Source organism: Desarmillaria tabescens, assembly GCF_030435595.1.
Source record: "Desarmillaria tabescens strain CCBAS 213 chromosome Unknown EV420scaffold_190, whole genome shotgun sequence".
In the NCBI taxonomy this organism is placed as follows: Eukaryota; Fungi; Basidiomycota; class Agaricomycetes; order Agaricales; family Physalacriaceae; genus Desarmillaria; species Desarmillaria tabescens.
In genome coordinates, this window is record NW_026848489.1 from 1 (window position 1) to 60739 (window position 60739).

Sequence of the window (60739 nt, forward strand, 5' to 3'; positions counted from 1 at the left end):
CACCTACAAGGGAAACATGATATCCTCGCATCGTCTTGGAAATCGGACTAGCACTCACACGGAGGGAGATCCGGGGTAGTACCCACGACCAAGGAATTATGATCGTCACCTTGGCCAGCCCAGGTCAAGTAGATGAATGAGAAGAGGCAGCACGGAGTCAAGAGGATGTTGTTTCTGGGCATCGGGAGTTAGATCTTAAATGACACGGGTGCTTACACCTGTTTATTTAAGCACCTCGAGGCTCGCTGTCTCATAGACCCGAAAATACCCAGTTTTATCCCTGTAGAATTCTTCGCGCCTATACTTGAGAAAGTCCTGCTTTCTCCGCGACATCTGTATGATGGTTTTATTATGTTTAGGCAGTTAGAGACTACGATGTCGGAGTAGGCGGCCGGTGACCGTTGATGCATGGATAGAAAGCCACATGGAACCAACTTTTGCTCGTGGCTTTCTACTACCAGTAGCTATCGTTCCCCTTTCACGTCGCTGGAACGGTCGCGTTCTCTATAGCCCTTCATTCTTTTATTCAAATTTCGGCTACAATGGCGGCCATCAGCTTACACGGATATTTATGCCATGGGACGAATCTTCGGAGGGAAGCACATGTTTCGACATCTGAAATATAGGAACCCTCCGTGAGAGAGCCAGTACCTGCCAAACCATGCGCATTCTTTTTGCTCTCGCCTGCTCTCCTTTGCAGCGTCGTGGAAGTTCTTGTAGTACGACTTTGACTGGGTCTTGATGCATACGGAATTCGTGGTCGTCGGAGGTACAAGCACCCTTTGTTATGCTATCGTATGCCGGCTCGTACTGACAAATGGAAACCGACTGTTAGGCGGTCCTGGTGGAAGCATGGTGGCCCGACAGATGAGCGAAGACCTTACGGTCAATGTGTTATTGCTCGAGGTTGGGGGTGAAAATGACCCTGCGGTGGATTCTGCTCTCGCTGTGCCGTTGTTCTACACGACGCTGACGCCAAAATATGGCTTACGATCGGAACTAGACGACCATTCCACAAGAAGTAGCTCAATGGCAGAAATCATCTGGGCAATTGGTTTGGGTGATTCGAGTGCCGTCAGTGAGTGCCATACTTAATCATACACAAAGTCGTCAAGTAATCCGATTTTTAGACTGCTTGGTATACAACCCGTGGCTCCGCAGACGACATCGACAAATGGGCCGAGCTTTTCGGGAGATCAAGGCTGGTCATGGGACAGTATGCCTGCCATACTTCAAGAAGGTATGGCTCCAACTCATCGTATGATTTCATACTAACACCTTTTTTAGGGTGAGAAATTCAATATCATTCCTCGCAATGGGCATAACACCACTGGCCAATACCTTCCTGCCTTCCATGGCACCGACGGCGTGATTGGTGTCAGTCTTCCGGGGATATCCATACCTCTTCGATGGACGCGTCTAATTGGTTATCGAGTCGCTCGCAAGGTCGCTACGTGGTACCGATAACCGCCTAGCCGGGCAACAGATGATATTACAAACCCTGGGCGCTTTCGTGGATGAGTGCTAATAGGGTAATAAATAGGGAAATGGAAGGTCGAGTAAGTGAGTGTGCGAGACATGGAAGGACACGAAAGGGTTAGGAAGAAAGAGAAGTTCACTACGCAGGAGCTGGCAAGAGTTCCCCATATCGCGTGGATATGAATTCCGGCGAACACATAGGTATAGGATGGGTTCAGACCTTGTCGATGGTGGACAGCGATCCAGTGCGAAGGCGCACTTGCTCCGCGCTGAGAATGAGGGTAGGGAGAACATAGACGTGCTATTGCATGCTCGAGTGTCTCGCGTAGTGCCTACTGTGGACGGCATGCTGGATTTGAGATCCGTGGAGGTACTGGATCCTGCTGATGGTATGCATGCATACGTATCAATGTTGACTAGCGTCTAATATCTTCTATCTAGGGTCACTCAAAAATCTCACTGCCCAAAAATGAGATAATTCTCTCTACTGGGTCCGTTATGACTCCGACCATCCTTCATTCTGGAATCGGGGACCCCGAACTGCTCGAACCTCTCAGTATAACCACCATCTCGTCGCTTCCATCTGTAGGAAAGAACCTTACGTGACCACATCGGAGTCAGCACAACCTTTATCGTGAACTCGACCGGACACATACGACACGTCCTCAGAAACGAGACTCTTTTGAACGAATAGATAGCGGAATGGACTGAGAACAAGACGGGGCTACTTACAGGACACGTCGGAGAACCATGCCGCTTGGCTTCGTCTCCCAGACAACTCGACTATGTTTGATAACTATTCCGATCCTTCGTCGGGTCCCTTGACCCGCACATTACGAGTTCCTATTCCAGGCATGGCATGTCCTACAAGTGCATATGCTCATTCTAATCGTTCTATAGAATGGATTATCGAGTGTCAGAGCAAGTGGAAGCTAAATCAACGTCCCAACGGCATGTGTATCGCCGGGCCTCACGAGGATCAGTCTCCATCAACTCCTCTGACCCCTTCTCTAAACCTCTAGTCGACCCCGCCCTCCTCACTGCCCAGTCGATATCCTCATCGTACTGGAACCCATCAAAGCTGCTCGACGATTCTTCAGTGGCCCCGCATGGGAGGGCTACATCCTCGGGTCGCTCAACAACAACGCGACCACTGACGAAGAGATTGAGGAGTTTTATCCGCGAAAATGTGGTATCATTCTTCCACCCAGTCAGTACGGCGAGCATGTCGCCAGTGGGTGCAGACTGGGGTTGTGGTGGATCCGGATTTAAAGGTTAAGGGCGCGAGTGGGCTGAAGGTTGTGGATGCGAGTGTGATTCCTAGGTTGCCGGCAGTGCATACGTCTGCTCCGGTGTATGCTGTGGCGGAGAGGGCGGCGGATATCATCAAGGCGGCCATATGGGTTGCAGGTTGAAGCCCCGTGAAAAGGTTGTTGCAGCACCATAGTGTTTCTTGAATTTGTCAGGCTGGATGCTACGTCGACATCCAAGGCTTATGATAGCTGAGCTATATGATCGTCGATAGTATTGGTGGAACTTTTGTCTGAGCAGCATTCGATGGCTGAGATGTTTCTTGTTGTGGCGCATGTGCTGGTGATTGGCGCTAATGCTTGTCCTGATTCCGATCAGGTCTCGTTGGCACTGGCAGTGAAACCTACAAACCACGCCACGGTTCGCCCGGTGGGGACAACTGAAAACCTGAGAGCACTTCTGAAGTGTACTCCCTGCTGTAGGCTTCGGCATCGTTACCGTCTTAGTTGCTGCAATCAAGCTCTTTAATGCTTGACTCCTCACCGCTGCTGGTGAGTAGTCACGGATGTTAACACGGCTACGCGTACGGACGTACCTGTAGATAGCGACTCGGGTGAGTGCTCATACAGAAATTCTCCTCGTTGCAGCATTGAAAAAGACAATGCAAGCCGGACGTTCTTGAAAGCCTCAGCTCCTTGGTCGTCATACGCTTTCTAAGCTTCAGCTACTACCAACGGCGGTCTCCGCGCGGCTCACGGACCACTCATCATGTCGCTGGGCGTGTATACGGAATGACAGCAGTCAAATTGGAATTTGCGCATACTTGCTATCTTCGTTCTTGGGTAATGAGAACATCATGAAGGCCACGCTGCTCGAGATAGGTATGATCTGAGGTCTTCGACTCCACCTTACAAGCCTTACTTATCATTTTGCTCTCCTGGAACTGGTTTCGTCATCCTTGGATTGTTGAACGTTGACGCCAAGTATCTGTCCAAAGAAAGTTCTATGGCGCCCCACTCAATAGGTGACGGCTGTCCAAGAACTTTAATCAAATCTGGCAGAAAGAACGTTCGCTACGACTCTGGGTTGATTCCTATTTCCTTTCGCTCATGCATTGCCTTCGGACGAGCCTCGATGTCCTCATCGATGATTGTTACAACGTACTTCTGAAGTGTTGTGCAAAGCATGAAGATCCAAAGGGAAGGATAAATGACGGAGGTTTAAATACTCTATAGGTGATCGAGAAATAAAGTAGGGAGTACGATAATCAGAAAGGATAACAGACAAAAAATCATAGTCTAGATCAAGTCCGAAGTCTCACCCCGACTTTCAGACGTTCATCATGAGCTCTATTATGTCCTTTCAATAACTACCACGGGCTCATCCGACTGCTCCCGTTGGGCCTCAATGTCTATTTCAAGGACTGTGCTCTGCCGGGTGGATTCCTGAAAGTCTGCCGTGGAAGGTTGCGAAGGTTGAGAAGATTGGGAAGCCATTTGGAAACGAAGGGTCGACACCGACGCACTTTCGTCATGTTCTTCGGTTGGCTGTGTGTGTCCTGCCGCTGCTCTGCCAATAAGAAGTGTGGGTGCAACTCCCTACACAAGGTGTTCGATAAATGATGAGGGAGTCCAAGATAGTGAACGCACTTTCGCAATAGCAGCTATGTTATCAAGGTAATACCATCCAAAATAATAGCGAATGAAGAAGGCCAACTCTAGGATCAGAGCTATCGAATAGAGAGCCGAGGATTCCACTAGCACTCCAATAAAACGGCGATAAACTCCCAGTTGGCCACCTGCTCCGCGCTTAACCCCTGTAACAGTCAAAATGCGGAAAATGATGAACAGCGTGCACCATAATGTCGTTGCCAGGACGAAGCATGTGTAGAGCATAGGGAATACTCCATATGTTGCATCGAAGTACTGATGATATACTTCAATGATTTTTGACACTAGACATCAAGTTGGATATATGAAAAGATTAGATGAAATCAGACACTTTACCAGTTGCAGAAATTAGGGAAAGGATCGGAAGCAGAACAATAAGCCAGCGCCGTCCCCAGACCATCCAACAGCACCAAATCTAGAGTCAAAAAGATGGTAAGCTGACATGGATAATCACCAGTGAAGTAGTACACACAATATATGAGTCTGCGAGAATGGTACTCATAGAGGCTGGAATACCTGCCTCCCAAATGATTGCTTGGTTCGCACCATTAAGCTTTGAGTATGCAGTCCAAAAACTTTGCCCGTTTTCAATGAATGCGGAGCATGTAAATGACCATTGGGCAGCAAAATTGATAGTAATCAGAGCATGGAGGAGAATAGTAATGACGACCAAGGCTCGTCGGATCTGCCAGTATTTGTTGATGACTGTGCCACTCATGTCAGCTTGGATGTCGTAGTATAGACGCTCCTGGCTCACATATATTCCACAATGTTACAGCAAGAATTCCGGTGTATATGCCTGTCATCAGTCAACACTTATATGACAAGGTGCTAAATGTCATTGCCCACCATGCAATAACGCCAAGAGAATTTGGGAGTTCAGGGTAGCGTCGAGTTCTTGAAGCATGAGAGCTTTGTTTTCATCTGTAAGATCTGCTGGAATATCTGCCTGAGTCGCCATGAGGAAAAGCGAGGGAAACGGGGTAGTGGGTTATGAGAATAAATACGTACCAACCCTACCATTATAAACAGTGCAGGTCATGGTCGTGCTCATTGGCTGCTGCAAAAATGACCATCAGTATCAAGTCAAACCCGGATCCTAACGTGTCGAACGTGTTCGGCAAATTATTGAGCTATTGATAGTTTCAACAGCTCGCAACAGAGACGCAACTCGAAGTGAGATATTCCTAAGAAAAACCCTGTATCGCAGGGAAAGTGGTGATGCAAACTGCAAGCTTCTCAGGTATTGGATCTGTTGAATCATGGAAGAAGTTGCATCGTGGAAGAGAATCAAAGAAACCATCCTGGCGAGACTTTAGCGCAGCTGTCAAATTGAGCTTGTTCTGCCATAGCATGAATCCTAATCAGATTTAGCTGCAAATTTGACAGGAAAAAAGGTTGGAAAGTTCCGATCGTGACATTGGCGGCTAGGAAGGAAAGGAATTGGAAAGGGTATCGACGTCTGCAAGTTATACCGCGATATGACTGCGCACGATCAGAGAGAGTTTACCCTGGAAATAGTACATCTATCAGAAAAGTGGGGAAGAGAATACAAAACGTACCCCATGAAGAACTCGATGAACCTGATCTCTTCCAGAGGCGATTTCCCTTTCGAGTACTCGGTACATCTCCGGAGGCAGGACGTTGCTATCCGAGTCTGAGTCGATCCATCTTTGTTTCCATTGTCGATTCTTCATTAGCCATCACTTGGACACTGAGATAGGCAAAGGCGGTGACAGGCCAATACTGAGAGCTGAGAGAATAGACTGGTGGGCCATAGAAACATCAATATCAAGGCTAATGTTGACATTGTGCGACAGCATTGGAGGGCAGTTAAACCAAATCACACAGAAGAGTGTCGGTCCTGGAACCCAGAAAAGATCGGAAAAGATGGCAAATGAGAGGAGATACGTGCTCGTTGTGTGATGAAGAAGACAGGGCTTCATAGTTGGGCTCATTGTTCCGGCGACCGTAAGTCATAGAAGGCAGCACATGTACTACCGCCAACATCCAGGAGGTGACGCTGCAGCTCATCATGCATGGACTCCTGTCGCTTCCAGGCGATACTAATAATACCAGATAACACGTCAAAATGGCGATTATGGTCCAAACCAATATTGGTACTTTACAAGACTCACCTATTATTTGTACGGTTACCTCCTTTGGTTTGTAGCCTCTATAATGATGGTTTCGTCGCGTTGTGTGATGCCTGGAGTGGTCGTTGACGCTAAAGTTCCGTCTACGCCCATTGAACGACTTGTCTTCATACGGATCCTTGAAGTCTGGTTAGAAGTTCCGTAGCGTCTCACTCCATAGATGACGTCTCTCCAGTTCTAGAATTTCCTAGCAAGACGAATTCGGTTTCATTGAGTATGCAAGCAAGTCAGCAAGTTGTCATCCTGACATGGCTGCAAGCCCAGGTCCCAAGTTTTCCACTTGGCAAGAACTTATGTAACGGGCTTCCCTTCGTTCGTCAAAAAATTGGGCTTTGCCCCTCCTTTCGCTTACGTGCCCCTTTCGTGTTTGGCTTGACCTTACTTTCTCTCAAATTTATGACCTCTCCTTTCTGCTCGCTTTGTGGCTATCGGACGATGGACCTCATATGATACTGATGTCCAGTTTCAAGCTGCGTACCGAGACTATCTACATAACTGGTTTACAGACAGCTAGTTCTAGATAGCATGTTCTGTATGCCCGATCCTGGTGACAGGGACAGCGCTATTGCGAAAGACTGATAGATCGATGACACAGGCGTGAAGGCCAATGAACTCGGGTGGATCGGTAAACTCATACGTATCACTCACGTCGATGTCCGAAAATTTACGCTCAATGGGACATCACCACTATCATCGAGGAGACCAACACCGATGGGCAGCTCAGGGTGCATAATGGTTGCAGGGCTCTCTTCCCTACGAAACCAGGACTCAGGTCAGGACGGGGAGAAGAGCAAGTCTGGAAAGTAACAGTGCGTTACACCTTTCTTTTTCGCGTAGCATTTTCTGATGCATTATTTAGATGGCACACTCTGCTGCAGGAGGTCCAGGGTTCAGTGCTGGCACTGCTACCGGTGGAGGCCTTGCTAGGACGATATCCTGATTTAGCAGAGAACAGATATCTATTCATGATGCATCGTTATCTATTGACTATGCCATATTCGCTTTTAACAAGGACTTGTCGTTGTACGAGAATCGATTCCATCTGGACGTAAGGAAATTGTTCCCTTGGTGCTCTTCTTTCATCCTCAACTGCGACATTGATCAAGCTTCAAACCTCCGATTCGAACTGAAGTACGTTTGAACGAAACCAAATCCTCATGAACGCGAGATTCGCGCCATCATCTTCCTCTCCCCCACAGTTGCCGAGACCTTCATCCCGACAGCAGGTTGCGACAAACGACTCGATCTCAACAGCGTACCTCCCTGCCATTTATTGCTGATGCTCGCTTCTAACCCCCTGTTCATCCTTGCCGTCCTCACGCCACCCCCACCTGACTGTGCAATCAACGCCATATGGAATGGATACGACATAAAGAAACGCTCCTCCCCGGTCAACCAACCGGATGCGAGTCTGTTGTACCGTCAGGGCGCATCATAGTCTCGTCACAATCATACGAAAGGTGTTTCCTTCCTTGCCCAGCCATCCTCGCGCACAGAGACGTTCCTCAAATGCGGCTAGTGAACACATCCGATTGCATGCATCCCCGAGATGACCACCAACCCATGACGCGCTCGGAGATGCTCCCCGCCAGTATTGTCCACCTAGGATGAAATCGTCGACTCGATAGATGGCGATGTCGCTAGGCGGAAACTGCAGCACACCTCTCGTGCTTGCGTTCCGTTCCTTCCTGGCATGATCCCGCAGCAGCACCAAAGCTCGTACAGAATAATTGTCCCTTTGTTCGCCGTGCAATTCCCCAAGGCTGACTCAAGATAACTCAAAAGCCTAACATGTCGAGGTGAAACTGTTGGTGGTAGCCTGTAGGCATCTGAACTCTGAAAGCAGACGCCGGTGATGACCACTATTCGCTTTTTCGACCACCGGTAAGTTTAATATTCTTCCTATAGCCGATCAGACATACCAACATTTCATTGTAGGACTCGGTCAGACCACAAGGATGTGACAATGGACCTCAAGCTCGTTCTTTATTTAAGACAGTATGCATAGTGACAGTTTCATTGTAATAATGTTGAATGTATTGATGGCGGAAGGTGTACAAGGGCACAATTGCATGATTAATCTACATAAATAATTGGACAAGAAAAGGGACTCGTAAGAGAACGAAAAAGCAAGCTTTGTGATACATAGAACATTCTTCACCCGCATTTCTCAGCTACAGCCGACACCGCAGGCGCATTCTCAGCACTCTCAGCCAGAGCGGGAGTTTGAGCTGAAGCCAGAGCACGAACTTCGTCAACGAACAAGACAGTACGCGTGACAGAGCGAATTTGGTTCGGCAGAGCGTGAGGAGGTTCTTCCTCGTAGCCGGGACACTTCCTTTCTAAGAATCGTATGGATGTGAAAAGCCCATCAAGATGCACCCCAAAAGGAGGATAGGCGCAACAGCCTAAAGCCAAAATTCCATTAGGATGGCATAACAAGAAGACGGAGGACGAAATCGTACCCCTGTAATCTCGGCTACTGGCTCGAGGTAGTAGTGCGTTCGCTCAGTACGAGCGATGAACATGACACAGATCAAGCTGACAAAGTAGAGAATGGCGGATTCGACGAAGAGCTCGACAGTGCGATGGTACAACAATCGCACGTCCTCTGAACTGCCTTTCTCCCGAGAGGACGTGGTGAGACGGTATGTAATGAGTATGGTGAACTAGAGAGCTGTGGTCATAGCGAAGGATGCGGAGATCGCGAGCCAAGGCATTTGAGCAAACTCAACATGTAATTCGCTTGAGTTTCGATGATTCTAAATACTAATCAAGATTTAGATGAGAAGGTAAGTATGGGAAGGCTTGGACGTACAGATGGTGCAGACCAGAAGAATGCTAGAGGGCACGACCGTCGCCCAGTGTTCGTGGCTCGATATGCTCCATACCGTACTGCTCCCATTACTCTCTCCAACTACACATGGCCTTCATTCGGCCAAGTCCTTGGTCTGTCGATACATTCTTCCGTGGAGTGTTGCGCCAGGTGGATGGGAATACGAACGTCCTGCCGCTGTAGAGTATTGTTTGAAGTACTCGTTCAAGTTGATGAGTGGAAGAACAAGGAGCTGACCGGCCGGGTGAATCCGAAACACGCGTGCCTCTAAAATTGGAAATCGCCGCCAAAGCAGAGATGCGTGTTGAAGAGCTATATGGCTACTTTATGGCGACTATTGCGCCAAAGGTTAAATTCGTACTATATAGAGATATGCATGTACTGTATAAGCAATCGAAAAATGGACGACACGAAGAAAGATAATCAAAAAAAAGTGCGACAAAAAACAGACGTGGCGCAGCCAGTCGATACCGCGTGACGGGGTGGGAGGGGAGGGCAGAGTGCATGCCCTCGACACGGTGGAGGTGATGGGTTTTCGTCGCGAATGACTTTCGATCAAACGCGGGGAGTGTGTGTCATGGATTATCCACGCTGAGCTCGTCGTCTCTCCCACCACCTTTCTCGCAGCTGCTCCGCTTGCTGGAAGCTGATACACAGTGTCGGGCCCGTATGGAACTTAGACGAATGTCGTGAGAGGTTGTTGGACCTAGGAAAATGCAACTGAGCAGGGCAGGAGTTGATGAGGGGTGAGCGATGTGGGTAACGGGAGCACAAAGATGCGGGAAGAGTTTTTTCTCTACCCCACATGCCGGCCCTTGCCTCTCCTCATGTGATGGCAGCGCCGTTCGCATCTCCTCTACTACACCTTGAACCCCATCGTCAACCGCATCACTCCCTCCGGATCCGCCCTCTCCCTCACAGCCTGCATCGTCCGCACGCCCTCCTCACCAAACATATCCGCCACCGGCATATCATTTTGGGTACCTCCACAGGCCGTTCCCTACCCCGAGCTTCCTTGCTGTATCGCGAAACACACCATCCTCCTCTTCTTCACCCATTCCAAGTAGAAAAGATGACGTGGGCGCGCAAGCTTGCGGGAGCGTGTGCGAGGGTGCTGGGGAGAAAGTTTTCGAGGGCGTAGCTGGTTATGAAGGGTTAGAGAGTGACGGAGGAGGGGGGAAGGGAGGCTCACAGTGAGACCATTGATGATGCATTGGGTGGTAGACTCGGAGTACTCAAGTGTGGCGATATTGTTGTATACGGTCCTAGCCAGGTTCGTGAACCGGTAGTAATCCCGCAAGTTAACAAACATACCGTTATCAATGGAAACAAACATCAAGTTGATGAAGTCGTTGAAGGAACGTGCTGGGTATGCTGAGGAAATTATCGAATATGCCGTTTGGGGGAATGGGGGCGTTGTAGAACATTCAAGTGGAGATAAAGACCTGTAATTACATTGAGAGCTCAATAGCGGGAGAGAATCTGGATGGCATACCTGACCGCTGGCGTATACTTTATGTATATGATGGGTATTGATACTGCGGGTTTGGGATTGGTCACTTCTGAACAGAACTTGACGTAGATGGATCCCTGGAGAAGCCAGTCAGACAGCTCTACTGATAGTTCGAGGGCAGGCGTACCCAAAAGGTATTCTGTGGGAACGTCCTTAGGGTAAACCGAGTGACGATACCGTAGTTGTTCCTGCTGCCCTTTTAAAATAATTAAAAAATGGATATCTAAGAGACGGGCACGTACCTGAAAAGAAAAAGCTCCGTATCAGTCTCTTCCTTCACAGTCACCACAGTCCCATTCGGCGCCACCAACTCGTACGCGAGCACATTATCAATAGGGAGCCCGTACTGGTCTCTCAGCCACAAACACCCTTCAGAAACGCGTTCAGTTAGGACTTTTGATCATCACAGGCATACGCACCACCACCGAGAGTGAACCGGTTTACTCTCTCCCCAAATACGTTCACACCCTGAGCACCCAGCACTGCATAGATGTTGTCTGAAATACTACCAGCACCAATCACTGTCGTCTGTGTTGCAGAGTCATACATGACCTCGTAGAAGCATATCATAGCGATCTGGACACCGGGTGCCGAGGAAAACCCTCGATCTATGGCGCGTCCGCTGCCTTTGATCTGCAGGGATTGGTTACTATTGGCCCGACTTGGCGTCTTCATCTCGCCTAGGATGTCCGGACGTCAGGCATGAACAAACGAGCAAAGGCAATACTCACGATGATGCCGACGTCGTCAGCAAACCTGGGTTCGACGGTGCATTTGGAGAATTGCGAGTTTGATAAGGCATCTTCCTTGTTGTCTGCGACGTATGATGGGAATCCGGGACAGTAGACGCGAACGAGACTGAACCATTCCAGGGGATTCCGACCGTTTTACGATAGGCCAGACAGCTCTACCTCGAGATTAGTAGTGCCCAATGCTCTTCGCTTGATGTGACCGTCCTTCCGATTAGGCTGGAAAGACAAATACTTAGTGGTCGGAAAATGGCGCGCCAAGGGAAATCAGATGGCAGAGTGGAACGCAGGGTGGGAGGTTGGGCATCTTGCACAAAAGCAAGAAACAAGTCGGGTTCGGCTAATCCCGACATCTCTTTTCTTTGTACCACAGCCACTTGCACTGATCGCGCATTACGCAGAGGCAGCGCGTTCAGCTAAGCGCAACCGTCTTTTATAGCTTAACTATACTTCCCCTACGATGCTACGCAAAATCTGACGCTTCCTCGAAGCGAGCTGTCCTCCATCGTGACACACGGCAAAATAAGTCTAAACTGGCAGGCGACGATGGAGAACACAATGCGGCCTAGGGTATGTGTACGTTCTCTGGAATTCCTGTACTTATGAATGCGTAGGAATATTATCGTTCCTTAGGACTGTCCTACAAGCTCATACATGAAGATCCACTGAAGCGAGGAGAGATTACGGAAGTTTAGATACTATAGTTGATCAAAAAATAAAGTAGAGAGTAGTATGATAGTAAAAAAAGGATAGCAAGCAAGAAAATTACAGTCTAAATTTAGTCTCCAGTTTCAACCCGACTTTCAGGTGTGAGCTCTATTGCAACCTTTCATCCACTACCACGAGCTCATCTGACCGCTCCTGTTGAGCTTCGATGTCCATTTCAAGGACTGCGCTCTGCGCGGTGGATTGTTGAAAGCTTGCCGTGGAAGGTCGCGAAGGTTGAGATGATTGCGAAGCCATTTGGAAACGAAGAGTCGACACCGTCGCACTTTCGTCATGCTCTTCGGTTGGGCGTGTGTGTCCTGCCGCTGCTCTGCCAACAAGGAGGGTGGGTGCAACTCCCTACACAACGTGTTCGATAAATGATGAGGGAGTCTGAGATAGTGAACGCACCTTTGCAATGCTAGCTACAGGATCAAGGTAATATGGTCCAAAATCATTGTGAATGTAGAAAGCCAAGAATAGGACCCGAGCTATCGAATGGAGAGCGGAGGATTCCACCAGCACTCCAATAAAACGGTAATAAACTCTCAGTCGACCGCCTGCTCCACGTCTAACCCCGGTAACAGTCGTAATGCGGAAAATGATGAACACGGTGCACCATAGCGTCGTTGTCAGGATGAAGGACAGGTAAAGCGTCAGGGATATTGAGTTCGATACACTGGAGTAATTATGATATATCTCAATGATTTTCGACACTAGACATAAAGTTGGATATATGAAAAGGGTAGATGAGATCGGAACACTTTACCAGTTGCAGAAATTAGGGAAAGGATTGGAAATAAAACAATAAGCCAGCACCGTCCCCAGACAGTCCAACAGCACCAAATCTAGAATTGAAAAGATGGTAAGCTGACATGGATAATCACCAGCAAAGTAGCACACACAGTATATGAGTCTGCGAGAATCGTACTCACCGAGGCTGTAATACCTGTCTCCAAATAGGCTGCTTGGTTCACACTGTTAATCTTCCGGTATACAGTCCAAAAACTTTGCCTGTTTTTGATGAATGTGGAGTATGTAATGACCAACTGGCAGCAACATCTACAGTAATCAGAGCATGGAGGAGAATGATAACGACAACCAAGGCTCGTCGCATTGGCCGACATTTATTGATGTCTGTGCCACTCGCATCAGCTTGGATGTCATAGTATAGATGCACCTGGCTCACATATACTCCATAGCATAACAGCAAGAATTCCAGTGTATATGCCTATCATCAGTCAACGCTTGCACATCAAAGCACTAAACATCGTTTTGCCCACCATGAAATAATGCGAGGAGAATTTTGGAGGTCAGCATAGCGTCAAGATTTTGAAACACCAAAGCTTTGTCTTCATCGGTAAGATCGGGTGGAATATCTGCCTGAATCACCATGAGGAAAAGTAAGAGAAATGGGTAGTCAGCTATGAGAATAACATGCACCACCCCTCTCATTTATAACAGTGAAGTTCATGGCCACACCCATTGGCTGCCATAAGGTAGTCTATTGTTTAACGCGGGGGGGTTGCCGTTCAAGGGCGTTATGACAAAGCCTTACATAATTTGATGGCAGTCAATTTTGAGTAACCGTGCACTTCCCTTCCTTCCGCTCGTATCTGGCATGCCAGGCGCATCCGTTTGTCCCTTCGCTCACTACCAGAGCCATTCATGGCATCTTCTTATCGTTGGCAACACCCTCATGGTCTGGAAATACTTCAAGGCATTGTCAAAAGGCTTGTTCCATCGTGGAAAGATGGACTCACTGACATCCAAGCACTGGCTGTTTCCCGGATTCTCGGTGGTGAAGACGTCCTGCTGTGCACCACAACTGGTAGTGGAAAATCAGCTTCATTTGCTATTCCGATTCTTGTACACCAAGAGCTCTCCCGAAATCCAACAGCCTATCCCAGATTTCGCTGTCGGAAACTTCCTGTAGGCATTGTGGTGACTCCGACGAATGGTTTAGCGGCAAATATTGTATGCATCCTGTCTCCTCTACCTATTAGTATCTCTTTAGTAATGATGATAGGTATCTGGACTGAAGGACTTCGGGATCAATGGCCTGGCTTATACCCATGAGACTCTGACAGAAACTCACAAAGCTGGACTAGTAGTCTGGCCAGGGTCCGGTTCAGTCCAGGTTCAGGCATATTTGCCTGAACCTCAAACCTGGACCTCGAGGTTCACCTGCTGCCCCCCTGAACCTCGAACCTGAACCTGAGGTGCAGGTCCAAAAGGTTCGGTCCAGGTTCGAACCGGGTTCAGCAAAAAAAATTTATTACGCACTGTAGACTGTGATATTCATACATGTGATACATGATTACTCTATGACCAAGTTTCCATCATCAAAGCATGGCCCAATTTCCATCTGTGCTTCGTTCTGTGCACTGATACATCCATCCCAATAAGCTTCCTTCATGGTGCCGAACTTCTCTGCATCAAAATTGTGACAGCGAGGGTCAGAGTCTGTGCGACCTGCATATGAAAACATGCATTCTGAAGGCACAGAAGATCCTGGAATGGCAAAATAAATCTCAGTTCTATGTATTAGATAGCAATCAGCAATTTAGCATGATATAACTTCTGAAAGCTTGACCTGAACTTTACCTGAATTTTTCGAGGTTCACGAGGTTCGGACCGGGTCCGAACCGGGTTCAGAATTTTCAAACAGGTTGAACCTCGAACCTGGATCCAGGTGGCTGTGCCGGACCTGAACCTGAACCAGACCTGGACCTGCAGGTTCGGTTTGGGTTCGGACCGGGTCCACACGGTCCTGAACCGGACCACGGCCAGACTATGGACTAGCCAACTGCTCAATACCAAAATTCTTCAAATCATCCCAGGTAATGAGGTGTGATTTCTTTGAGCGCTTGTTGGCTGAGGCTGCCAGCCGAACATGAAAATCAGGGTCAAGAGGATTGTTTTGAGTGAGTCGGCCAACCGCATTGTGAAGGTGGTTTCTGACAAGTTGGGTCGCCCAGCATGATAAGGCTGGTCGACAATGGCGAATATTAAAGGGATCATGAGTTCCAGAGTAGGACAGGTCACGTTCTGATCGATACTGGGACCGGAATGAAGGATTGCTATACCGATGATTGTACATCAGAGTTACGACATGGATTGGCTTTTGCGAGGTTTGCCCACTGAGAAAACAGGGTGCCATGCAACGGTGGAGATTTGAGTGGTTATCCTTGTCACTACGTCTAGGAAAGTCCTTTAAAAATTCACAAGCAAAGTGCCCAAATGAATCGTAAAGTCGATTGATAGCTTCAAGCACTTCTTCCATCTTTTCATTAGGGCTATGCTTTTCCGAGTGAATACGAGGTTGTGAATGTTGAAAGGGTGACTGTAGAGGTATGCTTGTTGAGGGAACGAACCCAGGAAGTCGGTACTTTTCTGCGATGGCAGGATCAATGGGCAGAGGTATGGTTGGAATAGGAAGGGGTGGAGCAGCTCGACGATAAGGTCGGGGTGCCGATTGAGGTGTAGGAAGTGAAGGTGCCGAGTATAGTGGGGCATTTTCGACACCATCGATGATATTTCTAAGGTATTTGGGTGATGAACGATTAAGTGGGGGCAGAATGACAGGAATGGGGGGGCGGGGGGCCTTTTCTAGACCATTTACGAGTGGTGGCAGACTCTTGAGGAGTCGTTTGATCCATCAATTAGGTATTCCGAGCTATTGACACATGAAAAAATAGTGTTGGAGGCTCAAAGCAGATACCGGACATGTCGTGGTGCAAGTAATTAACGAAATAGGTGTGATCACATGCCATCAGATTTGTAATAACTGAGTTGAATGGTGGATGGCCTATTTAAGCAACAGACTCCATACACTCACTACAACCTCACCCCCACCGTAGTCATGTATGTTGCGTCTGTCTATGAGAGACTAGCCATAAGGATGATTATCAGTATCCAAGTCGCACCAGGAGCCTTACATACAGACTGTGTTTGGAGATTTAATGAGCCGTTGTGTACATTGTGATAGTTTCAACAACTCGCAATAGAGACATGACTTGAAGTGCGATTTTTCCAGAGAAAGCCCCATATCGTAGGGAAAGTGGTGGTATGAACTGCAAGCCTCTCAAAGGTTTTGCTGAATTAGGATTAGGGAAACCGCGTCGAGGAAGAGAATCAAAATAACTAACGAAGTGAGATCACGGTGGGCCTAACAACTTGAGTTTGTCCTGTCATGTTGACAGGAATATAGGAAATTTTTGAGACCAGCTTTATTATCATTATGCTGGTGGATCCTGAATATTTCAGTCTCGGCAAAGGTTTTCAGGGGCACCAGTTTTTGCAAATCATATAGAGGTGAGAACCAGTAGCACGACGATATAAGACAAGACACAGTTTACCCTGGAAATGGTGCATCTTTTAAAAAAGCGGGGGGAAGCACGCACCCCATGGTGAGCTTGATGAAGTCCGATCTCTTGCAGCAGCAATCAGTACTTGGTAAATCTTCCAAGGCAGGGCATTGCGCAGCATGCCTGAGTTGCGCCATCCTTGTTTGCATCATCGGTTCTTCATCACTACCCATCACTTAGACACTGACATCGGCGAAGGTGGTGACGCAGTCCAATACTAAAAGCTGAGAGAACAGATTGGTGGGTCACAGGATCACACATCAAGACCGAAGACAATGTTAGCACATGGCGACCGAAGGCAGATGTTTGCTCATCAAACGATGAAGACGAGGCATCACAGATGGGCTTATTATTCTGGCAACCCTAATCCACGGAAAGTCGTACAAGTGCCACCAACATCCCAGAGGTGAGGCTTCGACTCACACTTATGCCGTTTCCCGATACACCAGGTAGATAACGCGTCAAAATGGTGAGTACGGTCCAGCTCAATGGCACTTTACAAAAATACTCACTTATCATTTCTCCCTCCTTGCGCACCCATCCATCAGTGAATCCGGGCAAAGAACCGGGTATTCGTAACCATAGGCAGTCGGGAGGGTGGTTGATAGATGCCGTCGAATGAATCCCCCAAAGTTGAGATGAAAGAAGCAAATCAAGAACGGTACCAATACCTCCCGTGTTCATTACGAGATGTCCTAGGCATTAATGACGACGTGTAAAACATTCCACGACAGGATGAATTTGGTTTTCATCATACTGCATTGCACCAAAACACATGGATGGAGAGATACACAAGCAACCAAGCTCCGTTCCTTGGTTCAAGTTGTCCAACATGGCTGTGTGCACTTCTTTCGGAAAAGGCCAGTGGCAGAAACCCAGCGGGATGAAGTTCTTATTCGATTTCCACGTCCTGCATCAGGCTCGTTAACTTCCTGCGACCTCAATGTCCGACTCTGAGGGATATTCCGAACTCTGTTTACAATAAAAAATAGCTGAAGGAGCCTACCAACAGGTGATGCACAAAAAAGCAGTAAGTCTTGGCAAGCAGAGATGTTCAAGGAATCATTTTGGCAAAACCTGGTAGACTTCCCGTCGCAAACATACAGCCCCCCCCCCACGGCTCACGACGATCTGTGGCCACTCCTGTGGACTGCCTTTCATGGCGAATGTAGGGTGAGGCAAGTCATGTAAGATCTGCGACGAAGGGTAATAGAGAAATAGAGGGGGACTCAGAGGAGAACAGATATCTCCGGCCTTTTGTCCATCCCTTACAGGACGTCCATTTCTTCTCCTTCCATCCTGTGCTCCTGACATTTCCATGGAAATGAAAGCGAAATCGCTCACTGGCGGGGGCGTTTGTCAGCCTTGGAGTGAGATGGGTATTAGAGGAGGCCCCTAGAAGCTCCCGCCAAACTTTGTCCGGATTTTGGTATATTTTAGGCCCCAAAATCGCAAAAACTTTGTCCGCAGTTAGCATATTTTGCGTCCAAATGAGTTCAAATGTCGTCAAACTTTGTCCGGATGTTAGCATATTTTGGAAATTTGGGATGCCATCGCCCTGACATCTGAACCAATATCAGTCCCGATTTGGATTTCTGACTCTGCATAATATTTTCCGGGAAAATTCCAACGAAAATTTGTAGTCATGTCGAAAACAGGTAAAATTGTGCTTCAGTTCTAGATGATGAAGTCTGCAGATTAGGCGGCTGGTTCTGTAGGGGCCCCCTGCCCGGGAGGCCCAAAAGCGACTTTATCCGGGTTAGCATACTTTGAGCCCCAAAAGTTGCATATTTGAGGACCGATTTTGGAATTTTTGCCGGACAAAGTTTAGCGGGAGCTTCTGGGGGCCTATTAGAGGCGATAATATGGCAGCTGGGTGAAGGGACTGGCTTATCGGTATGTCTCCTAGTATCGTGGAACGAGGTCCTTAAATTCTACGTCCGTATCATTCATTGACAAGTCTTGATAGTTCTGCGACTAGCAATGCTGTCTTTGCGCAAGAGGAAAGCCGCTAACAAGGGAGTCCCGGGGGATGTGCTAGTAAATGCCAAATGTCCATTACTGGTGCTACAAATCATTAGAGAGTGAACAAAAGGAAGGACATTGAACATACCTTCAATCTAGACTCAATTGAGGAAGGGGATCTTGTAGTATAGTTAGCCGTTCCTTGATATCTACGTCCTTTTTTAGGCTAACTACCTTTGTGCGACCTCAATGGCCGACTCTGACGAATATTCTGAATTTTGCTTGCATGGCTCAAGGAGACCTGGAAATTGGTGATACGCAAAAATATGTAGTATTTTGTGGGCTAGACAAGACGACATGATCAAGTGTATAACATCAAACGAGTCGAGTCTTTGTGCGCAGAGATGCCCAGAGTGTAGTCTGGCCGGGGTCCAGTTCGGTCCAGGTTCAGGCATATTTGCCTGAACCTCGAACCTGGACCTCGAGGTTCACCTGCCACCCCCCCGAACCTCGAACCCGAACCTGAGGTGCAGGTCCAAAAGGTTCAGTCCAGGTTCGGTCCGGGTTCGAACCGGGTTCAGCAAAAAAAATTTATTACGCACTGTAGACTGTGATATTCATACATGTGATACATGATTACTCTATGACCAAGTTTCCATCATCAAAGCATGGCCCAATTTCCATCTGTGCTTCGTTCTGTGCACTGATACGTCCATCCCAATAAGCTTCCTTCATGGTGCCGAACTTCTCTGCATCAAAATTGCGACAGCGAGGGTCAGAGTCTGTACGACCTGCATATGAAAACATGCATTCTGAAGGCACAGAAGATCCTGGAATGGCAAAATAAATCTCAGTTCTATGTATTAGATAGCAATCAGCAATTTAGCATGATATAACTTCTGAAAGCTTGACCTGAACTTTACCTGAATTTTTCGAGGTTCACGAGGTTCGGACCGGGTCCGAACCGGGTTCAGAATTTTCAAACAGGTCGAACCTCGAACCTGGACCCAGGTGGCTGTGCCGGACCTGAACCTGAACCGGACCTGGACCTGCAGGTTCGGTTCGGGTTCGGACCGGGTCCACACGGTCCTGAACCGGACCGCGGCCAGACTACCAGAGTGTCATTTTGATGACACTCTCGGTAGATTTCCCGTCGCAAACATACAAACCTCTGCCCTACGACTTTTTGTCACCACTCCTGCGGATCGCAGTTCATAGAGACTATGGAGGGCGTAGCATCGTAAATGAAGGGTGATATACTTCGTGCAGAGCAAAACTGGCTTGCGAAACGCGTTTCCGCAAGCAAGGAGATCTGGGTCATAGGGAAGGAGCCCCTGATGTTCCGGAGACAGGCTTGCCCTTCGTGGTTGAAGCGTCGGACATGATTCTGCACAACAGTGAAGAACAGTAAAACTGCAACGAAGGATAACGGAGAGAACGGGGACTCGGAGAGCGTCACTTTTGTCCATCGGGTCCTCCCATCCTGTGCTCCAAGCATCTCCAAGGGGACGAGCATGAAGTCACTTGCTGGCGGGAGCGTTCGTTAGCCATGGGGCGAGATGGATGTTAGAGGCGATAAAATGGTGGCTAAGGGAAGGGGCCGGCATGTCGATGTCTGCATTGTTGGGAAGCACGTACGTGCTACAAATTATTGAAGCGTGAAACAAATGGCAGAAACGTTGAACATACTTTCAATGTAGGTTCGACTGCTGTACCGAAGAAGAGAAAGAACATATATCCCTGAGGCCCAACGTGATGGTGGTAGAGAATGATTTTATTTACGCAAGTTTGAGATTTGACGCCTTGTGTAAACGGATCCAGCTTCCAACTAAAATATCGTTCTCATACAATCCTTGATCAACAGACTCAGAAGTTGCGCTCAAGTCTATCCTGGGGTCTGATCTTGTTGATCTTTCTATCGTGATGCAGTACCGCAAACTGTGTTGAATGCGGTGCTCCGATACTTGAGGTCTTAGCTCTGGCGCCCGCGGTACCTCACTTTTATACGCCACCGACATTGATCCTCATACAGCTACGATATTTATATCGTAAAACTCTTCAAGGAGTTCAAGGAAATTTTCCTAGTTTTGATGTTGATTATCTTTTCCAATCTTGACAGACTTCTCGTGTCCTCTATATAATAATGGGGGTTTGATATGTGTTATTCACATAAACTACTACTCCGTTGCTCTTGCTTTCCGCCATGATGGCTCAGGCAGATATTCCGTCAGACCTTACCGAAGATGACAAAGCTTACATGTTTCAATATCTCGACGCCACTCTGAACTCCGGAGTCTTCTTCGCGCTATTGTATGGTAGGCAATGACTTTCAGTGCCTTGACATGTAAGTGTTAGCTGACAACAGGTTTATACACTGGTATTCTTGCAATTACATTGTGGAATATATGTGAGCAAGGAGTATCTCCACTACGGCCTCTAGCTGAAGTAAATGCCAGTCATCAACAAATATTGGCCGATCCGACGAGCCATGGTCGCCGTTATCATGCTTCTCCATGCCCTGATTACTATCAATCTTGCTGCCAAGTGGTCGTCTATATGCTCTGCATTCATCGATAATGGGCAAAGTTTTTGGACCGTATTTTCAAACCTTGGTCGTGTGGCCCAGCCAGTCTCCTGGGAGATGGGTATCACAGGTTCCATAAGCACCATTCTCACAGATTTATATATGGTGTGTGACTCCGCTAGGGATTATCCACATCGGCCCACCATCATTTCAACTAGATTTGGTATTGCTGGATGGTTTGGGGAAGACGCTGGTCCGTTGTTCTGCTTCCAATATTTTTGCTAGTTTCCGCGATCGGTATGGTGTCTGGTCCCATCTAATCTTTTCATACTCATAACAGTACCCAACCTTTTATGCAGGATCCAAAATCATGGAAATATATTATGAATACTTCAATGTGTTCGGATCCATGGACGTATTCCTTGTGCTCTATATATCCTTCACCCTGGCGACGACATTGTCATGCACCTTGCTTATCATTTACCGCATCGTTACTGTCGCTGGCGTTAGGCGTGGAGCAGATGGCAGACTGAGAGTTTATCGCCGTTTCATTGAAGTTCTTGTCGAATCCTCAACTTTCTATTCAATATCTCTGATCTTATTTTTGGCTTTCTCCATCCGTGACAGTTGGGAACTGTACTACTTTGATGTCATAGCTGGTATCGCGAAGGTGTGTTCAAGATCTTAGGCTCCGTTATCATTCACCAAACAACTTGTGTAGGGAATTGCTCCAACGCTTCTCGTAGGACGCATCACGGCCGGACATCGGGCCCACCCAGACGATTCCTGGCAAGGAAGCGTGATCGCGTCAGGCTCGATTAGGTCTCAGTTGCAAGGTCGCAATCGGACGAGCTTCCAGCACGACCTGACGAGTTCAATGTTTGATGGTGACCTCGAGGCCCAGCGTGAGATTTCTGTCAGGGTGAGTTGATTGGCTTCTACCGCTTCTCTGTACCGAACTGAAACATTTTTGCTTTCTAGGAACCTTTTCCATCAAGCCGCTCTGTCTCTGTTGCGGTCAATCACGACCACCCAAACACTGACGTCTTTCTGGAGAGCATAACGTCCTCGCCCCATCTCGGGAACCACTCACTCCTTCAAGACAGTTTACCCCCTTCTGAAGATGCCATCTGTAATTCTACCATCGTTGACGGAACGGTAGTTCCGAGTCGAGGAAGATCTAGCCTCGAATGAACATAGTACGCAATATCCCATTTACTCTTTACCTACGACGGACTTGAAGCTTGAAGTCTCCAAACCCTTGTAACATCGCGTTGTTTTTGTTGTGTTTTAAATAAGTCATACAAATTATAACGGACTAATAAACATGAGGTCACCCTCTACACAACAACGTCGATCCTCAACGTCGATTATCCGCACGCATTACTGACAGAGTATACTCGTCGTCCGACCTATGAAAAACGTCTGTGTCACCTTTGCTTCGTTACGAAAGCAAACCTTTGTTGACACAGGACCGGCGGCTTCTGTGGGACAATGGCGTGGAAGGCGAAGGGTGTAGTATAGCTGTTCTTTAATTTGCACATCCTGTTTTTAGCGCGTTACTATCTTGCGACCTTGATTGCCGACTCAAACTTCGCTTGGAGGGACAGGGGCCTACAAACAGGTGATACGAGTCCGGACATGATAAGATGCAGTAGTATGTTGTAAGCATAGAGTCGACATGATCAAGTGTGTAACGAGTCGACAGATGAATTGACGTAATCCTCATGACTTCACATGCAGAGACGTCAAGAAAGGCACTGTCCCTTGCCCACGGCTCACAGCAATTTGTCCTGCCGTCCATAGGGACCACAGGAGGCGTGGCATGGCGAATGCAGAGTGAGGTACGACGAAAGGGAACGGAGCGACAAAGGGGAAACTTGGACTCGGCCATTTGTCCATCCCCTACACAACGTCCATTTACCTCCTGCTTCCTATCCGTCTCTGTAGAAGCGAACTCGAATGAGAGGTCACCCTCTGGCAGACAGTTTTAAGCCCTGGAGTGGGACGAAGTATTAGTTAGACTCGGAGGTAATGATCGAGCCTTCATTCTCATCTCTGAAGGACAGTGAGCATCATTTCTGTCAATGAAACAGCTGTATACGGACAGGATTGAAGTATCATCTGGCTTTGTGTCGGTAGGGACGCCCACCTCGTCGCGCTTGCCTGTTGCAGTTGCACGTAGGGGCTTTTGGCTGACCTCATCATCCTGCTAAACGTGGCCCCTATGTGCTGCTAATCGTTGCAGCGTGTACGAAAGAGAAAAGCGTCGAACAAGCCTTCAATATATGCCCGACTGTTATACCGACGAGGAATAAGAGGAGGCAGATACGCCAAGGAAATGATTAACTCATTATTTACGCGTGTTTGAAACTGAAATTCCCACTCCTGCAATCGGCTCGAGATAGTAGTGTGTCCACTCGGGGCGAGTGACGAGGACAGTGCAGAGTATCAAGCCGACAGAGTAGACTTAGTAAGAAATGGCGTATTAGCTTGACGGAAGTGATAAGGCGGTACGTGATGAGCACGGTACACCACAGGGCCATGATCATGGCGAAGGATGCATAGATCATGAGCCAAGACGTGTGAGCAAACTTGTCGTATAATTTTGCTCGGGTTTCCATTATTTTGAATACTTGTTGAAATACTGTTTAGATTGAGATTTGCATAAGTATGCGATAACTTGGACACACCAATTGTAGACCAGATAAATTGTGGGAGGGACATCTGTCACCGAGCGTTTGTGGGTTGAAATGCATACAACACATCGAGACATCCACGTACCGTACTTCTCCCACCACTCTCTCCAACTGCGCGCCTTCACTCTGCTAAGTCCGTGCTCTGCCGATACATTCTTCTGCGGAGTTTTGGGCCAGGTTGATTGGAAGTCGAACGTCCTACTGCCACCTGTGTCGTAGAATAAGATTCGAAGTTGACGAAATGGAAGAACAAGGAGTTGACCGGCCGGGTGAATCCGAAAACCGTGTGTACCCAAAATTGGAAATCACCACCAAAGGAGAGATGTGTGTTGAAGAGTTATATACATACTTTACGGCGACTAACGCGCCAAAGGTTAAAATGATATTATACAAAGATATGTATGTACTGTATAAGCAATCGAAAGATAGACGAGGCGAAGAAGGATACTCAAAAAAGTACGACAAAAACAGACGTGGCACAGCTAGTTGATACGCGTGACGGGGTGGGAGGGGAGGGCAGAGTGCACGCCCTCGAGACACGGTGTCGTGATGCATCGATTAGTGTTGGTCACGGATGTCTTTCGATCAAAGGAGGGGAGTGCGTGTCATGGCTAATCCACGCCGAGCTCGTCGTCTCTCCCACTACCTGCTTGAACCTCGCAGCTGCTCCGCTTGCTAGAAGTTGATATACAGTGGTCGGGCCTGTATGGAACCTAGACGAACACCATGAGAGGTCATTGGACCTAGGTAAATGCAGCTGAGCGGGGCAGGAATTGATGAGAGGTGGGCGATGTGAGTGACGGGAGCATAGAGATGCGAGAAGGGTTCCTTTCTCTACCCCACAAGCCGACCCTTGCCTCTCCGCATTTTCATCTATTCTTCACTCGAACGTGTCCGCTCATGTGTAGCGTGTAGCACAAGACGTGCTTGGTGTGCTTGGTGGAGAAATTTGCAAATCTGAGAGGTATTACAAGAAACGTCGAATAAGAGTGGAACAGTGGATCGTGGCAAGTCATAGAGTCAGCGTAAGCTATGAAACAGAGTTACATGCCTAACGCACGAAAAGATTGAGATTGGAAGAACTTACATCGCACCCCGACGTTGAGATCTAAACATAACGCAAGACGTTCCTCGGAAATCAAAGCAAAGATGAATAAGATCAAAAGTGAACATCTTAAAAAACCTACCAATCGACGGAATATGCTGGCGTAGCATCCAATAAACGACAGAGAGTGTGTGGCCAGATGCAGGATTTAGAGGGAGATACGAATGGAGACACGTGGACTTGACCGCGGGAGCACGGCCCTTTGACTCCGTACAATGCGTGGCATTTCCGTCGGACTCTCTTCTGCACGACCACGGTCCTTTTCCTGGTTCCATACTGTTCTCCTCGAGAATCTTAATCATCAGTAAACACGTTTTACATATCGTTCGGGGACGGCGCTCCAGTTTCGATCTAGGATGGTCCCACTACATGGCATAGTCGGCGGATGCTGTGACGCTGAAAGAAACAAATCAAGAGACATCAATCCGCGTCGTTGCTGGTGACTTCGGACGTCCCATTAGGTAGACTTGGTATCGATATCACTCTGGAGTGGACTGATAACCTGTCGCAGTACCGGTGAGTACGTTCTGGTTCTAATTGCGCTGCCACTGTGTTGCTGATATTCCTCATAGTTCGGAGGTCTATGAAAACCATCCAACTTTGTTTCGCTGCGGGATCTTTTACGTCTATGCCTTGCTTGATGGAGGTTTCCTGAGAGGATAGCTCGGGCAGTGTGCTCTGTGAGCGGAGGGAGGTTATGGTATGTCTGCTATTTCGTTGATACGTGCTATACTCATTACCGTCGCATTCAGATGACCTCGATGAAGAAATGTATATTCCTTTCGAAATTCGAATACTGAGCTAAACAGAATCGTCCCGGTGCGCTCTCCCACACGAAATACGACTCTTTCCCCTGACATTTGGCTGTGAATAGGCTTATATACTGTCCTATCACCTTGCGGGGCGTCTACAAGGCATTTCTACCCCCAATATCAGACCTGAAAGAACATTCGTAGACCCGACACAGTCCCCGCCTGTGGGACGCGCAATGACTGCTCTCATCACCTGTTCTATGACTTGATAACCACAGTCAGACTCGTGCTCTGGAAACCGGCAATGACCCAACGTTTTGGACAATGTATTCGAAGCTCGAAGTTTCCAAGGAAGCAGCGGTATAGTCAAGTTATGGACGGATGGATATCTTCGGTCTCAAAAGTACCGTCCTCGCAGACTTGACCAGGTCGTCTATTGGTCATCTTTGCCCAACTTGCTCTCATATTGAATCGAGATGCGACATCGCTGGACGGTATATGGTTCTGGGCTGTCCTTCCGATTTTCCTTCTATTTTCCGGAACACACCTGCCGCAGTTGAGACGTGCTGCGAAGTTCTCAGGCATGTCATTGGTTTCGGTGGTGCTTTAAGTGTCCGTCGTTGCAACGACGCTACTCCTCACTGCACTGCTTATCATAAAGCGCACTGTAAGCGTCGGACAGGCCAAGGGCGGATCCGAGAGTCGACTAAGGACGTACCGCTGTGTCACTGGATACTCCATCTGTTTGGTCGCATGTTTCTTCGCGATTTGTAGCGACTGGATAAACAAACGTCTTGACACTTAGTAAAATATACTAATTTTATGACATTAGCTTTTCTTGCGCTCTTGTCCTTGTTAAACGCACGATGCGGGATGACACCTGGAAGATCGTTTTCGTACTCGCTCTCGTATGGAGAGTAAGATCCGGGGGGATTGCGAGCGTCACCTTGGCCGATGGCGTTGAGGTCCAGGTGGCCAAGTGGATAACGACACTGCTGCGGTGCATCGGTATTTTGGGGGGGTCAAATACTTTAAAGGATTTGGTCCCAGATTTGGGAGGTAAATCCCTGGCACCAAAACCGGCACCAAAAACTGGCAGGTTTTGAATCGGTATTTGGTTTCAGTTTTGGCACCGGATTTGTATCTCAAATAGGAATTCAAAAACACGCAGTATTTTGGTGCGGATTTGGTCCGGTGGATTTGCACTCCGAAAACCTACGGATTTGGCTCAGGGATTTAGATCCCAAATCGAGAAGCGTAAATCTGATCCCAAAAACGAGTGTATTTCAAATGGTATTTTTAGAACAAATACAGATGTAAATACCATACCAAAAACGGGCACAAATACAAAGGGGATTTGTTCCAGGATTTGAGACCCAAATCCTGGATGATCCGCCAGCGACATGCCAGGTACCCGCTAGTGACACGCCAAGCACCTGCTGGTGCACTGCCGGTGACACGACTAGAGCCTGCCAGTGACATGACTGGAGCCTGCCAGTGACCCGCCAGACTCGACGCTACTCTGACTCAACTCCAAACTGCCACCACTCTCTACCATTCATGCCAGCTACCAAGATCTGACTTCCTATTGACGTGTCACCTTATTCTCTGTCACACTGTCTCTCTCTAACGTCAGTACCAGAAGATAATGACTCATGCTTCCTCTCAGCGACTTTCCCCATGACTCTCCTCTTGTATGCAGGGGGCTCGCTTCAGCTTTCGCTTACTCTTGAGTCACCACCCAGTCCTTGTGACTAATGCTCACAGCCCTGGACCAGCGACAAGGGCGATACCCCTGCAACCTGGAGTTAGTCTCGCCGAAGGGCGTCTTTGGTCTTTGCAGAAATACATGTCTGCAGAAAGACTAAGCGACCCGATGGGAATGGAATACCTCTGAAGATAGATATCAGGCATATATGTGCAGAGAATGGGATATCAACTCACGTAGTCTCAAATGTCTAGGAGCTACATCAATCGCAGTTACACTGGATAAGGGAGTGACAAAAGCTGATAATCCATGTTGTTGGTAGGGAAGCTGAACTGAAGTTGTCAAGGTTTGGCATTGAAGTGTTAGGGCAGAGGGTACAATCTAGAAACGGCGTCAGTGGGTTAAGCGAAGGTGACACATAAAAATAATGGCTCAAGATTGCATCAGAAAGAAACCCATGTGCTGTTGGAAATTCGACGTGGACGAAATAGTGCACAACGAATTAAATACCATTAGAGTCACTTGACCGGCTGATTAGTGATGCGTTGTTTGCCTCAGAAGGCTTCTGCATGCCCAAACCTGCTTCGTAGACGCATCCAGGAGGGATCTGATGGTGCTGGCGTCAGGGATCGAGTTTTAAAGATACGCAAGTGTCTTACATCAATTCGAGCCTCAGGCTTCATGAAGGGGCATGAATCAGAGGGCGAACGTATGTCACATCCTGGTCTATCTTTCTCGTATATTAGCTGATCGACAAGGGAACCAAACAATGAAGATATACAATTTCCGCAGGCTTTCAAGATAATTCCAGGACATGCTGGCAGCTAGCTAATAAATCTGAATGTACCAGCCACTTATCAGTCTGACTCGGATATACATAACGAAACCGACTTACAACCATTTCATAGTCATTGACATTGAAGGTCTCCTTCATTTCATTCGCCCCATAGACCCACGCCTTACTATGCACCAAGCTGTTTGCTAGCTCCACCGTAAAAATCATATTTCCTGCCGTGCTGAACCCTCTGATTGTGTAATGCTTGATTCCACCAAGGTTTCGCGACGAATGCCAACCCGTGCTGCCGAACATTAAGATGGAACTGTAAACTCTTGGCGACTTATGAAATTGTGAGGGTGTGTGTTCCTGCCCACCAGATGCGAACACCATGACGGCAAAGAGCTTCCTGGAGTATCGCTTTACCATGCTTGCTCTGAAGCTTTTGCTTTATCTTGCCTTCCTCGAAGAACGGCTGCCTACCGATCAACCGACATACGTAGAATGTGGGCTTTGGGATGAAGATATCTATAGTACAAAGATAAGAGACCCAAGAGATACGAGGAAATACACACAAATGATCGCAGAAAGTGCAAGTTCCGCGACTGACTTCACACCCTGAAGAACAGCACATCTTGAGCTCAGAAGAAGGATGGATACCTTCCACTCACCTTGACGGAAAACCAGGACGTCATTAAGAGAGAGAAGAAAATCAAGTAGACAGAGACGAAATATAAAGGGTAAGAGATGAGAGAAAGAGAACCAAGTAAACAAGGAACAGCGTGAGAAGAAGAGCTTGCATATGATTCAAACCACAAAAGTGTGCACACAATGGGGTATGATCCACAATGCCACTGCTTTGAGGATCAATGAAGACCTCCAGACTTTCAACAAGCCCAAAGGACTTGAGAGGACGCGTCCAGTCTAGGATTGCAGTCTCGATAATACTTTCCTGGCAGAAAGATGGTTTGCTGAGCTTGGATCTCATCTAGACTTTGAGTATGAGTTCAGAGACAATATACGGGTGGAAGTATATTCTAACATATGGTCACCTCCATCAGCGCATAGTTCTGAAGAGAGTAGGAACATCTTACCTAGGCAAATGGTTAAAGACAGCATTGTACCGGATGAATCTATCAGACGCCAGTCAGTGAGATCCAGAAAGCAGGTCGGCAAAAGATATCACAGTATTGTCATTGTTCTCAGCTTCTGCTCTCCAGTTTTCCCCCTTTTTTTACAGCATAAGATAACATCGTGGTGCCAGTCCTAAGGCCTGAGGCGTCACGCTGACTTTCCTTCAGCGGTGCAATGTCCAATAAATTCTACATTCCCTGTAATAATTGATAGATACTATAGGCATGCTAGTAATTTGGACAGTATCTCGGCCCATCAACATACGATGAATGCATTAACTGCAACTGTACCATCAATGAAGTTCTAAAATCATCTCACTGAGGTAGAGCATCTCTCACAATAGCGCAAGGACCCCTTTGTGCAGTAACTAAAACTGACCCCCACCTCCTGTAGACCTGAAAAATACATCAACAGGGGGAAATAGAGAGTTGGTTTGGTCACCTTTTCAGTCGGGGGAAAGATTTCGATCAAAAAAAATGTCAAATGTATGGCTTGTGACAGCTACGAAGTTGTAGAGGTCGCAAGCAGCGAACGATGGAACTCTCGCAGCACTGGGAGCCACCAACATGATAGGGTTACAGGATAGAATGATCTGATCATCAGCAGTCAGAAAGAAGCCATGAGTTAAAAGGGTAGTGTAGTCGAGTATGTGAAGAAACCCTGCCTGAATATACTGATGAGCGTGCTACTGTTGAGGGCCACATTGCCATGAAGATTGGAGAATGACTGTAAAACCTGAAGGGATATGTGCAAGAAGAATACGGCTTCGTGCGGAAGGAGGCTCTGAATACACGTGAGAAAGAGAGTGTGACTGTTGAAGAGAGTACTTCGCTGGGCGAGTCATCAGCGACTTCCAAATTAGGATTAACAAAGTCCTTGGACTCTGTGGTTCAAATGTTCGAATCCTGGTCATGACCACTCCCACCCCGGACGAGTGAAATGTCCTATATAAATCACATTCAGTAAAGGCAGAATGTGCGAGGACTGGAAATGCACTGACCATCACATTACGAAGCCATCACGGTTAGACTCATCCAGAATATACATCGGTTGCAGTCCTATACAAAATGTGCATACCTTAGCTCCAGTTGACCGGTGGAACTTAAGAGGGAGACGTACTTTGGAAATGCACACTTGCAGAGCAGCTGAAACTAATCCTGGCCTGCCGTCTTCCACCAGCACATACGGCGGCGGTACATAATACGAGAAAAGACCGTAAAAATGATGGAGCAACCAGAACAACCTGGATAGCAAACGCTGACGGTGAGCGACTACTGTCGAGAGAGAAGGGTACCGCACTGCAAACAGAATAAAATTAGCCTGAGGTTGCATTTTTTTTCTTCAGGAATAAATGTGACACATGACAGTACTGCATGGCCAGGGCTTTGTTGCTCCCTTGAGTATCAATTAGATGTCACCTTGATGACCTTCAATAGCATGACCTCGACAACGACAAAGGGAAGGGAGGGAAAGGACTTGAAGACTGACAAGATTGAAAAACTGTTAAGCACTAACTCTAATCTGAACCAAGGCTGATCTCTATCCTGTCACTCACGTTCGGTGATTCAGTGTTAGAGAGGTGTTTTGGCAGATTGCAAGAAGTTAGGCGTCACTTATAGCGAAAGCAGGGAGCTTGTAAGAGTTAGGAGTATATAACCTTAGCCGAAGCTGGGGTCTTAAGGCCACAGCATAGGCTAGTTTAAATACTGGTTAGACTCGTACTAAGAATAGTATCTACAAGGGCGCATGCAACAAGAAGTGTGTCTTTCAATGAATGAGGAGGGAGGACACTAAAAGAAGTGTACTCCCAATGAATGAGAGTAAAGAGCGCATATCACCTGCATCTGCGTGGGACTCCATCTGAATAGGCTGCATCCCGTAGACCGCCCTCGACTGGCGGTCGACTCTCATCCAACTACTAAGAAGCATGATGCCATCAGGAGAAGTGTGATGGCACATGCAGGTTGTGGGTCATCTGGGGGCGGCAGCTGTGAACTGGGGTGATGGCAACTGGGTAAACGGGTAAGGAGTGTGCTGGCGGAATATCATGGGTCCAGGAGATAAGATAGGCAGGTCCGGGGTTCCGAGGGATAAGGATAAGATAAGATAAGGAAAATAGGGATAAAGTCATAATAATACCCCCCGACTAAGACTGTCATCCCAACAGTCCTTAGACGTACTCACTCCCCGAGTCAAGGGAGTTAGTAGATTCCATATCTGATTCATAGTCCTTGTTTTGTTCCCAAGCAGACATGCCCCATTCTTCTAGGAGGAAACTGGGGTCAGTCTGAGTCGTTAGAGGAGACATGGAGCGCTCGTCTTCGAAGACATCTTCATCCATGTCCGATGAATAAAAGCCCTGCTCATTGAAGGATAATGGATCGGTATGATTCCTGTTCGAGACTGGAAAAAGTGTTGAGCTCTCAGTTGCTGAAGAGCCAGGAGATGATATGGTTATACATCCCCCTTCACTTTCCAAGTGTCGCAAATCGTGATCCTGTATGTGGTCTTCCTTGTTCTCGTACTGTTTGACGAGTTCTTCGGCGTGGGTGAGATTGCTCCTCTTGACCCAAGTAGCTTCCTCCACTGGATATCCCTTCCATTTGACCAAATATTCAGTTATGGTCCTCTGGCTGTTTCCTCAACCGATGACATGGTCCCGGTCCTGAAGTAGTTCCTCTACTTCGTATTCCTCTTCGCCTTCCACGAGTTCCAGCTCCGGTGGTGGCGGTTTTTCTTGGTTGAAAAACTCTGGGGGGACGTACGGAGTTAGGTATTGTTCATTGAACTTGTTGTGGATCTTCCATCCTGGCGGCAGTTTTAGCTTGTATGCGGAGGGCCCTTTTTTGGAAATTATTTCGAAGGGGCCGATGCGCTTGTCGCCTAGCTTTTTTGCCGGTCAGGGGAGGTGAAGGTTGGTTGAGTCCAACCAGACTTTATCTCCTGGTTGGTACTCCTGTGCAGGGCAAGTGTGTTTGTCGTAAGCCTTTCTCATAACTTCAGCGGCTTTATTCAGAGAGTCTTCCGCTTGCTTGCGTACTCTCTGGAGGCTTTCGATGAAGTCAGTTACCGATGGTGTTTCCAATGGCCTCACTGTGGTTGGGCGAATTTCCCCATCTCATCCGTAGACTACTTTGATGGGAGAAAAGCCCGTTGCAGAGTGTTGGCGATTGTTGTGAGTGAATGCTGCCCACTGCAGCCACTCGCTCCAGTCATCCTGTTTGTGGTTGACAAAAACTCGAAGGTATTTTTCGAGTTCTTGGTTAACCCGCTCCGTTTGTCCATCCATCTGAGGGTGGTAGGCCGTCGACGGGTTTCCCTGAATATTCATCATTGCGTATAGCTCGGTGATGAACTTTGAGACAAATTGTGGGCCTCAATCCGAGATGACTTTGGAGGGGGTGACTCCAAATCGACAAATAATTTCGTCGTGTAGGATTTTGGCCCACCCACTGGATGAGAGTTCTTTCATGCATGGAACTAGCACGATGTATTTCGAGAATCAGTCTACGACGACTAATACTGCATCATAGCCCTTGGATTCCGGAAACCCAGTAATCATGTCGACTGAGATATGTTCCCAGGGTCGGGATGGTATAGCGTTGGGATGTAGTGGAGCTGCTTTCTGCTGCGTGTCTGTTTTCGTCCTTTGACATGCCTCGCATCCTCAGACATAAGTTTCCATGTCCCTTCGCATTTTGGGCCACCAGTAGTCCCTTAAGATTAGTTCTCTGGTTTTTTCGATGCCCGGGTGTCCTGCGGAGACATGATCGTGGTGATGGGAGATAAGTTCTCCCCATAGGGTGTGGTCGCGGGGGACGTAGATACGTCCATCGTAGAATAGAAGGTGGTCCTTTTCAACAACCCCCTTCTCGTGGTTAAGGCTCGAAGCAATCCCTCAGTCCCACCGCTGGTGATCGCTTGTTGCTCTTTGAATTTTGCTGTGAATTTCCTCCTCCGCTGGCATTATCAAAGCACGGAAGAATTCTGGCTTCAAGAGGACAATATCGTCATTGTCCTTCTTGCCCTGGTCATGGTCGGCCTTCCTATTTGACGCTCCTGGTTGGTGATTGAGCATGAAATGGTATTCCGCTAATTCAGTAACCCACCGTGCTTGTCTGCGGTGTTGTGACTGCAGCCTATTTACGCATGTAATTTTGCAATCTAGAGTGTTTTACATGCATACTGAGAGATAGTGAGTGAGCAGACTAAAACTACACGTCGACACTAATGCTACGTGGTGCAATGATATGGAATATAACTTATGGCATAAGAAGCAACGGGATTCTAAACAGGACTTAGTCACAGCACTGTACCTGACGGGCATGCGTGATGAGAAGGCCAAACCCTATACCCAATGCCTTAGGCTCTAACTTACAAGCACACTCGTGGGAGCTAGATAAAACCTTGAAGATTGCACTGACACTGTGAACACTTAGTGCGCTCGCTAACTGTGATGCGCCGTACCTGAAAATCCGGGGAAATCCTTAAGTGAGATGACAGATATCACTGGCACGAGCTTGGGCAATGGGCTTCGGCTGAAGTCCACGAGCCCGTGTTCCATTGTTCTGAGTCCCATTGTTCGAAGACTCACTTGTTGCCGTGTCTACGAGAAGCCTCTGTGAATCCAAGAAAGAAGTCCTGAACGACATATGCCAGAACTGATAGTTCCGTGCGCCTAGACCTGTCGGTCGCTAGAGAACAAGCCCGCGGGTGTCGGGAGAGCACCTCTTGGCACGTGTTTAGTGAGCTCACTATAGAAATGAGACTAAAACTGGGAAGTCCAACTCAGATGCTCAGTAAGGCGGGGTGGCAACATGCTACGCATGTAGGAGTCGGGTACTGCGCGACATTTGTAATTCTAATTCCTCTGTAGTATAAGTAGACTGGTTACAGTAGGTAGAGGCCAAGTTTCGAGCCCCCGAGTTCCTGTGCACGCGTTGAAGGCGGTACTGTAACAAAGGATCAGTTTGTGACTTCGAGCTGTGCATAGAATTAGCGAGCTCACTCAGAGAAATACGAGATACCCTTTTGATAAGACTTTTGAGAACTTAGTCAGAGTGAATACAAATCAGTGACGCTGTTTCTGTTCTGTTAAGTGTGATAAGTCTGTTCGGAGAATGTGTTGAAGTGGAAATCTGAGATCTGTTCTGTTCTGTTCTGTTTCAGTCTGTTCCATGTCAGTTCTGTTCGAAGTTCCGTTTCTGAATCTGTTTTCCGAGCGCTTCTGAAGTGTTCTTGAGTCGAGATAACCTGCTGGAGTTAGTTGGAGAACCCCTACATACAGTTGTGTAGTGAGCGGGCTAAGTCAGTGCTTGCCTGTGGTGTTCTTTTAGCGAGCTCACTAATTTTTCGGCGTGTATTGCCTCTGTTTCTGTTGGGATCAGTGTCCCTTGTGTATTATAACTCAAATCTGCCTTGAAGGTTGCGTCGCGCCAGTGAACAACCTTCCTGTAAAAAGTTCCTAGACTTAGGAAGTCATTAGAGAAAGCTTAGTATGGAATACAAGACTGGTACGCTCATTTCAAATGAGATTGTGCCTGAGCACCCCCGGCACCTTGCCATTGCTGTATATGGATAAGGTCTTGTGATTTTTATTAATCAGACTTGTTATTTGCCATAAGCAGCTATAGACTCAAAATAAATCAATATATATAGATACTTAAATAATTTATTAAAATTCTAATCTGGGTTCACGAATAGCTGAAGTCAAGGAAGTAAATGAGATCCTATCTCAATCCTATCTTGGTCCATCATCCGGCTCCTCACTCATCAATTTAGGTATGATGCTTCTCTGACCTTAGAGCTTGAGGATGCAGTTAATGTCATATTTGCACTGAAAAGTCTATTAATTGGGAGATATCGCAATGGGATGATCACTGAAGCAGTTTGCTGACCAATATTGGTGCGAACCTGAAAAGGCCTGTATCGATGAAATCAGCACCACAGAAGACCAATTTGGCACAATTCTTGACACCATTATCCTTGCAAAGGTGATGGACATGGCCTGCATCTTTTCGCGTATCCCGACTCGTTCATACTATCCCAGCTTTCGTGAGTTAGTCATTTCTTGAATGTGAGAGCCTTCCTAATCCTGTCTGGTAGATTCGGGAGCCGCTGGAGCAATGGACCATGAAGTTGAATGAACTTTACACATCGCTTGGTGCATATAGGAACAGATCAATGCCAAGTCCATGGGCAACTAACCAACAAGAGAATGTCTATCGCGATATTTGCCTCCTGGTGAACAACCAGAAGGATGAGTCCATCAAAACCTACACCAATGCCCTTTGTATTTTGGATGGCATCGCTTTTCATATTCGCTCGGTGCTTTGCCTTGTAAGGGGATCCAACACTGTTTAAATCAACTTCTGATTGTTTCTTTAGCATGGCGAAAACTTTCATTCGTAAAGGTAAGATTCCCTTAGTATTCATGGTACTCGCTCTAACTGTAAGGTTTGAACACTCGGACCACCTCAGAACTACAATGATCTTTGAGGAGACTTTTGAACAAAATGTGCAACGTTGGAAGAAAGCTTTCATTGATGCCGTTGCGATATCACCACTCCTGCTCATTCTGTACCCAGGTTCCGGAGAACATATCTCCATCTCGCTTACTTTACAGGTAGGAGTTTTTTTTTTACCATCTCGCAAAGGTATCACTGATGTTTGCTTGCAGGTCGGAGGACGACTTGCATCTTACGGAAAACCGGAACTCCTCCAACGTATTGAGGAAATGCTCTAGCGTTGTATTATCGGTGTCGCGTGGGGCTGTTGGACAAGTGACACTGGATTGACAAACTTCTTGACTGAGGCTGCACCATTGATCCGAGGTGACTCTGAGGGAGCGGATACCTGGTTTTCTGATGCATTTGCTGCCCTTGTTCAGTGTAACCAAATCCTTGGCCTGGAGGTTCGTGTAGGATTGGCAAATGTTGCTTGGCTTAATAATAGTCGAAACTTCAAGGGAGCTCGCAAGGTGGGACCCCAGGCAGAACAACGCAGAGGACATTCATCATCACCGGCACAGAAACACTGAGTAAAACGGAAACCAAGGTCTTGCAGTGCCCCTCCTCAATTACTTCTTAATGCCTGCCACCTCCCAGCTTTTACACTTGGTTCGATTCCCAAGGTTCACCGCCTCTTGACATTGCAAGTGGAACAATGGGGCCACAGACACTTTCCAGCGCTCTGGCCCCATCCACCAAACACCGGCTTGAACATTAACGACCTCCCCACCATTGAGCTCAGTCAAATCGGTGAAGACGGTTCTTTGTTTGTTCGAGCAAACAAGTATCCCTTCTTGTATCACTGAAAGAGGCAATGATCTACATCTGTATCAGCTAGCTGAAAGCAACTAAAACAAGATCGCAACCTAGCTCGTTCTGGAACAATGGTTGAGTCTCCCTCCATTTTAGTGGGTGAAAGATACCATACATTCTATCATTTGCCATTGCTTAGTAACGTATGTCACCCATCCCTTTTTCGAAATCCTATAAATGATGTTTTTTAGGAGGTTCAAGATCGAGCGTTGCTGGATGGATGGCATAAGTGCTGTATTAATGCCTCAGTTTCACTTTCTGTAGCACCCGCTGTAGAGTCAGCACTGGTATATCGCCTGGATTTCGATTTGGCCATCAACAATCCTGTTCGCACTCTTGAACGTTTTCGTGACCACAACATACTAGTGGTTGGTGCAACGACATCTCAGATCACTTGGACGCTGTCATCACTTTCTAAGATCGGAAATCCTGATGCAAATCGAGATTTTCAAGGTTTGTGTTTTTTGTTTGCAACACGACAATATATTAACACAGTATACAGACCACCAAGGACAGGGCCATGACATGCGTCTGTCTTTACGTGAACTGCATGAAGAAAGCCAGGAAAATGAAGGTCTTATTTTGAGTGTGCTTCGTCTGCCCTGCCGCACCCAGGATTTGCATCCCTTACAACTGTAAGGAGCGAAAATGAACTCTTGTTTCAAAACTGACTTATTCGTAGAATTTTTTCCAGTGACATGGGAGTTTTCAAACAGATGTCTGTTAACACAGAGCGCATCTTTCAGACAGAGGGGTATCCTGCATCCGCCACCCACTTCTGGTATGTGGCAACGAAAAGTGCTATTGACCGCATCAAGCCCTATTGTCTTGGGGTTTGTACAGTTATCCAAGTTCATTGTGGCCGCCAGCTTTGGTACCTCTTTCAATGTCGCGTTAAAAAGCGTGACAAGTTGATACATGCATACCATGACTGGGATTCTGACTTCGTTAATGACCCAAAGCAATGGAAAGCAGAAGTTGTTGTCCTCGAGCCTGGTAATGTCCTGTACGTCCTTTCAATGATATGGTGTGATTACCGCTGATAACAAGAATAGTTTCATTCAACCAGGCACTCTTCATGCAGTAGTGACACTCGAAAATTCCATTGTCAGAGGACAACATTTTTACACTACTACAACTTTGTCAAAAACCGTTTCGGGTTGGGTTGATACTTATATACATGGGGTCGAAATCGAGAGAGTTCTGTACTTCCAACTGAGGGATCTCCTCTTTCGACTGATTTTGTACCTTGAAGATGGGCTGAACACTGATAGTAAGCCAATCAACTAATTGTTTTCTCTGATGCCTCATCAGGATGGTTTCAGGCATAGAAAATGATTCGTCCAAATTCAAGGTCAATACAGCTGAAGGGCTTCTCGACATAGTTGCACTCGGCAACTTGCTCCTCTCCCTTCCTGCCTTAGACATTGTCGCTATTTTCGATGCTCATAAACCAGATGCATATGGGCCACTCAGTGAGGGGAGACAGGCATATTTTGACATAATATATCGTCTTCAGGAGCAGTACTCTCTGATTCTCTTTCCCGACACACCACTTGCCCATGATGCATTCACCAAACCTTTGGATTCTCTGGTCTCACTTCACATTGCTGATTTTGCAAAGACTTCTGCCATTCATTTTGCATGGTCTTTGATACTATCTACAAGGAAAGCACAGGGTTGGCGGAAGGTGTACTTGAAAGCCTTCAAACAGTCAGTGGAGAGGACACTGGGCTTCTTTTTTGCTTGTACTGGAATGTTGGGAGACTGTAAATATGTGTCGATAGACCATTCCATCTTAGGCCCACTTTCTTCGTCTGGCCAAGGGCCCGTCCACTTGGTATGTGATTTCCCGGACAGCATTCATCATTTAACCCGAATCATATAGATGTGACTGTAGATGAATGGGCAGTGATGGTGGTGAAAGAAAGAGTTGCTGAAGTCATGCAATCTCCGGACTGATCAGTATAAATGTACTTTCCCATATATACTTCCCAAATATGTTATCAGTGGTTACGATTTTGGATGTGGCCTACCGTGAAAAATTTGCTCTCTGTATTCAAATGCGCTATTGCATATTCCTGGAACGATTGTTACATTGGACCCTGAAGTCCTTTTTTCAAGGACATGTACTGATGACAAGTTTATCAGAAGCTTCCAAATGTCCTTATTCCCATCGCACTCATGTGTCTGATCCTATCTGAACTTCAAGCCTTATAAAAGCTCTCATCAGGTGTGACATCAGCTCTCCCTCTGATATCATTGGTGACAGCCTTAACCCTGGGTCAACATCCTTTGCTGGGGCTGCCCCGTTGCAGGAAAACAAGGCAGGTGCAGAGGCTTCAATCCCTGTGGAACAGAAATTCCAATCCTATGTACTCTTTCCGGACGGCAGATGCGGCAGAGAGCATTCACTCCGAGTCAGTAATTTTTATACACTCCGGTTCTGACCTTGATATTTTCCTCAGTGTGGAGAATGAAGAAAGTATTCCCACCGACGAGGAGACGAGTGCTGCGTTCATGACCAACCATAATCGTCAAAACAAGTGATCACTAGTGCCGAATGGCAGGATCTGGTGCAGTATGACCTTGGTGTGTGAGGACGCACAGTAGCAGACGTGATATGGAAAAAGGGATGCAGAATGTGGGGGATTTTTGTACCTGGAACCCCTGTCACTCGATGGCATTTCTGACTAAGCAGGCCATCCAGCTCGATGACCATTTTTCAAATTCCTTCATCGAGACCAAAAAAGGAAATCGAGTTCAGACATTGGACTACACTAATTATGACGCGCGCTCTCCATTCGACTTGTTCTAGTCACTCCGTTCATTCCTATGCATATAATTGGCTCATTTCTTTATTTCTTTAAGGTTGTGTGATGATTTCCCTGCCTTTGAAGCATCTGAATTCTCCCGATGTGTCTCAGGCGGTGACTATCCACATCTCCTTCCTTCCAACACTGGTCAGTAGTGACTTTGCCGCTACCATTGACAAGGAAGCATCGGGCAGAGAGACCATTCAGTGTTTATAAGAGAGACATTAGGCTGACACAATAATTTGTCCATTCAGTGTGGATGTCACAAGAGCAATGTGGGGATTGAAGATGGCTGGATCTTGTCATCTCAAACCTCAGTTCTCCATTTTATGGTATTAATCAGCATTTTCGATGTGTAGTTGCCTTCATCCATATTGGAATCTTATAGTACACACCACAGGGCATGATTTTATGTGTCCTAGGTGAGAATAAAAGTGAAGAAAACACCCTGCCCAAATCAGGCATCGTCATCCAGCTAAAGTGACTCAAGCCCGGCTTTAGCTGGCTCCTATATGGGCTTGAACCTAGAATGAGTCTGAGCCAATACAGACTCAGGCTCGCCTTATTACTATCAATCAATGGTCACCATAATCCTGAAGTCTTTTTTAAGCAGATATCACCCCATGACAAGCGAATCCGACTCTAACGTCATTGCCATCTTCTATCTAAAATTGATCTGAAATACATGCCTGCACGCCGATCATTTCGGCCATTGCCTCCGGTGAAATAAAAGCCTCCGTCAGGTGCGACACCAGTCTTATCTTCCCCATCAAGATGCCATTGGATATCGTTGGTGACAGTCCCAACTTGGCGTCAAAGTCCTCTGCTAACGCTTCCCCGTTGCAGCAAGACGATCTGGGCATAAAGGCTCCAAGCCCTAGGGAAGGTGGTATTGAGAACCCGAGTCCCACAGCAGAAGCACAGACCTCCCAGTGAGTAATTTTTTCACCCCTGCGTTCGGAGCTTGATATTGCTATCAGTGTGGAGGATGAAGAGCCCACTCCCATACGTGAGGAGCATCATGCCCCGCGTCCATGGCCAATCATGGTCATTGAAACAACTGAAGACTTCATGGACTTAGAAGACTTGGATGTTCACCGTATCATCACTGCCACTGAAGGTAGAGTCTACCTCGGCATTGGCATTCGGTACGCCGGGGAAAACTAAAGTTTCAGCTCTGTTATATTGGCTTCTGTGTCTTCACATACAGTTTTGGATCGAATGCAGTTTTATGAGCTTTGTTTACTGGTCTGTTGTATTTTCAATACATTGGAAATGTTGCTCTTCTCTTTTCATAATTTGGTTAATTCCTTGTGTTATTTCTGCAACATGATATTACGACGTGAAGATGACTCAGATATCTAGCACTTTTTCATCATCATCCTTGTGTAGGAAGTGACATCGTGCACTTTATGGGAGGAAGGCAATAATTTGTATATAACAAGTAGCACAAGCAAGCAGCAAAGCTCGCTCCATTAGATTTGGTCACACCTTCAGCTGTCCGTTTTTGCATAATGATAGTCAATCTTCAAGGGCTCAAAAGATTGCCGACTGTCCTGACATTGATAAGGCTACTCGCTTCCCTCCCCTCTATTCACTCCCACATACTGCCTGTGCTGCAGTTTCCTACCACTCTCCCAATGTATTGCACTCGGATGCTAGGAAATGCCAGGACTATCGACGGCAGAGACCACGACTATTGCAGAACTGACATGTCAACATTGTATTTGTGTGGGAAATACAATCTGTGCTTTGCAGAGGGGGATTTAGCATATAGAGACCAATCAAAATGCGGCAGGTTTTGCGTCGGTCTTTATACTAGGATTATATCGGATTCACAACATCCTCCCCAAAAAGTAGCCTCATTTGCATACCAAGTTAGTCATATAGGTAACCCCTGTCGCTCGATGAGATTTATGACTAAGCAGGCCATCCAGCTCGATGACCTAATTTCAAATTCTATCATCGAGATCAAAACAGGCAATAGGTCTAGACTTCGGACTTTGCACCTTGGCTTCAAAACTGCCAGAAGCGTGTTTGCTGCTGCATATCTGGCGTGCAATGCACTCAGCAACCACTTCGCTGAGAAGACACACAGCCAGGGAAGCCCGGAGCCCAGCAAGTGATGAAGTTTTGTTAAACGCAATTGCTATTCTGCCCATAAATTCATCCTTTCTTTACGCCTGAAAACAGTCTCGACTGAAGATGAATCACCATCTCCTGATGTCGCTTCTGAGGACTTCGCTTTCAGTCCTGACACTCTTGAATCTGCAAATAAGCTGTCTTTTGAAGACTTTGTCTGACGCATCCTATCAAGCTCCTGCTTGACTTGGCCAAAATCACATCAGTGGAAACCATCTTACCATGTCACCAAATTATGCCGGCTTGAGTGCCACATAGCAGAGCTGTTTCAATTGTGAGAACTTGGACTCAAATTCAAGAAAATGAGCATCTATCTAGACCAGATTCAGATTCAGAGAAGGAGAACATGGTCTATTCATGGACGAGGTAGGCAGCATACACCAATTTCCTTGCCACCTTTTCTTATATGTCGTACCAGCAGATGACCTCATCATTCCGTTCCACAAGCACCAACCTCATCGTGAAATGCATCCCTGCCTGGACAGCCCCAAGTGCCTCTGGCCCGATTATAATACGATTTTCTCCTTTTTTTTGGAATGTATATTTTGAAACAGCAAGTGCAACCTGTAATGTAATTATGTACAGAGCCTGGAAGCTCATCCATGACAGGGGTGGAATCCAAGAATGTGCAGATATATTTTGAGTGCGGGTTAGCACTTGAGTCATATTGCAAGAGGCAAAAAACGCAGAAACTAGTATGATTGACAGTCATTGCTTTACTTTAGCCACAATAAACATAGTTTTAAAATTGTTAGAAGAGAAACATAAATTGGCCAAAGGCTGTCATGAAAAAACACACATCCTTAGCGCATACAAGTATTTCATACGAAGGCATTATAGAACGGACTTGCTTGGTGTGTACTCCGAGTGCATAGATTCATCCTCACCTGACATTGGTTCTGACTCGACGTCAGATTCCTGAAGCTCCTTGGGTGCATCCTTCTTTTTCTCTGTATCATCGTCCTTTGACCCACTGTCATCTCCGCCGTGGCCATCCTCTTTCTTTCCTAATTCATGGTCATCTCCATCACTATCATCTATATCATCTTCAACATCAGAGCAATCAAAATCGGTGGCTGTATTCCAGTCGAAATAGGCACCCGGATCTGTTGTGATTGTTAGATTAGCATATGTGTCAAATTCCCCACTTACCAAGGAGGTCAACTTTCTTGCGAACCAAAAATATGGGCCTAACATGCAAACGTGCCACCCGTCGCTTGTACGCATGGAGAAAGTTGGTGGTCAGCTCCATTTGCAAAAAGGTCTCCAACGAATTTGCAACATCTTGACGAAATGAATCAAAATTAAACATGAGGGATTCATGTTCTCCCTGAGCCTTGCGTACTCTTAAAGCCTTTCGAGCATAGAAGATCAAAGAACGCCCAAAGTGAGCTGTGGAGCTTCTAGCAAAATCCCCAATGTCGAGAAACCGAGCATAGACGCTTAATTTGTCGTCAACAAGGATGGTGGAATCGATGGAGGGCTCGACGGCATTATTTTCTGCAAGGAAAACTAAACCAAAATCCACCCGCAGATGCCGGATTATGGATATGTAGGCACCTACGGCCATGGTGATTGCAGGCCTCGTGGCGTCGGCGGAGTCTGGCAGGATGCAAGGAAGTAAGGCTGATCCGAATATACACAGATTTCCCAACGCAATGAGTTCGAGCAGTCCATCTCTTGTTATACTGGGAATGTCTGTGTCTTGAGCTAGTAGTATTGGTAAAAGCAAAGAATGCCGCTAGTTAGAACCGCTCACTTTCAGGACCTTTCTCACCAATAACGGTGTGAAAGTAACACATCATACGAAGGAGGAGCTGATGAAGCTCCGGGTGTACAACATTGATGATCCTGTACCCAAGCATACACGTATGAACCCAGCCCGAGATGGTTTTCGAAAGGGTAACGGTGGAATAGAAATGACCGCCCCTCACAATGCAGTTCTCGAGCATCAGAACAGCATGATGAGTATCTGGACGCATATAACTTCCTTCGTGTTAGCATGTTTCAACATATTGCAGCATGAACTTACAAGGCAGAGCCGGGTTCCAGCAAAACAACTTCGGCCTCCCATTCCCTAGGATCCGGAATAAATCCAGGTGCCCAATCACCCATATACTCGTCTATACAACTGTCTTGTCTTCGACTCCCACGACGCTGAAACACATACCACAACTTCCGCCCACAAAGAACTTCCACGAAGGTACCAACACCGTGACAATCAGAATGAATATAACTGATCGCTCCTTTCGTCGCGACTAACCAGAAATTTGTTGCTGAGATTGGATAACTGGCGTCGAAGATATCTTCTGGAAGGTCAGATGTCTGCTCAAAGGCTCTGATGTGGCTTGATACAATCCTAACATTCATGAGCCTCCAAAATGAAATGAGCTAAGGTTTTCAACGTACGATTGTAAAGGGTGTCCAGTTTCAGAAGTGCTGCAGGGCAGAGAGAGTGCGTTTAAAACATGTCCTTCATCTTCCAGGCCTTCCTCATATATTTCGCGTAAGGAAAGATTGACATGAAGATAGTCCTTTGTCTGGTCGGAGCTTCGCCTTTGATGATCTAGTGGAGCATAAGGATTAATATTTCACGGAAGGAGTGAGCCTAACCTTGGACCTCTCGGACAATATCGACATTGCCAACCTTAGATAGGTCGTTCAATGACCAGGTGAGAGGTGAAGTCTTTGTGCCATAAAGGAATATGTGGTAGTTACGGAAGGTCTCCAGGGTTGCCATAGGATTCTTCATTGCATTGGAAAAGCTCAGAGTCACGATCATTGATTCTTCCAAGCCCTTTCCTGTGTCGGGCTTGTACCGGGGACTACCTGTCTTGTCATTAACAATGCAATCATTCCAACCGCGAATGGTGATTCGATCGTCAAGCTCCTAATCAAAAGTGAATATCTAAGATTTCCGAGAGAGAGAGTGTACTAACATTGGACAGCAAGGGAAAAAAATCGCAAGAAATGTACTCCTTTCTCTTCGGATCCCAAAGGATTGGAGAAACAATATTTGCCCCAGAACGAGAGAGACCTCGATCGAGCTTGGTTTTTTTCAACAAAAGAGTGTCCCCAGTATTGCCGAAAGCTTCGGATTGCACCCTTTTCCGCCCTGCGACTGATGGAATAACCATAGTCATTCCTATGGATGGTGCCATCAACATTAACTTCCGCCAGTTTGAGTGGATGTCTTGCGTTAGTCTTCGTTCATGTAGGATTTTTTGTTGTCGAGATAATGGAAAGAAGTTTTGAGAGCTTTCCTTCCGAACGGGAGGAAGCTCTCCTATGATGATGTCCTGCACGGATATCGGATCAATATCTTGAACCGTCGGAAGGGGCATTATTGGTGCATCGCACCACGGGGGTGACAACTCGGGTCGTTCTCTGAAGTTCGGATAGTTTTCATGCCCCCATTTGTGTACTCGATAGGTTAAGATTCGATGAATTCTGGGTATTGATTCAGGCGTGAAGGGTGCAGCCTTAGATGGAGGGAACCGAGGGAGGCTTGATGACCTTCCTCGAGTCTCTAACTGTAACTGTGCGACTCTATGGGGAGAGCGGGATCTTGCTCTCTCTCCTCGTATTCGATCCGTCTTGCGACCCCCTCGCTTAATCCAGCCCTTCCTGCTTTTCCTGAGCCATTTGATCATCTCAGCACCCACCCTCGCACCCAAACCTGCGACATCATTCTGCCAGATAAAGTGAATAGCACGCTCGAACCACGTGTCCTCCCCATCAAATTCATCCCAAGGCGTGGCACCTGATTGCTTCTCCCTCAAAGGTTTCATATTGTTGATTAGTGGACTGATTGCTTCAAGGAAGTCCGTTAATCCAACCTCGCTCGTCCAAGAACCCCAAGCGATACCAATAATGCAACGCCAAAGGAGTTCCTCAACTTGTACGATGAGGTCTGGTTTTCCAATCGAAGACAGCCTTCCACCAACCTAAGAAAACATAAGCGATGAATATCTGAAAGTAATAAATGATTTCTCACTTGCAAAGCAAGGGACGTATTTAACGTCTGACCCATGCCTTGTCCCATAATAAGCAGAAGGGGAGAGATTGCCACGGCGTTTGCAAGGCTTTGCTTCCAACGAGGAAGGCTCTGCTTAAATTTCTTCAATGTCTCTTCGTTGCCCATAATCGTTTGGATGTCAGGGTGATTAAAATTCTCATTGATAAACCTTGAAATTGGTCAGGATATTTTCTTGACTATCGAAAGCTTCCTACCTTTGCCAACGTGTCGTTTGCTCAACTCCACTGTGCTGAAGAAAATTTTGTCAGAATACAATCAAATTGCTATGTAAAGAACAGAACCCACATAACAAAGTAACCGGATGTGAAAAGCCACTCCGTCCAACACAGACAGTACCTTCAGCCAATTTTTGGCTGACTCGTGCTTCCAATGATGTGCAAGAAGACAAACATCGCCGTGCAAGATCTCCTGCATAAAGGAGGCCCCCAGGGCCAAGGGAGGAAGTGGCGTCGATGCATGTTCCTTATACATGCAAAGGGAAGTCTGAATTTCGGCTAGTTTCTGAGGCCATGATTCTAGTCGCCGTAAAAACTGATGACGAGGGTCAGTCAGAAAGCATTATAGGGCATTATTAGATATAATATACCCCCATTTGATGCTCGTCAAGACTTATTGACTTCTGGAAGCTTGGATAGTAAGACCTTGTAGGCAGGCGAAGAAAACCAGCTGCGATATCTACTGCTCTCACGAGTATAAGGGTCTCAAGGTGGCCCGCAAACTTGGAAGCTGTTGTGACCACCGCCGATATTGTCAATGTGATTTTTCGGTTTACCCCCTTTGACCTTCTCCCAGCCTTCATCCGCAATTGACTTTAGGGACCGGGCCATGGCCATCCCAAACTGCAAGAACTTTAACTCTATATCACTTTCCATTGATCGCAGATGAAACCATTGTTCAGGATCCAAAGGCATCTCAAGGAATGCTCAGCAAATGATCGGAACAGACCAGACCAATAAGGACCGTTTCACAGCAGTGTATCCTGTTGCTTCATAAATAAGAAATTAAGCACAGGCCAATCCTCCGATTTTAAGAACAGTTAGTGTATACCTGCAGGGCTTTCAACTGGAGAAGAATGGTCAATCGACATGTTGGTGCGGAAGAGAAAAGTGATAGTGTGGGAAATCAGGTCCAATTAAAGCCGTTCGGCAATCGCCATGACTACGTTTTTCCAGGAGATCATGTCCAAATTGAGCAATTTGGCCTCGGGCAATGTACGCTTCAGTGAAGACCCAAGGAGACACAAAACGTTGCATAAAGACGAAAAAAAAACTACGAAAGGAAATCACTGCACAAGGTATGTAGCAGATTGTTTCTTTGAGTTATTTTTGCCATAAAGAAATTTCAAAAGCCTACTCATAGCGCTTATAGAGCCATGGTCATATTCATATCGAAGAGATACTCGTATATATTGCTACATAGTGCAGGGCGTATTATGAAGAATGTAAAGAGGGGTGCATCATAGAAACACTGTGACTATATACCTTCGGGGACAGTAGTGAAATTTCCTAGGAAATGGTGCGAGCACTTACACACCTTGACTCTATGCATTGCACACCAGATATGCAGCAGCAAACACACTTCTGGCAGTTTTGAAGCCAAGGTGCAACTCCGAAGTCTAGACCTATTGGCTGTTTTGATCTCGATGATAGAATTTGAAATTAGGTCATCGAGCTGGATGGCCTGCTTAGTCATAAATCTCATCGAGTGACTGGGTTACAGATAAGAACAATCCCGCTATTTCGCAAGGTAAGGATTTGACTAGATTTTTGGGTGAAAACTGTGTTTGTCCTGAAGAACACATAGACTTTCGAGAGGGAATTGCATGCGATGGATCCCCAATGTTGTAGGAGTCTGAAAGATGCCTCCAGGGTACGTGATCCCCACGAAGTAGGAGAGAAGAACGAAGTCATATTGTCGAAGCCGACGAAGAGGGGAAGCAAAACATCTGGTATTGAGATGGGGGGTAGGACCAGTGAGGAGGACGGATAAGTGCCTCTTGAGGGTCCATCGGCGGGATTGACAGCGCTGGTGATATATCTTGTGTTGACGTGGAGGTCGTTGGAGGTAGGGGAACTGCGCATTCATCAGAAAATGTTGTTAACGTCTGTATTGCGGTGGTGGCCATTCCACCAGCCTTCGACAATGGATTTGCGGTCTTCATGGAGCTTAACACGGGAATTTGAGAGTTCTGGGCAATAAGGGAAAACTGGATCTAGTAGAGAGATAAAATCGTCGGACTTAAATTGCTTTGAGAGCGTTCGTACAAGAAATTTGAAACCAAGTCCCTCGGCCCATTGCATATCTCGTTTTCCGGAATTCCATCCTGGTAGAAGTCGCGAGGCTGACCATCTGTTTCCGATAATAATCGTGATTCTGATACCGGAACTTGCATATGAGAATGCGGCGATATCGATGACTGAACGTGGACCCGGTATAATAGGAGAGGGGTTGGAAAGTAATTGGGACAAACACCAGTTGAGAGGAGGGATGGTGCATTTTCGCGCATGTCGTGGCATGAAAGGATGGTCACTGGCAACTGCAAGACCCATGGGAACAACACGGGTGATCGGAGAGGACATGAATGTCTGTTGACAACCAATTCTGGATCGCAGACACATTTTTCTCCTGCTTGTCGGATGGTAGAGAGATGGCCCGGGTGTCCAGATTCCAGAGGATACCCGTGAACGAGAATGACGGTGAGAATGGAACGTGCTTCCACGTGATGTGAAGCTCTTGTGATATAGTGTCGGTGTCTTCGAATTTATAGGTGAAATTTGCATCGTCTGCCTCTCGTTGAGAAAGACTAGATCGATCTCGAACCGAGCAGAGACTGGTATAGTGATCTCAATCGTGTGTGACCAGAATAGCATCACGAGACACATCCGGACGACTTTCAATGTTGCCAAGGAGGTCTTGATGCTCCTCACATTCAACATGGTCAACTACAGGCGATAATCTATGTATGAACGCGTCATCTACGGTTTGAAAGTCCATGATATCGACCTAAGTCATAAAAGTGTGTCCTGGGGAGCAGCCCGAGCGTGTAGAGCAATGGAGGGACGACGCGACATTGTGGTGAGAGTGAATTCCAAGTTCGGACACACATGCCCACAGTGCCGGATTCTGACCATGACTATTTTTAAGTTCTGCGCATCCCCCACTCCGCCCCTCGATCAAATCCTAGACTAGAGCTTTTGGTAAAATTTGAAGTTCGAACTGCTCGTGTGCCTTTGACTTGCTGGCTGATATAAGCTCATTCCAAAGAGGCAGGAATGGCTGCGGACCACCAATCCCCGAAATGCTGTCATGTACCCATAGAAATAGCTGGAGATAATATGAATGTCATCTAGGGCTATGCAAACACGCTCCAGAACATAAGTCATGAGGGAAACAAGGCAGAACACTGTCAGATGAGTTTTCGACCCTCTGGGCTAGACAGGCCTGTCAGGGCTACATTGGGTGATGGGCATGCAACAGGGAGGATAAACTGAAGTCGATCAACGCGCGTTAAGTGTTTCCACGTGGTCGGCAACTGTCGGGGTTTCAAATCTGCACCCACGCATCACGCATACTGAGAACTTCTTAGCTCTAAACCACCATGCCGCCCGCTAGAGGAATGAAACACCACCAAAAACCACCATTGCCTCGTGATCTGGAAGGATCGGAGCTGTTTGTCATTGAAGACGACTATCCTGCACCTTCTTCAGTAAATCGTGGGAAGGGTAAACGACGTATGCCACTCAGGGACATCATCGAAATTTCATCAGACGAGGAAGACACAAGTTCTAAAGCTTTGCGTATGAAAATTTTGGAATTGCAGGCCTTTGTCAAGAAGCTTAAAAAGGTAAAAATAGTGACGTGCATTGAACTCCTCCATTTAATTTATTCTCTAGGAGACGACAAAAGTGAAATGTTCACAGACAGAAGCTGAGAAACGAGCTGAACGTGCTGAAGAAGCACTGAAGATTTCTCAGGCGAGCAGTCACTGGGCAATTTCAATCTAGTGAAATGATTGTGAGGTTCTTTTCTGGACCGCAATGATGCCTTGACTGACCCATAGATAGAATCCCTTAAAACTGGAACCCGATATTACGTGTGGCACTGTGTGCCTCACTGATGTGGTCGCCTTACCTGTAAGCACCACCTAGTTATGCTGAAAAATATGTCCATTCAAACCAGGTTACCAGGTTGCCTGAATGCGGGCATATTTTCTGTGAAAGTTGCCTACTAACATGGTTCGATACCATTGACAAACATTATCGGCAGCAGCACCCCCATTACCATCATGATCAACCTATCCCGCTCCCCCCTTTTCTCCAGGAAGCAATGTCCTATCCCCAGATCGAACCCCACGAACTCCTGCAGTTGATCAAACAGATAACACTCGAATCTAACAGGCCAGTCTTTACCTGTCCCAACTGCCAGCGAAAAGGTGAAGAACCGACCAGTGGAAGTCTTTCCGATGAAGTCTCTCGTCCTGAACAGTTGCTGCTGCTCTGGGTGAGAATAGCCCTGCATCTGATGGCAAAGAACTTTATAAGAATCCCCGAGAAAAAGGGCCATGGGATAGATTCTTTCTTCGTTTGTAATTATGAATGTGTATATTTGGTGATGTCTCAGTGCCTTTTTTTCCAAATTACTTTATGAATCTTGATAGCACTTAACCGTTTATATACAATTCACTATCTTTCGAATATCTAGTGTCAATTGGGTGATTTCAGATGAAGCAGTATCCGGGGTGAAAATCGCGGCTCTCTTTTGTAATTTCCCAATGATAGAGTAATTTTGTGAATAGTTTATCACCGTAACACCACCAAAAAAAAAGGAAAAGCAGTGTCTGTGGTCAAGGGAAAACGACGAGCCAGCAAAGAGGTGAGATATTGATTCTTCGGAGGCTCAACATCGACTCAAAAGAACTGAACAGTCAGTCCTAACAGGGACTCATCATTGAGCATACGCGACTGTGGTATCAGTGGGATTAGAACACTGGAGCAAGATAGGGCGTGCAGTGAATGACAATGCAAAAGGGCAGTTAACTGTCAGACCAGGGCATTGAACTTCGCTGACAACTCTGTGAGGAGTGTGGACGTAACGCCAAAAAATGTAGTATATTACCAATATTTACGAGCTACTCTGTACATAATAGTGAGACTAAACATTGAGAACTGAAGCTTGTACCAGCCATGCACACTTGTTCCCAATAAGGTGGGTTCCCATGCCCGGTCAAGTGCCGCAGTGACCTTGCCGAAAATGCAGACCTACAATTCGGGGGTGGCAGATCATGGCAGTGGCAGCAGAAAACCTCAGTTTTAAGGATCTTCCATCTAAATCTAGTACTCTTACCTTCAGTGACATCTTTATACTGTTATAAACATCTCATTTATGATTTGCGGTGTGTTAAATTTACGCCAAATCATGAAGAAAAAGTGCCAGAGCGATGCCGAGGCTATCTTGCCATGGGCTCGGCAAGATCAATGATGTCATTATTCCCTATTCGAATCGGCCAGCTCCAACGGCTGGAAGGCATGGTGCTCACCAGAAAAGGTAATGATCTACCAGTGGCGCTCCGCTACCCCTAGTCAGTCAATGTGCTTCAAAGTCTCTAAATCATGTCGTACTCTTGGTAACCACCACATGTGCTCTGCAATCCACTAGGTGCATCAATGTTAACAGACGTTCGTTCACGAAATATTTGAAGCCTGATAAATCAATCGCGAATGGCCCAATAATTGATTGATCACACCATGAGAGTGATCGAAGCATTTTCCAGATGGTAGTGAATTCCGTTGAAAAACTTGTGCCCCAGCTGTCTGTGGATCAGAATGCATATATTGCTTGTCCATCATCTTACTAATGGACACAAAAAGGATGGTAGAAAATCACCTCGAGTCCCGCTCAGCACCGAAAGGCTGGTGCCTGGTCATGTGGCCATAGTACTTAGTCAACCACAGCATGATATCAGCATCTCTTATCTTCCCCTCATCTCCACCAGCAAGATGACCTCTGTCATTGGAAGCGACCGTTATGCTTATCGCCCAACCGTTTCCTACCAGTACCCCTGCTGCCCCTTCTCGAGCTGAGGGCCCTGCTGAAACCAACGCAGCGAAGAGTCCCGCCGTTGCTGGGACGAAAAGCATCCGAGAGGATCTTCGGACGCTCACGCTCACTCCGCAACCCCTCGCCAGGTTCCCTCTCGATAAAGATTTGTCCTCTGAGGACAATCATATACCCCCCATACTTCGAAATGCTCCCAGCCACCTTCGCAGTTGGCTCTTGGACGTCAGTAGGCTGGGAACATGATAAAATATATATGACAGCGGTTAACGAGGAGGACAAATCATGGGTTCAAGAGCATTACGAAGAAGTCGTCGAGGCCATGCCTGTTCGGTGCGTTATTATGTGGATCAGCTTTATCTTGAGTATTGACTATGGCTTCTTAGACTCGAATTGTGGGAAAATAATATAATTCTACAAATACCATCTCAAATCCATCAATTCGCCGGTCGGGTCATCCAGAGGGCAATGGATAAATATGAATCTGGCACCCACTCTCTCACACTTATGGAAACTGCTGATGTCCCTCTTTCTGATAAGCATTGGAAACAGTGCGACATCCAAATCTATGACTTAGGGCCTCCACCTGACAATGCCAGCCCGGCAGTCCGAAAGTCTTACTCGTACCCCACTGTTGTCGTCGAAGTCGGATTCTCTGAATCCGCCGCGGCTTTAGATTTCGACGTTGCACGAGCTCTCTGCTTGACGGAAGGGAGGCTGTGGATCGGCATTGCCCTCAATATCGGCAAAGGCCGGATGCCTGTCCTCACCATCAGTGTCTTTTGGTTTGGGCTAGACTTGATGTCAGAAGAGAAGGTTGCAGAAGAAAGGATTGAATCCAGGTCGAGTGTATGGCCGATACGAGGGGCATTGGGTACCGGTCACGTATCAAGACCAAAGACGCTACAATCATTTCTTGGCCATCGGGCCAGAGACAATCGAAAAAAATGGGGAACGCGGCAAACCGGTCTACTATTGTGTGAAAAAGGATTCCTGGGTAGTAAGTTCCATATATTTGCCGGCATGAGTTAATTCCTGAGTTCTCCTAGATTACAGAGGATGGGCATGGCCCTGAGCAAGATATCATTATCCAGGAGGGGTATTATAAGCGTGCTTATAAGGACTATGATGCTCCTGCTCTGACTATCCCTGCTGATGAATTGTGGAAAGCCCTGTTGAAATGTAAAGAAGTAACAGGAGTGCTAAAAAGTGATATGGAGTCCTACAAAAATACTGGTACCACTGGGGAACCCGACGCCGAGGATTCCGAGCCAAGTGAAAGGCGGCGGCAACGGGTAGTTATGGAGGTTGATTTCGACGCTCCTGTTCCGAAGAAGTTGAAACGAAGCCACTGACAGTCATAACGACATGGACATTGAAGGAATTAAAATTTGGTGTGTTAATGAATTACCATTTATGCTTCACCCAAGGTGGAACTAACCCTGCCATGTCTCAGTTTCGTCACTTTAGCCTGTGAGGATCAGTATTTTTTCTAGCGAGCACAGGTATTGCTGATCAGCCGCTGGAGTGATCAATTGGAAGTGCAACCGAAAACGTCGATCTGTTGTGCTTTCGTCAATCTTCAGCCGTTCCTCTTCAGAATATGCATACCGCCCCTTTATATACTATATTTTCATTTTACCAAGTCCTGGATTTTTCGTGGTAGCCAATAGTGGTTTTTCATCCTTGTATTAACGTGATGATGGTTGACTGGGACACCCCCTGTGTGGCTGTGAGATCAATTGTTGTTCAGCTCGACCTATCAAGCTTGATACATTGATGGCAAAAGTACACAGGACAGATGAGAATTTGAGGGATATCTGAATGCCCACAATAGGGTTACATTTTGGGAGGTCGATCTAAGATCTTGGCAGAAAATTTACATAAAATTTGCGTATTCCCGACTTGATCTCTGACGAGCGGCATGGGATTTAGATCCTCTGTCGACCGGTACACCTATACCTCTTGTTTGTCAACTCGGTGTTTGGCCGTGGCTCCGTTATATCCACTTATACGTTGCATACCTTTCTCCTTCCTTAGTTATCTTTTATGTTCCCTTGACGCTGAGGAAGTACGCCTTTTTTATTTCACTACCTACAAACGTACTGCTTTCAGATTACTGTGTAGACTGACTGTGTCCATACTCGTTAGGTTCACTGGTCATCATCCTCCAAAATGGGAAGTTAGCCGAACCCCCAACGAATTCGTAAAATGTTACATTCATGCTCAAAATTCAGGTTCGCCAAAGAATTTTGGTCTTCCTGGTGCACTGATTGTAATGGATGTGAATGGCATCATTCATTTGAGCTTTGTTTACCTATCCTTTCGGACAGCTAGGATTTCTACTACCATGTCATTTTTGGGTTTTTCGTGCTCTGCCTAAGTTACATCGACTCGCCTGATGCTTTCTCGACGCATTGCACGATCTTACATCAGGCACCTCAACTGGCCCTAGTTTCTGCAGTCTCGACACTTTGCTTTCGACATGACTGTGCTTGTTTGACTTCTGAACCAGGTGTTATGTGGGTCACACGACCGTCACCGAAGTCATCAGTCAGGGTCATTGGATGGCTTTGACTTTCGCCCCAGTGACCGGAATCCCGAGGCCATGGTGCCTATGCTGGTCACGCTGACAAACCAGACAAATTAGTCCCAGGCTACCGTATCTGCGTGACCGGTGACTTTGACCTCTGCATACCGGTGCTTCTGCCGCCTCATAGTACATTTCTTCTGCCGATATCCCCTAGCGATAATCGTAGTAGTGAAATAAATATATCTCTTTCTCCAGTCTTTCATGTCAAAAGATGCTAACACCGGGCTAAAATCCGTGATGGATATTCTCAATTCTGCATCATCACCAAAGTCCCCCCCTTCCCTCCGTAAAAAAACTGTGCACTTCTTAGCTACGTCTCACTTCAAGTAGGAAACTTGAGTTGAAATATGTACCACCCCTGTTTGGGAACACAAGAGCATGTATAAATTCGGAAAAACATATTTGTAAAGGCTAACTATGAGGACTCAAAAGGCTATGTCCATCAACCCAAAGTACAGGTCCCAAATGAATCCAGCCTGCCTCTTCCAGAATACTCTCCTCCACGGCTTCAATAAAGTCATCCCTTGTATCAGCCTCTTCAAGATGTCTTGATACGTATCGCTTCGGGTACTGGTATACCTCCAGATATCTTGCAAGTAACTTGGGAAGATGTAGTGGTGACATGGATCTTGGCCTGGAGGGCCCCGCTTGGCCGAGGCTTACTGGAGTCCTTGGTGAGCTGTGTGATGCTACGGAATTCAGGGAGGGTATGAGTAACTTTTAGAACAACACTCACTGGGAGATGAAAATATGTCCCCATTGCCAACGCTATTGACGGTCACATTCGAAGTGAGGTAGTTGCCATGATCTCATTTGAATAAGTAAAGTTGAAGGGAAATCCTTGATAAATTACTTACGAGTTTTCCTTGGTGACGAGTCGGGAATGTGCGCCTTCCCTTTCTGCTTCGAAGGGGTCCCCACTGGAGATGCTGTGGGTGAAGCTATGGTGGGTGTAGGGCGGGGAACTCGAACTGCCAGCATGAAATGGTGAAGTCGTTGTGTTGGCCGGGTATTGATCTACGCATCCATACACAGTTGCACCACGACTCATTTGACAGATTAGCGCATTTTCAATCTTATCGAAGCCGTGGGCCCTGCGATATGTTGGGTTTGACCGATCGACTTGGTCCACAGCATGTTCTCTATGTCAAAAGTATGGTGAGTTTGATTCTGAAAAAGATCAAAAGACACACCAGTGATAGAAGATGCCTGCCCTTGCGCCATATATGATGGCCCAGAAGGTGGCCCCATCGTTGTCGAACATTGCAGTGATCGTGGGCCATTCTTGCCACTCATGCAAAGACGCTCTGAAAGTTACATCGTCCTCTTGGCCATGATACACCAGGAATGGATTCAAATGTGTGTTCAACGCCAATGCCTGATCCTTTCTTTTGCAGTAAACCGCGACTGGCCACTTAGCGCCAGTAGTACCATTCAGAATCCACACCCTTCCGGATCATTCAATACGGTTCCGCTTAAGAAAGTGAATGACTTACAGTTGGTTCTCGTAGACTCCCGGACTGACACCGGATACATTAGGGGGAGAAAGAACAGTGCACCACGGTATTGTGTGGACCATCACAAGTGGAAGGGATTGACAATGCGTCGGACTATGTTTTTTTTACGATGGGGTGATTCTTGGAAAACGAAATATGGCCGGAATTCTGCCCGAAATAAGGGAAGAAAATCCTGAAGTCTTTATTCTATTGGCATCGTTACCATGAAGTCGTGCGTATGTTCTTTGAATTCTTCTGTTTCATAAGTACCACCTGGGTTCTTATGTCACGTTCTACTCGCATCACGCTCATCTCGAAGAAGGGGTTTCCAAGACGGAAAACTATAATGCCGAAGCACCTTAGTAACTTTGGATGGGCCTTTGATCCTGGTTTACTTATGTACTCGGATATTTGCCTTCCCAAACTTAATTTTTTTTTGGCTAAATATTCTCATGGGCCATCCAGCTCGATGGCCAATGGCCAGAAAAGGAAACAGAACCTAGCAAAGTCCGATTGTCTTGAAGACCGATTGTTCTGTTTCGAAATTGTCAATAGTTACCATGTTTGCTTTGAAATATCGCCTTTTCCATTGGACACAGTTTTATTGTGTTTTTGACACAACGTTTATGTAAATACAAGAATGAACCGCGTCACTGGTTCTTAAACAACTCATAAAATCCATCCTAGTGGCGCAGTGTTCTCTGGAGATGTTTTTCCGTGTGAAGAGACATGGCGTTAAAAACCATGCCAGCTTGAAATAATGTTTCAAGCGAACATGGTAACTAATGACAATTTTGAAACAGAACAATCGGTCTTCAAGACAATCGGACTTGGCTAGGTCCCATTGATGTGCTCGGTAATGGGGCGTGCAAATGAAACAAGCATCTAGATCGTCAATCTAGATACTAAATCACACACACACACTATCACCAATGTATATAAGTTCGAGGGTGAGTACAATAGAAGCACTCGCGATGTACTTAGATTTAGATAATCTAGTGGGGTTTTGTCTGAAAACAACTTCAATTCTTCTTTCGATGTGTTTTACACAAGGTACACTAGTCCGCGATAGCGAGGTTTTATGAACTTGTTTTGCAAGGTATAATCGAGCAAGTTATACTCATTTTGACATCGTCTAGAAGAGCTTCTAGCGGACACTTCAAATAATCAAACAACCAAAGACTCCAAGGTCTACAAAGAGTGCAAAATCACTCTACAAAGAACACTCAGGTTCTGACTTCAAGTACAAGACTTGCAAAGAGTACACAGACTCTGGAGTTCCTTGAACTCGATGATTGTTCGAACTTAAAGCATTCTAGGGCTTATTTACTTCAACTAGATGAGGTCTTTTGACTTAAAGTCGACTCAGCACATCTAGATTGCTAATCTCAGAGAGAGAGAGCATGAGGCCTTTGTCCATGGAGCAGTTCAATTAACTAGCAAGGCGCAAACATGGGGACGGCTCTACTTCCTACTTAACTCTTCTAGATTACTGTAGTCGCCCTTATGGGTTGACTTTGGTAACTTAATTCACTTCAGTCGAGGATATGCAATAAAACCAGTGATTGATTAGGTAGCTATACAGGCTACTAGCACAAACGCAGGGGAATGCTTTCCTGCCATTATGCATCTAGTCGCTGCTAATTTATACGATTTGTGTTCTAGGTATAGGAGCCCATATCTACAGTAATTATGGTATGAGCTTTGGAATTAATACAAATGGTGAGTCACTATCCTACAAGTATCGTGCCATTCTGCAGTTTCTATTCAGTTCAACACGACTGCACCGGGTTATTCTGTTGCCGAAGAGTGCCCTACTAGTCCGTGGGCGCTCCTTCTTCTGTCTGCAAGGCTTGCCACACGCCATATGTATGGAATACTGCGGTATGCACAGGATCTCGAGGATGTAACCACTGATCGCAATCGACTGCAGGTCTGAGATTATATTCTGTTGATCACTGCATGATCAAGGTCGGTCATCTCGGTACCCAACATGGCTATTCATTCTTCCAAGGTTATTCCTTTCCTAGCCTGAGTTGATCTCGAAAGCTGATCTGTTTCCCGACTTTAGCAATTTTTCTTGACAGGTTCTTTCTACTCATCGAGGCGACGAGGCATCTAGTTCATTCCATTCTTTAACTTCTTGGTTTTTATACTCCATACAGATGAGTCCCTGAGATTTGACTGTAATAGTCTTGTTTAGGTGGGGCTTAGCTTGGCGTGTTGATGGCTGGTAGAATTGACTCTTCGAGACGTCATTTCTAAGTCTGTTCTGTACTGCCATGCTTTCATTCTTTATGTAGTATTTAGCTACCAGCGCAAAGCCTCCACTGTAGCTCTCTGTACCACTTGTAGATTGCATAAACTGATGTAAAATCGCAAAATCTATGGGTAGCCTGATACCAGGCATATCACCATTTCCTTTCTGGCCATTGGCCATCGAGCTGGATGGCCCATGAGAATATTTAGCCAAAAAAAAATTTAAGTTTGGGAAGGCAAATATCCCAGTAGGTAAGTAAACCAGGATCAAAGGCCCACCCAAATTTATGAAGGTGCTTCGGCCACCTTTCAAGTCAGACAGAAACGGGGGTTCATAAACGTAGTTACGAACAAACTTCTATCAAGAATAGTACTATGTATGTTCAAAACTCTTGTAAGCAGAACCAAGTGCACCACTCATTACAATGATGCCTTTGCGGGAATTGCTCGAGGGAACCATGCATGTTTCCTTCACCAAAGAGTTGCTGTCCCAGAACACTGTAAAATGATTAGCTTGAGTTTTATCATTTTGCAATACATACACAGATTTCGCCATGACTTGGGGGTCCGTTGAAGAGGCTGACTGTGGGCACCTGTGGAATAGTGAGCGGGCTAAAAAGGCGAACCTCAAAAACCCACACACACTCACACAACTACACAAACTACAATCACCCTCGTAAGTTCTAGGGGGAGTGATTATTTCTAATGCGATCCAACTATACTTCAATATCTTGAAGAGTTTCTCTTATTCTCAGCGCTCTTAGCGAAGCTAAGCTTTCTCTAATGACTTCCTAAGTCTAGGAACTTTTTACAGGAAGGTCATTCACTGGCGCGATGCAACTTCAAGGCAGATTTGAGTTATAATACACAGGGACACTGATCCCAACAGAAACAGAGGCAATACATGCCGAAACTTTAGTGAGCTCTCTAAAAGAACACCACAGGCAAGCACTGACTTAGCCCGCTCGCTACACAACTGTATGTAGGGTTCTCCAACTAACTAACTCCAGCAGATTATCTCGACTCAAGAACACTTCAGAAGCGCTCGGAAACAGATTCAGAAATGGAACTTCGAACAGAACTGACATGGAACAGACTGAAACAGAACAGAACAGAACAGATCTCAGGTTTCCACTTCAACACATTCTCCGAACAGACTTATCATCACACTTAACAGAACAGAAACAGCGTCACTGATTTGTATTCACTCTGACTAAGTTCTCAAAAGTCTTATCAAAAGGGTATCTTGTATTTCTCTGAGTGAGCTCGCTAATTCTATGCACAGCTTGAAGTCACAAACTGATCCTTTGTTACAGTACCACCTTCAACGCGTGCATGGGAACTCGGGGGCTCAAAACTTGGCCTCTACCTACTGTAACCAGCCTACTTATACTACAGGGGAATTAGAATTACAAATGTCGTGCAGTACCCAGACTCCTACATGCATAGCACGTTGCCACCACCACCGCCTTACTGAGTATCTGGGTCGGACTTCCCAGTTTTAGTCTCATTTCTATAGTGAGCTCACTAAATGCGTGCCAAGAGGTGCTCTCCTGACACCCGTGGGCTTGTTCTCTAGCAACTGACAGGTCTAGGCACACGGAACTATCAGTTCTGGCATATGTTGTTCAGGACTTCTTTCTTGGATTCACAGAGGCTTCTCGTAGACATGGCAACAAGTGAGTCTTCGAACAATGGGACTCAGAACAATGGAACGCAGGCTCGTGGACTTCAGCTGAAGCCCATTGCCCAAGCTCGTGCCGGCAATATCTGTCATCTTGCTTAAGGATTTCCCTGGATTTTCAGGTACGACACATCACAGTTAGTGAGCGTGCTAAGTACTCTCAGTGTCACTGCAATCGTCAAGGTTTTATCTAGCTCCCGTGAGCATGCTTGTAAGTTAGAGCCTAAGGCATTGGGTATAGGGTTTGGCCTTCTCATCATGCATGCCCATCAGGTACAGTGCTGTGACTAAGTCCTGTTTAGAATCCTGTTGCTTCTTATGCCATAAGTTATATTCCATATCATTGCACCATGTAGCATTAGTGTCAACACGTAGTTTTAGTCCGCTCGCTCACTATATCTCAGTATGCATGTAAACACTTTAGATTGCAAAATTACACGTGTAAATAGGCTGCAGTCGCAACACTGTCAGCCATTTTCCGGCACCTGAAGATGACATTTAATAACCCATTACTGAAAAGGAGATGTTGGAAGTACCTTGATAATCCGAGACAAAACACTTTCCCAATGTCTGAGAGTATTGGAGGTGCTGCAGGAAGCATAAAAATGTGGTGATGGCAAGATGATCTTCGGAAACATCTTCGAACCGGTTCAGGGGCACCATTCGATACATACTTGACAAAGTCATCAGAATCTAGGAGTCATTCCACCAGGACACAAAACCCTGCCAATCCTTTAGCTTGACTGATTCTGGACAGGAAGTCAGTGTGACTGCTGCCTCAACAAAGCGAAGTCCGGAATCGGTCCAGGCGGTGGCCCATAGGATGACACTTTGGCATGGACCAATGCAATGCTCATGTCATGAATGGCATTTGCCCAGACCAAAGTATTTGCTTCCTGTAAGATGGCCCATACATTCGACATCATCAGTCATCCACTGCACC

At 46.6% G+C, this 60739-nt stretch overlaps 17 protein-coding genes across 17 annotated transcripts; 8 read left to right on the forward strand and 9 right to left on the reverse strand.

Moving 5' to 3' along the window:
- Positions 1-542: 542 nt before the first annotated feature.
- Positions 543-2894, forward strand: EV420DRAFT_1623805 (uncharacterized protein; the record flags this gene model as incomplete). The annotated part of the gene is given in 13 exon segments (XM_060475969.1): positions 543-605; positions 721-769; positions 836-1078; positions 1162-1205; positions 1288-1381; positions 1698-1882; positions 1921-2081; positions 2101-2140; positions 2214-2318; positions 2380-2404; positions 2528-2609; positions 2644-2713; positions 2754-2894. 13 exon segments carry the CDS (start codon positions 543-545, stop codon positions 2892-2894), a joined length of 1302 nt encoding a protein of 433 aa, XP_060321710.1.
- EV420DRAFT_1597153 (uncharacterized protein) lies at positions 2773-3890 on the forward strand (the record flags this gene model as incomplete). Its single annotated transcript, XM_060474977.1, has 2 exons — positions 2773-3150; positions 3646-3890. Coding segments are annotated over exons 1-2 (359 nt in total), but the record flags the coding sequence as incomplete, so codon positions are not given.
- Positions 3891-3991: 101 nt separating this feature from the next.
- Positions 3992-5474, reverse strand: EV420DRAFT_416718 (uncharacterized protein). Its single transcript, XM_060482028.1, has 6 exons — positions 5250-5474; positions 5158-5199; positions 4873-5105; positions 4737-4815; positions 4380-4684; positions 3992-4328 (listed from the first exon to the last, which is right to left on the reverse strand). The coding sequence occupies exons 1-6, from the start codon at positions 5359-5361 to the stop codon at positions 4083-4085; spliced, it is 1017 nt and encodes a 338-aa protein (XP_060321712.1). The 5' UTR covers positions 5362-5474; the 3' UTR covers positions 3992-4082.
- Positions 5475-6103: 629 nt separating this feature from the next.
- On the reverse strand, positions 6104-8484 carry EV420DRAFT_1488679 (uncharacterized protein; the record flags this gene model as incomplete). Its single annotated transcript, XM_060470641.1, has 12 exons — positions 6104-6166; positions 6312-6466; positions 6539-6682; positions 6909-6981; positions 7035-7043; positions 7065-7086; positions 7205-7309; positions 7425-7492; positions 7671-7765; positions 7816-7967; positions 8219-8319; positions 8479-8484. The coding sequence occupies 12 exons, from the start codon at positions 8482-8484 to the stop codon at positions 6104-6106; spliced, it is 993 nt and encodes a 330-aa protein (XP_060321713.1).
- A 339-nt stretch (positions 8485-8823) lies between these two features.
- On the reverse strand, positions 8824-9460 carry EV420DRAFT_1597170 (uncharacterized protein; the record flags this gene model as incomplete). The annotated part of the gene is made up of 3 exons (XM_060474978.1): positions 8824-8964; positions 9022-9325; positions 9375-9460. Coding segments are annotated over 2 exons (264 nt in total), but the record flags the coding sequence as incomplete, so codon positions are not given.
- Positions 9461-11005: 1545 nt separating this feature from the next.
- EV420DRAFT_1282592 (uncharacterized protein) lies at positions 11006-11753 on the reverse strand (the record flags this gene model as incomplete). Its single annotated transcript, XM_060468301.1, has 4 exons — positions 11006-11101; positions 11144-11274; positions 11325-11574; positions 11637-11753. Coding segments are annotated over 4 exons (594 nt in total), but the record flags the coding sequence as incomplete, so codon positions are not given.
- Positions 11754-12007: 254 nt separating this feature from the next.
- On the reverse strand, positions 12008-13754 carry EV420DRAFT_1754533 (uncharacterized protein; the record flags this gene model as incomplete). Its single annotated transcript, XM_060480482.1, has 5 exons — positions 12008-12719; positions 12771-13038; positions 13129-13229; positions 13295-13408; positions 13701-13754. 5 exons carry the CDS (start codon positions 13752-13754, stop codon positions 12471-12473), a joined length of 786 nt encoding a protein of 261 aa, XP_060321716.1. The 3' UTR covers positions 12008-12470.
- Positions 13755-13927: 173 nt separating this feature from the next.
- On the forward strand, positions 13928-14470 carry EV420DRAFT_416771 (uncharacterized protein). Its single transcript, XM_060482030.1, has one exon. It carries the CDS (start codon positions 14028-14030, stop codon positions 14436-14438), a length of 411 nt encoding a protein of 136 aa, XP_060321717.1. The 5' UTR covers positions 13928-14027; the 3' UTR covers positions 14439-14470.
- A 683-nt stretch (positions 14471-15153) lies between these two features.
- Positions 15154-15699, reverse strand: EV420DRAFT_1282587 (uncharacterized protein; the record flags this gene model as incomplete). The annotated part of the gene is made up of 1 exon (XM_060468299.1): positions 15154-15699. A coding segment is annotated over one exon (546 nt), but the record flags the coding sequence as incomplete, so codon positions are not given.
- A 3631-nt stretch (positions 15700-19330) lies between these two features.
- EV420DRAFT_1754534 (uncharacterized protein) lies at positions 19331-20210 on the reverse strand (the record flags this gene model as incomplete). The annotated part of the gene is made up of 2 exons (XM_060480483.1): positions 19331-19524; positions 19955-20210. The coding sequence occupies 2 exons, from the start codon at positions 20208-20210 to the stop codon at positions 19331-19333; spliced, it is 450 nt and encodes a 149-aa protein (XP_060321719.1).
- A 1226-nt stretch (positions 20211-21436) lies between these two features.
- EV420DRAFT_1282588 (uncharacterized protein) lies at positions 21437-22149 on the forward strand (the record flags this gene model as incomplete). The annotated part of the gene is made up of 3 exons (XM_060468300.1): positions 21437-21520; positions 21559-21888; positions 21940-22149. Coding segments are annotated over 3 exons (624 nt in total), but the record flags the coding sequence as incomplete, so codon positions are not given.
- Positions 22150-26401: 4252 nt separating this feature from the next.
- On the forward strand, positions 26402-27103 carry EV420DRAFT_1597234 (uncharacterized protein). Its single transcript, XM_060474979.1, has one exon. It carries the CDS (start codon positions 26641-26643, stop codon positions 26878-26880), a length of 240 nt encoding a protein of 79 aa, XP_060321721.1. The 5' UTR covers positions 26402-26640; the 3' UTR covers positions 26881-27103.
- Positions 27104-35878: 8775 nt separating this feature from the next.
- EV420DRAFT_1654048 (uncharacterized protein) lies at positions 35879-39263 on the forward strand (the record flags this gene model as incomplete). The annotated part of the gene is made up of 8 exons (XM_060478782.1): positions 35879-36016; positions 36071-36116; positions 36978-37166; positions 37216-37348; positions 37396-37719; positions 37769-37986; positions 38039-38426; positions 39182-39263. 8 exons carry the CDS (start codon positions 35879-35881, stop codon positions 39261-39263), a joined length of 1518 nt encoding a protein of 505 aa, XP_060321722.1.
- A 1040-nt stretch (positions 39264-40303) lies between these two features.
- EV420DRAFT_1488687 (uncharacterized protein) lies at positions 40304-40764 on the forward strand (the record flags this gene model as incomplete). Its single annotated transcript, XM_060470642.1, has 3 exons — positions 40304-40461; positions 40510-40677; positions 40740-40764. 3 exons carry the CDS (start codon positions 40304-40306, stop codon positions 40762-40764), a joined length of 351 nt encoding a protein of 116 aa, XP_060321723.1.
- Positions 40765-42505: 1741 nt separating this feature from the next.
- EV420DRAFT_1654050 (uncharacterized protein) lies at positions 42506-46621 on the reverse strand (the record flags this gene model as incomplete). Its single annotated transcript, XM_060478783.1, has 12 exons — positions 42506-42777; positions 42824-43381; positions 43431-43657; positions 43704-44030; positions 44081-44237; positions 44285-44561; positions 44611-45618; positions 45669-45858; positions 45905-45939; positions 45996-46241; positions 46297-46436; positions 46483-46621. 12 exons carry the CDS (start codon positions 46619-46621, stop codon positions 42506-42508), a joined length of 3576 nt encoding a protein of 1191 aa, XP_060321724.1.
- A 5113-nt stretch (positions 46622-51734) lies between these two features.
- On the forward strand, positions 51735-53119 carry EV420DRAFT_1488690 (uncharacterized protein; the record flags this gene model as incomplete). The annotated part of the gene is made up of 4 exons (XM_060470643.1): positions 51735-51993; positions 52028-52097; positions 52151-52764; positions 52821-53119. The coding sequence occupies 4 exons, from the start codon at positions 51735-51737 to the stop codon at positions 53117-53119; spliced, it is 1242 nt and encodes a 413-aa protein (XP_060321725.1).
- Positions 53120-54410: 1291 nt separating this feature from the next.
- On the reverse strand, positions 54411-55936 carry EV420DRAFT_1488691 (uncharacterized protein; the record flags this gene model as incomplete). Its single annotated transcript, XM_060470644.1, has 6 exons — positions 54411-54667; positions 54774-55046; positions 55094-55165; positions 55215-55374; positions 55547-55805; positions 55854-55936. 6 exons carry the CDS (start codon positions 55934-55936, stop codon positions 54411-54413), a joined length of 1104 nt encoding a protein of 367 aa, XP_060321726.1.
- Between the last annotated feature and the right edge of the window lie 4803 nt (positions 55937-60739).

What these genes read in the sequence shown, in the direction of transcription:
- EV420DRAFT_1597234 (XM_060474979.1), top strand. Translation starts at nt 26,641, where the DNA reads ATGCGGGATGACACCTGGAAGATCGTTTTCGTACTCGCTCTCGTATGG.
- EV420DRAFT_416771 (XM_060482030.1), top strand. Translation starts at nt 14,028, where the DNA reads ATGGCATCTTCTTATCGTTGGCAACACCCTCATGGTCTGGAAATACTT.
- EV420DRAFT_416718 (XM_060482028.1), bottom strand. Translation starts at nt 5,361, where the DNA reads ATGGCGACTCAGGCAGATATTCCAGCAGATCTTACAGATGAAAACAAA. An exon ending in TGTAACATTGTGGAATATAT is followed by an intron (nt 5,106 to 5,157) that starts GTGAGCCAGGAG and finishes TGAGTGGCACAG; the next exon opens with TCATCAACAAATACTGGCAG. An exon ending in TTCTCGCAGACTCATATATT is followed by an intron (nt 4,816 to 4,872) that starts GTGTGTACTACT and finishes TTTTGACTCTAG; the next exon opens with ATTTGGTGCTGTTGGATGGT.